General features: G+C 32.6%; 3 protein-coding genes across 3 annotated transcripts; 1 reads left to right on the top strand and 2 right to left on the bottom strand.

Moving 5' to 3' along the window:
• The first annotated feature begins 21232 nt into the window (after nucleotides 1–21232).
• On the top strand, nucleotides 21233–24766 carry LOC107900956 (probable serine/threonine-protein kinase WNK10). The gene is made up of 7 exons (XM_016826758.2): nucleotides 21233–21983; nucleotides 22148–22185; nucleotides 22290–22517; nucleotides 22612–22832; nucleotides 22916–23073; nucleotides 23197–23599; nucleotides 23682–24766. Exons 1-7 carry the CDS (start codon nucleotides 21876–21878, stop codon nucleotides 24530–24532), a joined length of 2007 nt encoding a protein of 668 aa, XP_016682247.2. The 5' UTR covers nucleotides 21233–21875; the 3' UTR covers nucleotides 24533–24766.
• Nucleotides 24767–25039: 273 nt separating this feature from the next.
• LOC107900957 (DNA-directed RNA polymerase III subunit RPC10) lies at nucleotides 25040–26847 on the bottom strand. Its single transcript, XM_016826760.2, has 3 exons — nucleotides 26610–26847; nucleotides 26407–26500; nucleotides 25040–25329 (listed from the first exon to the last, which is right to left on the bottom strand). Exons 1-3 carry the CDS (start codon nucleotides 26721–26723, stop codon nucleotides 25205–25207), a joined length of 333 nt encoding a protein of 110 aa, XP_016682249.1. The 5' UTR covers nucleotides 26724–26847; the 3' UTR covers nucleotides 25040–25204.
• Nucleotides 26848–43637: 16790 nt separating this feature from the next.
• On the bottom strand, nucleotides 43638–45389 carry LOC107900958 (AAA-ATPase At2g46620). The gene has a single exon (XM_016826761.2). The coding sequence runs from the start codon at nucleotides 45165–45167 to the stop codon at nucleotides 43764–43766; it is 1404 nt and encodes a 467-aa protein (XP_016682250.1). The 5' UTR covers nucleotides 45168–45389; the 3' UTR covers nucleotides 43638–43763.
• Nucleotides 45390–72089: the final 26700 nt, after the last annotated feature.

Genomic DNA, 72089 nt, shown 5'->3' with positions numbered 1-72089 from the left:
AAAAACCAAAGTGGCTAACCCCAATAAGAATTTCCCTATAAATTTTTTTACAAGACAAGCAAGAGGTTCTGGCACCGACAATCAACCTAGTGAGATGGACCTATTTTTTGGTTGGTTTGCTGATCAGCCAAAAAATTTGTGTAACTTGGCTCATGTAGAGGCCTCCAATTCTTTCGATCTAAACATTCCTTCTAGTCAAGGATTGTCATTTCCCTTTGATCAAGAGGCATCACTACAATAGTTATTCACTCTTCAGGAGGAGCTGAGGTTGATGGAGGAGCAGATGGATTTCAAAGTACTAGGTTCGAGCAGTAACAAACATTTTAGTAATAATTGTTAAGACATAATGAAAAGTTGAAGAGGAAGATGCAGTTTGACAATTCTGATCTTCAAGATAACGCTATGTTCGCCTAGGAGGAGGATGTAGAGGCACATGCAAAATCGTGGCAGAATGAAATGGATGCTCTACGTAGAGATGTGCGGGTTTTGCATCTTGCTGGCCGAGATATGGATTGGTTGTTTTGTTCTGATAATCAACTGGCTCCCGAGGCAGCAACTATGGGCTTACTAGTCGAATTTAAAGTTCCAAAGGAAATTTTCAAAAGAAGAAAAGATCCTAGAGCACATCTCATATAGTAGAATGATTATATAAATGTGCTAGGGGACTTTTGACATTGCAAAGTGCAAGGCCTTCTCAACAACCCTTAAGGGAACTGCAAAATATTGATATCTGTCTCTCCCACAGGGTTCCAGCCAGAGTTTTTCACAATTGGGTCAAATGTTCTTGAGAAGGTTTCAGGCTCATAGGACAATAATGAGCACTTTTATGGGTTTGATGTTTTTAAAGCAAAAGGATGGAGAATCCCTATAGGATTATGTTAAGCGTTTTCATGGAGCGACGTTAAATACAAAGAACCTAGAGGATCAGTGGACCATTGATACTTTTATCATGAGTGTTCAGAATGAGCATGTGCAATATTCGTTTACTAATAATAGGCCACAAAGTTTGGAGGATTTGTATAAGAGGGCCCATAAGTTCACTAAAGCAAAAGAAATTAAGAGAAAAACTCGTAATATGTTCCAGAGAGATTCGAAACCGAGAGGGAGGCTGCGGTTGTTAAGGTTTGTCTTTTCAAGCTTTATATGTACAAGATGGGGGACAATAGAAGGGTCATTAATAAAATGAATCATCAAGAGCATTTCAAAGATCTCAACCTGAGCACACAATAAGGTTTTCCCTATTGGTAGATTTAAAACTTATACTCTTTTAAATGCTACACGTTCCTATATCCTTAGCCAAGTTAAAAGTTTAGGCATTTGCCAAGTCCTCCACCCATGTGACGTAATGTATCGATATCTAACTCGAGGGATAGGTGTGCTTTTCACTATGACGGGGGACATAAGACTGAGGATTGCTCTTCTCTGAAGGATGCTATTGAAGAAAAGGTTAGGAATGGCGAGCTAAAAGGTTTTATGGCTCAGAATACTATTCAGCTGGGTTAGGTTAGCAATGCGAAGCCAAGGGTAAGCAAAAGTTTAGAGGAACAATACATGTGGTAATTGGTACAGATGAAGACTAAACGACCTCTAATATAAAGAAAAAGGCTCGATTTAGAAGTGTAATGTTTGTCAGCTCATCGAAAAGGCTGCGTCAGTAATAAAAATGGAAGGTGCAATTTAATGATGAAGATGAGGACTTGGTATGTGATGAAGAAGGAAATGACCTAATGGTTATGTCAGCAACTATTGCAGGGTTTAAGGAGAAGAGAATATTAGTTGCTAGTGGTAGTGCCGTAGAGGTGTTAACTTGGGATGCTTACCAGAAAATGGGATTGAATGAGCAAACTTTGAAGAGGGTGAGCCTATTGTATGGTTTTGCGAACCATCCTATGGAGGTAAAGGGATACATTACTTTACTTGTGACCTTGGGGGATGGCAAGCACACCACGACGAAATATGTTCAGTTCTTTGTGGTAGACCATCCAATGGCCTATAATGTCATTTTTCGGCGTCCCATCATGAGAATGGCTAAGATGATGATTATAACTTTCTGTATGAAGATTAACTTTCCCAAAAAGACAGGGATAAGCTTTATGAAGTTTGATTAGTGAACAACCAAACAATGTAACATGTTGTCAGTCAAGAAAACGCGCGAACAGATTTCGAGTTAAAATGTTTTAACCTTATTCTTAATGCATTTTTGGGTGATTATTCGATGTTAATTGTAACTTTTATGCTCTCAATTTGGGGTGAGTATTTGATTGAGTCGAGTCGAATTGAGTCAAAAAATTTTGAGTTAGTCGAGTTAATGAATCTTATTTTATCAACCGAACTCAATTTGAAATTTTTTCAAATCGAATCGAATCGAGTCAAAAAATTTCGAGTCAAGCCGAGTTGAGTTGATGAATCCTATTATTTACACTTAATGTTGCGTTCACATGGACTGATTATTTAAGTAGTAGACGAAGTACAAGATTATTTAACTACATAAACAATATAATGGTTTTGCCTTTTAACTTAATGGGAAAATATTTATCAAAATGACATTGTTTTGCCTTTTACCTTAATGTCTTTGACTTTTAACTTTAGAAAAGATAAACATTTATCAAAACGACATAGTTTTGCCTTTTCTTATTTGGATTTCCGGATAACTCAAATTGTGTGATTCATATTCAAGTTAAACAAAAAATTTTGATCTTTTATTCGAGTTGATTCAAATAACTCAATTAACTCAAATAACTCGAACTATTTAATTTAAAATTTGAATTTTTATCGAGTTTTTTAAATCGAATCAGATTTTGCTCACCCCTACTCCTAATCCTTTAAATTTTTACTTTTATGCTTAATAGAGCATTTGAGAGCAAAATGAACAAATAAGCAAAACTCGAAAAATCAAAGCAAGCTATATAAGCCATACGAGATGACCCATTCCACATGGTCGTGTGACCCACACAGGCTACCACACGACCATGTGATAGGTCGTGTCGATTGCATGGATTTGCATCCTAAACTAGGGGAAATTGTGTTTTTTTAGGTTTTTCGGGCATTCTAAGACGTATATATGACAAAAATAAGAAGATAGGAGAGAGTCGTCATAGAATATTCATGAAAACAACTCAAAAAACACCATTAAAGCTGACTCTGAAGCAGATTTCTGTCAAGATTGAAGATTCCCAGTTGATTTCTTAGAAGATTATCATGAGTTTCTTTGTTTCCTTCAGTTATATTGTATCTTGGATGTTTTTATTTTTAAGCATAAACTAATTTTCTAAATACCTACGAAGATGAACCATATGATGAATTTTGTCTTTTGATTTTTATTTTACGCAATAAATACTTAGTTTCTTGTTCTCAATTATGTGTGCTTAATTCTTGGTTTGATATTTCTAGATTATTGATCCATATTTGATGTGCTTAAATCAGAGGAGTTTAAGAGTAGATCTTGTGTAATTGAATGGAGTTGCATGCAATCCTAGAAATAGGATGACATAAATCTATCGAATTAAAGTCAAATCTAATAGGGGAATCTATAAATCGAGTTAATGCAATAATAAAGATTTTTAATTAGAAAAAAATTTTAATTAATCAACCTAGAGTCAGTTGCTCTTACTCTCGAAAGAGATATTAGCATAATTTAGGGATTTCTACGGATCAAGATACTAAGTAAAGGATTTGCGTAATTTAGATTGATAGTAACAGATGAAATATAGGTGAATTCTTTCCTGGGTATTGTTTCGCTTCTTGGTTATTATTCAATTATTTTCCTGATTTATTTTTTGTCATGTTCGCTAGCAATTAATTTAGTTAATTTTATTTTTCAATCAATCACTCGAATTTATCGGTTAAATAATAAATAAACGACAATTACTAATATTTTTAGTCTTCGTGGGAACAATATCTTTCCTCACCGTAGCTATACTATTAATTGATAGGTGCACTCAAATTTTTAGTTAATTTCATGGACATCTTGAGGAAAGAATTAGGAAGCCAAAAGTGGCTGAGGTCACGAAAACTTTACAACTATTCTATGATAATATAGAATTTATATTAATACATGTTCATATACAAAACCTCAATTCTAAACTCGACCTTCCTATCCGGTGGTAACCCCGACAATTCCTCAGGAAAAGCATCTGAAAAATCCTTAACGGTTCGAATCCCTTCCATAGTTGAACCCACAGCACTCGTGTCATGCACATAAGCCAAATACGCATCACACCCTTTTCGGACCAACTTCTCGGCTACAATAGTAGAGATCACATAGAGAGGTAACCTCGATGCTAGTCGATCGTCACAACCTCCTCACCATCCCCAACCTTTAGAGTCACCCTCTTAGAAACACAATCCAAGCCAACCTGATGCTCCACCAACCAATCCATACCCAATATCAAATTGAACTATCTGTACAACAACTCCATCAAATTAGCCGGAAACACAAAACCCTAAATCTTAAGTGAACACATCTTAAATACCTTACTAACTCAAATTGACTGCCTCAATGGGCTAATCATAGAAATCTCACTACTAGTATACTCAGCCAAAATCCCTAAATTGTAAAACACACTACTAGAAATAAATGAATGCGTAGAACCACTATCAATTAAAGTAAAATAAGAATGTGAGTGTATAGTAAACGTACCAGCTATCACATCGGCCGCATCTTTATCATTGTGGCACCTCATCGCATATACCAAAGTTGGTTGTCTCGCCTTAGTCTGTATCGCACCTATGCCCAGTGCCCTCTGTCCATGACCACCTCCATTACCACCCCTAAACTGACCACGGCCCCTAGCAGGCTGCTAAATTGCCCTCTGAGGCTGAATCTGATCCTAAACTAGAGCTCGCACCAACTTAACCAAATGAGGGCACTCACTGATTTGATGCTGAGTAGACACACATTTGAAGCAAACTCTAATCTTCCTCCAACACTCGTCCAAAAGGTGTTTATCACAATACCTACAAATTGGAAGTCATTCAACCCTGGTAGTCATCTCAACCTGCTAAGGTCTATCAACCCTGTCTCATTTCATAAGTAGTTAAACAGAACTAGAAGGACCTGAGTCCCTCTTATTCTTATTTTGACCCCTCTCATTGTCCCTCTTCTCGCGCTCCACGTGCTTAATTTTCTCAGTGATTTTCGCCTTCTCCACCAAAGTTTCAAAGACTCACTCCCGTTGCAGAGCTATTAATACCTTAATGTCATACCTCAGTCCGTCCTCAAATCGAACACTTTTATCATAATCTATATCAGCCAAATTTCGAGCATAGCTCAGTCTAAAAAATTTGGCCTCATACCTAGCCACAGATCTCTCACCCTGAGTCAGCCTAATAAAATTATGTCTACGGGCTTCAATATACCTCACCTCGACATACTTATTCTGGAAGGCGCTTTGAAAGAAATCCCAAGTCACACGCTCAGGCTGGATGCCATGCTCAACGGTTTGCCACCACTGATATGCTTCACCGTGAAGCAAAGATACTGCACCCTTCAGTTTTTGCTGGGGGGTGCAGTCCAAATCATTCATTATTCTTTCTGTGGCCTCCAACTAGTAATCAACCACAGTTGGGGCGATTCCAACGAAAACTCTAAATAACCTTGCCCTATTAGACCAGACTCATTCAATTATCGACCTTCGGCTCCCAGATCCAGTGTGGGTCTCAGCGACCCTCTCTAACACCCTCAACATAGCTTGGGACAGTTAGTCATCCCCAACAGTTTGAACCCAAGACACAGTCTTAACAATAGGTGTCCCAACAGTCTCACTTGTGTCCAAATTGAGTATACTGCCCATAGAAGATGGCTCAGCTCAAGCCCCCCGACAACAACCACCACACCCGCGGGTACCACGTCCTCGAGTTCTTCGTGCATTCATTATCTTATCTTCAATTTCAGAGTTTTATGAATTAGCTTAGGTTTTAAAAATCCTAAATCTAAAGTTTTATCAGAGTTAGTTATCAAAGTTGAGAGAATGTTTAATTTGTTACAATCTCTAAAGGCAAACAGTTTTTCTAAAGTAACTAATTGTAAAAGAATTTAAAGCTTATCTAAAGTTTGAAGTTTTTTACTTGAATCGGTGACGGAGTCTCGGTTTAACTTTAAAAATATCAAAATATTAAATTCAATCAAAATTCTGAATAATTCAGAGTAATTTATTTTTTCAAAAAAATATTTTGAACCTAAAATTCACAATCAAGTTTTGAATTTGACTCTGATACTATGTAACACCCCAAACTCGGCCTAGGCGTTACGGTCAGATTATGAAGGTTACATCGATATTTAAAATCTTGATAGTTTATTTTCATACAAAACTTACGTTTTGAATCGAAAAACATGTTAAATAGGAATTATATCCGTCTCTCCCTAGTAGTATTGTTGTTACCAAAAATTCATATGAGTGCATCTTGAAATATATTGTTTTATTAATTATTTTGAAACAAACCCATACCGCTTTAACTACTCGATTCATAAAACACCATATTCAGATTCAAACCTTTGCAGTAGAAAAACCCTAGAGTTATTATGTTATTATTTTTTTAAAAACATTAAGTTTCATAGATTATGCGACTTGTCAAAAATACCAATTAGAAATATATATATGCAAAAAAACAAAAAACCAAAGAAAATGTCCCAAAAATAAAACAATTAATTTAAAAGTCTGTAAAGCCCGTAATAAAGTTAAAACATACTTAAAGTTCAAATAATTGAACCATGCTCCAGAATCGCCGCCAAATCCTAAGTTTAAGGATTACCTAAAAAGCAGTAAAACAAAGTGAGCTACAAGCCCAGTGTGTGCCTTGACGCACATACATAATTTATATCAAAACATGCTTAAATGCATTTATCAGAATAAACAAAACAAAATTTCACATGTACAGAAGCATATATCAGAAAAAAATAATTCCTACCTTCATCCGCTACACACTAACTCCGTCCTACCAATCACACCAAATAGGACTAAAGAGTCCATCTATCCAATCACACCAATATGTGGTAGCATGCCATTCAAAAATTTTGTAGCTGAGCTACCAGATAAATATCACGGATATATCGTAAAAAATGCAGCAGTATTGCCTGAACACACTTCCTCCAACACATATCAAATCCCAACCCCGATGCATATACATAATCGTACTAACATATATTCATAACAAATATAAATATGACATGCATATGTAAATGTCATTATCACAAATCATACCATATAGCCTACATAGAGTTTATTAAGCTAGGTTATGCTTTCTAACATACTAATACTTAACCTTACAGATTTTATAGTTTTACATGCTCACAAAACAATTACAAATCCGATTTCAAAGTCTTATATCCAGCCTGAATTGGGCCCAACAAATTGACCTAAATGGGCTCACACGTTCGTATGGTCTACATGGTCCAACAGGCCTGGCCATGTGGCCCACATACTATACTTATTCTGCATGTGTAATCGCACACACCCATGTGCTCCACACGGCCTGGCACACGACCAACCACATGCCCATGTGGTGCATACGGCCAGCCACACAGTCGTGTGATGTAAATTGCAGTTTTAAGACAACTTATTTTTTTAGAATTTCTAAGTTTCAATTCGATGTTTTGGGGTTAGAAACACACACTTGATGTTTTCTTGATTAACCACACAATAAAGTACTCCTAAATCCTACATAAAATCAATCCTTGGGTAATTTCTCTTACTAAAATAATCCTAAAAATTGATATTCGAGCACTTACCCCATAAAAATAGTGGCCAAACGTCAACTAATTTGCCGGAGGATCACGAATCTCACAACTTTCACCTAATCAAAGATCACAAAAAATGATCAAAATGACAAAGAGCAAGAATTAAACACCATTTAAAACTCCTACCTTGCTCAAGGAACAAATTAAAACTTAATATTAGAAATTGATACAGCGATACTTACGCTATACTTGGATTGCGATCAAACAAACGAACACCACACAACGATTATAAAAGAAAAACAAGATGGAACGAAACAAGATATAAAATGATAAGAAAAGAAGAAGAAAGAACGCAAAAAGAAATAAAGAAAAAGAAAAGAAAAGAACGTGTGTCAAAAGAGGGAAAATTGGACGATAAGTGGGGGAGGAAAATTAGGGAGGTTTTGATAATTTTTGGAAAAAAAAACTAGAATAAAATCAAGATAATCTGATAATATATTAACCCACCAGATTATTTCGAGTTCAAATTTAACTCAACTACCACCAAATGGGCAGAGAAACAAAAAGAATTTCACCTTTGCGCACAACAAGACTCAAACTCAAGACCCCCGGAAAGGCTGAAACCTTACCACCGAACTAGGAGACTCATTCTTGTCAGCAAACTCACAAAAACGAAAGATAAGCCCTATGACTCAAGTCTAACCTAATTCAAAATTAATGGGAAATTTCCAAAAAACAAGGGAATCAAACTCAGAACTTAAAGCAAACATTCAAAGCACTTAACCACCAACCCAAATCAAATTATTTAATGTAATTTTAGCAATTCAAGCTTGAGAAAGTTGGGGCATTACAGATGAACTAGCTGAATATAAAACAAAATAGATAAAAACAAGTTCACACAAATATTCAAAGTAAACAATAAATTCAAAATAGTGGTTAATCTCATATCAAGATACCAAACACAACATTAATATCAAGTCTTTGGACAGTAATATTAACAGTAAGTGATACTTTTATTATAACAATAAAACATTGACAATAATTATGTCAAACAATGAATCAATCTTTGGACTAACTCATTACTCACATAAAGTACCTTATAATTGTCAAATTCTGCCAAATATTAACTTACCTTTGGGTCAATTAATAAACACATGAATCACAAAAATATATAATTATCTTGATATTTTCAATAAAATAATCTACACAAAACATGTCACTTTGGTGTCATTTTGTTTCAACTAATCTATTTAAAATATTAGATATCCTTAATTAAATCCCAAAACCAAAGCCAAAATCTGAATTTATTTATTTCAAAATATTTCAAATTTAAACAAAAATAATTTGTATAAAGGTAAATCTCATCTCAAGATATCATACACTCCATTAATATTTCATCTTTGGACAAAAATATTAACTTGTAAGTGATATCTTATTTTAGTAATCAAAGATTGACAATAAAAACATGTCGAACAATAAATGTTCATTTGGACCGGTTTATTGTTCATATGTAAAATCGAATAATCGTCACAAGTTTATTACCATAGTTGCACATGTACTTTTGTTAAATATTAACCTTCCTTTGGGCCGATCAATACTAATGTAACTTAAGTTACATGCACCCAAACTTTTATATTTTAAAACAAAATAATTTCAATAACAGAGGTCACTTTGGAAACTTATTATTTCAATTAAGTTGCCTTAAAAAATATATAAATATACCAATATTCAAATTTAAAATTTCCATAAAAGTAAAGGTCAAAACTAAAATTTTTTTATTTCTTTATAGATTCTGAAATAACTCAAAATAAGGTTGTCTTAACGCCACCATCAGAACATAAAACCTTGATTTTGATTGATTTAATTAAAAAAATGATAATGAATTAGTCATTGAATGAAAACAATTCTTTTTACCAACTAAACAATTTCATCATTATGATACCATGACTGATGCTTAAAAAACATAATTCGTTTAGATTTACACTAAAACATCCAACATCAAAATTCCCAAAAAAGAAAAAGATGAATATGGAAATAAACAAACAACAATAGAACATGTTTTGAGGGAAAAACAAATCCAAAACTGGTAATCAAACGTCAACGGAACAAAGAAACCAAAGAAAAAATTCAGCAAAAACTCAAATTCCAAAAGTATGAACTACATGTTTGTTATGAATTTTTCACTTACCATATGCAAATGATAAAGAAAAGTAAAAAAGGGTATGAAAATAAGTGACCAAATAAGGTAGACCACCCAAAATCCCAACAATAGTATATTTATCAAATAAACTATAATAACCTAGAAAAGTTTAGTAGGCCATACATACATATGTCACGGACTTAGATTTTTTCCACACAATTCGTGCAGCCTTAGGTAGTTTATTCGCTCCATACATACATATGTCACGGACTTAGATTTTTTTCCACACGATCCGTGCAGCCTTAGGCAGTTTATTTGCTCCAAAAATGCCTAAGTCAGCCTAACTCGCAACAATTGAGGATTCAACAAAATTCCTCTAAGACATACACGAAGAACAGCGGAAGAACAAAATAAGAATGAACTCGAAAGATGAACAAAAGCCACAGAAAAGAAAGAATACTAGAGAGAAAAGTTTGAGTGAATGCTCTCAAAATTCTATTAATAACTGAATAAATTACAATAAGAGGGAGAGGCCTCTATTTATAGTTGAACCTCCCAAAAATCAACAATACAGATCAAAGTACGTCAATGGCTAAGATTAAAAGCTATCTAGAAATCAAATCTCTAAGATTACAGAATCGTATATTCTAAAGATTACATTTAATGTATAGGATTACATATATTTAAAGATCACATTCCATATTTGCCAAGCTTCGTAGATGGGCTTTCAATCTCTCCAAGCAATGGGCCAGTCCGATTGGGACAAATGACTTCTTTTGAACACGATGGATCGCACAAGTGGTTATGGTTGTAGGCTCCCATGTGCAACCCATGACATTCTTCCTCACTTGTTTTAGCAACGCCCTCGTCATGTCTTCCTTATGGAACTGGTCTATCTTTCCTTGGAACTGCCACAATTCCTCGACAGGTTCTCAACTTGCTTCACTGTTGGGAAGTCCCTTCCATCAAACTAAGTATTCATGCCGTGGTTGATGGTACTTTTGTCTGATCTCATGATTTGCCTGGATGCTTTCAACTTCATGATCGTAGGAGACCTTTACCCCTATTGGTGCTCATTCGGACTTGCCTCGATTTGGATCCTCTTGATCCCCATGGAATGACTTAAGCATAATCACGTGAAACACTGGGCGGACTTTGAGCTTTGCTGGCAACTCAAGCTTGTAGGCCACATTGCTTACTCTCTTCACAACTCGAAACGGCCCCTCATACCTTCGTACAAGCCCCTTGTGCAAATAGTATGTCGTAAAATCAAGTGTAGTTTAGCAAGGACTGAATCACCCACTTGAAATTGCACATCTCTTCGATTTTGATCAACCCACTTCTTATTACGCTTACTTGCCTTGTGTAAACAAGCTCTAGCCAAGTCATTATTCTCTTGCCAATTCTTCGCAAATCGATAAGTTGTTGGATTCAGTTTTGTGTAATGAGTCACAATAGTGTTGTGTGTAAGTGGTTGTTGGCCTGTCACTATCTCGAACGGACTTTGATTCATTGCCCCACTTCACTACAAGTTGCATGAAAATTGGGTCACATCCAATAACTTTGGCTAACCCTTTGTGTGGCACTCACATAGTGCCGAAGATATGTCTCCAACAACACATTCACTCGTTCAATTTGCCCATCGGTTTGTAGATGCGTGCTAGTGGAAAAGTTTAAGTCCGAGCCCATCTACTTGAACAACTCTGTCCAGAATCAGCTTATGAATTGCCCGTCTCGGTCACTGATGATAGACAATGGTACTCCCCAATATTTCACCACATGTCTAAGGAACAAGCGGGCTGCCTTCTCAGTAGGGCACTCCTTGGTAGCTAGAATAAAAATCGCATACTTCGAAAACCTGTCCACCACAACAAGAATACTTGCAAACCCCTCAAAATTAGGCAAACCAACAATAAAATCCATGGATACACTTTCCTATGGTTTTTCCAGAATGAGCAAGGGTTGTAGCAAACTGGCCGGAGTCCTTAACTCAACCTTGTCTTATTGGCATACTAGACAAGTTTTCACATAAGTCTCCACATCATCACTCATGTGAGGCTAATAGTAATGATCCTCTAAAAGGGCCAAGTTGCGGTGCATTCTTGGATGGCCCACCCATCTCGAGTCATGGCCCTCCTTCATAACTTCCAACTCCTTATCAAGCCAAAATCTCATTGTTTTTCCCTTATTGGCAAGCTCAATCAAGTTTTTGGCTGTAGGATCATGGGACAATCCCTCTCGAATACGCTCTAATAAGGAACCATCGAGTTGGCTGACGGCCACAAATTTCATCTTTCGGTTAAGTGCATCAGCCATAGTGTTGGCACTCCCCGGCTTATACTCCATCATAAAATCAAACTCAGCTACGAAAACTTGCCAACGAGCCTATTTGAGAGACAAATTTTTTTTGGTTAGAAAATAACTGTTGGCAATATTATCGGTAAAGACCACGAGCCTGGAACCCAGTAAGTAATGCCTCCATGTGCGCAAGCAATGCACCATAGTGGTCATCTCATTTTCTTGGACCGCATACCTCCGCTCCATCTTATTAAGCTTTCGACATTTGAAAGAAATTGGATGCCCATCTTGCATCAGTACTCCCCCAATGGCATAACCCGATACATCTGTGCGTATTTCATAAGGATTTGAATAATTTGGCAAAGTAAGTATGGGTTACCTTATCATCACTTGCTTCAATTGATTAAAGGCCCTCTCACATTGTGGATCCCAATCCTATAGTTTACCCTTTTTCCACATGTCCATCAAGGGTGCAGTAATTTTGGAGTAGTCTTTGATGAAGCGTCAATAATAATTCGCCAACCCAAGAAAAAATCTCAACTCCGTCACCTTGGTTGGAGGCTTCCACTTAACAATGTCTTAAATCTTGCTCTCATCCATCCAGATCTTGCCACCTCCCACAATGTGGCCTAGAAATGGTACCTCTCATTGGGCAAACGAGCACTTCTCCTTTTTGACAAACAGCTCATTTTCTCTTAAAGTTTGGAACACTTTCTTCAAATGTTCCACATGTTCCTTGAGTGACTTACTATACACCACAATATCATTAAGGTAAACAACCACGAAACAATTAAGGAAAGGTTGAAATACCTTATTTATTAGGGTGTAAAATATAGCTGAGGCATTTGTGAGTCCGAAGGGCATCACAAGAAACTCATACGAACCATACCGCGTCACACAAGTAGTCATTGGCTCGTCCCCCTTAGCTATCTGAACTTGATAGTACATCGATCTCAAATCCAAGCTGATCAAACAAACCTTCAATAAAGGGAATAGGGTACATGTTCTTCACAGTGATCTTATTTAGAGCTCGATAATCGATGCACATCCTCAACGACCCATCATGTTTCTCTTGAAACAACACTAGCGCACCATACGGAGATTGAGATGGCCTAATGAATCCCGCATCTAAAAGTTCCTTTAATCGTTTCCGCAGCTCTTCTAATTTCGGTGGAGACATACGATATAGGGCCGTTGCTGGCGGCATCATGTTGGACGCTAACTCGATCTTGTGGTCCACCTCCCTCTTGGGTGGCAAACTCTTGGGCAACTAGGCGAGCATCACATCCTGAAAAGATTGCAATACTTGGCTCACTTCCTTCGGGATCTCACCAACGAACTTAACGATTTTCTCGATTTTCAAGGTGACTAAATAGGAGACTTCATCTCTATATACTCCTTTAGCAAATTGGATTGCCGATAATATTTTTCTCTCCATGTTTCCCTTCATTATCATTCTCACCATACATTGATGGTTCGAATCCAAAATCACCATGTAATTACCAGAAGGAACAATAGATGCATTAACCCAGTTGTAATAGGCCCAATTTGCCTGGCCCACACATTTCAGAAAAACAAATAATAAACAAAAAATAAAAACCAAATAAAAAACACAATTTAGAAGTCCAATAAGTAGTCCAATTACAATGGGCTAAATTCGGGTTGATGTCCGGTCACTAAACCCAGTTACAGACCTTAACCTGGTCCTACCCACCAAACCAAATTAACCCATTACCCAACATCAGGCCCAATACCCCCAACCCAATCATAACGCAGCCCAAAAAAAAATAGAAACAAGAAACCCTAGAAAATTCATGCGCCGCAGCCAAACCCTCTACGCATGACGAGCCTCCTCACGGGCACCATTATCAACGCCTCCAGTTGGCCTCCGTACACGCCACGTCCCCTCTTCATACGGCCTTACCTGCACACAAGAAGACAAGCAAAAAACACACGGAAACAACAGTAAATAGAAAAATAACAGCATAGTGGTATTTTTTATTTTTTCATTTTCTATTTTTTGTAAATCGGGCGATAAAGAAAAGCCATTCGAACGCTGTAGAGGATTTTTTTTACGCATACAGAATACAGAAATTGAAATACCAAAAGGTGATTTTCTGGTTTTTTCGTTGTTCATTTTTACTGATTATTCGTGTTCTTTCTTTTCTTTCGATTATTTGTTTTTGTTCATAAATCGGCAAGAAAGAGAGGTGATTAAAGAGGAAAATGTACCTGGTGATGAGATCTCAGCCCTCTTCGTTGTCATCGGAGATCGGGCTAGGTTCGAAAGCCACTTGATTATCCCCTATACCCAGAACGGCGCAGAACCTTTCTTTAGTTTAGGTTTTGTTTATTTTAAATGATAGGTTTTAGGGCTTCTTTTAGTTTTAAGTGCTGATTTTAAAACGTTTCCGTTCAGAGCCAATACAATGGCACTGAAACGGTACCGTTTCGTAGACCCGATCTGAATGGTGACCCGACCTGGGAAGGATCCGCGCATATGGATCGATTGGTCTATTTATTCGATAGGTCCTTCCATGTTTGCTGGAATTGCGATTTAATTTCTTTAATCGTTTGTAATTTATATCGCGTATTTGATATTGTATTCATTTAGATCCATTTTAAACGGCGTCGTTTCTCTGATGGCTTGGATTGTTATGATGTTTGTGTTTAATTGCTAGTTCAGTCCCTCAATGTTGAAACAGATTTCGATTTAGTACAAATTCAGTTTTCTTTTTTAAAATTCCACAATATTTTAAATTAATTAAATCCTACTTTCGTATATCATAATATTTAACATTACTTGTAACATTTACTTTATATAGTGTTTAAATTTATTATAGTTCAAAATATAATAAATCGTTATTTTTTGTTTATTTTTAATTCATTATATACCAATATTTGGAGTCAACTGTATTTTAATTTTGTCTTAATTTATTATTATTCTAATTTTATTTAAGTCTCGATTTAAAATTTGTTGATTATTGTTCTAAACTTCAAAAAATGTTTTGCATATTTAATCTTGATCTCAAAAAGCTTTTAATAAATCAAATTTTACAATAATTCGTATTTTTAATATCATTTTAATATTGGCTAATATGATCATAATTGTTGTTATTAATTTTTAAATTTTTTCTCATATCTAATGTTGTCTTCGAAAGTTTTCTTTAGATAAATTAATTCATATTTTATTTCATCATTTTTAACATTATTTTAATATTCAACTTATTATTGTATTTTAAATTTGTTTTTAAATCTTCATATTAATTATTTTTTATTGTTTTAATTAACGTATCCTTAGGAATTCGATTATTGATTTATTGGATGTTTAGTTATCAATATGGATGAATTATATGTTTGGTTGCTCTTTGATATAAATTTAGATTACTATTTATCTTTTGCATTATATATTGCTATTCAATTACATTGTTTGTAAGAATTGCATTTCATTAAAACATTATAATCGCTTCATTTCAAAATTCCTAAAAAGGCTTGGTGTTTAATAATTCTCGAGAGAATTGTGCCCTAACTTACTGGGCTTCAATTCTTCTCAATGAATTTATACCATCAAGTATCCATTTTATTTAAGACGTACAATTTTAAAATAAAATTCTTTAGATTTCAAAATGTTGGATCCTAACTTACTAGATACGACCTTTTGTTATCTCGATTTTAAAATAAAGGTAATATTTGATGTTCAAGAATTTCGAGAAATTGAACCCTAACTTACTGGATTCTGATTTCTCGATTGACTCAAACAATCAAATATCCTTCTTAAAACATGTTAAAAAAAATCTTTTAAAACAGGGACGAACCTAACGTCAAAGATTGAACTGTTGCACTCTAACTTACTGAGTGTGACGATTTATTTCTTTGAAATAAGTGAATCCCATCGTCCAATTCATTTTATTCAAAATAAAAGGATCGTATTTTAAAATCTTTTCAAAATTTCGACATTAAGACATTAAACAATCGATTCGGTACCAATTTTGGGTGTTACGAGGGTGCTAACCCTTCCTCGTGCATAACCGACTCCCGAACCTATTTTCTCAAAATTCGCAGACCAAAAAAAATCATTTTTAATGGTGAACCGGTCACACCTTAACAAAAGATCGGTGGCGACTCCCCATTTTCATTTTTAATAAGTCGATAACAAAAATTTTGATTTTTCAAATGAGTGGTTTCGACACCAGTCAAGGAAACTTAATCCAACCACAAAATCATAGTAATCAAGTGGTACTACCTTAATGAATGCCTTACCGGTCCAATCACCAAGTTTGAGATCCACTCCCTTTGCCACCCCCTTGATTGGAACACTTTCTAAGTTCACCGTTTTGATCTGACCCGACTCGTTTTCGATCTTGAGGCCAAGTTTACAAGCAGCCTCTTCAACATGAACAAATCAGACGCACCTGTGTCAACAAGAGCATTCAATTTTCTATCGGCCACTATGATGTCTATAAATATCACCCCATGACCCGTCTTATTTTCAACACCCTCTAGTATCGAATCAAGATTGTTATCTTCCTCATCTGACTCACTCTCTTGCTTCCATAGCAGATAGTGCGGCCTTCTTCCGATAGTCGTTAATCATATGTGGACCATTACAATGAAACCAACATATAGGTCCATTCTTCTTTTTGTCCCAAGGCTTCTTGCCGTTGCCATTCTTTAGCAGGGTTTTTCTTTGTCTCCCACACCATTGCCCTTTGGTTTGAATTTGGGCTTGGAAGACTTAGGCTTGCCTTTCTTCCCACCAAATTTGATAAACGATTCTGCTACAGACATAGCCTTGGTAAGCTCTTAGACTCCTCGGTGTTACAACTCTTGCTTCACCCATGATTTCAACCTATCCATGAAGGAAACAAACACCTCTTTCTCACCCATATTTGAGATTTGAAGTATGAGTTTGCTAAACTCTTGCACATACTCCCTCACGTCAATGGCTAAGATTAAAAGCTATCTAGAAATCAAATATCTAATATTACAGAATTGTATCTTTTAAAGATTACATTTAATGTCTAGGATTACATATCTTTAAAAATCACATTCCATATTTGCCAAGCTTCGTAGATGGGCTTTCAATCTCTCCAAGCAACAGGCCAGTCTGATTGGGCTAAATGACCTCCTTTGAACACGATAGATTGCATAAGTGTGTCATGGTTACTGGCTCCCATACACAACCCATGACACATACACATGACATCACAATCATAAAAAATTAATAATCCAACAGTATAAACTATATGGTTGTTTGAAGTTAAAAAAAAAGAGAGATGGAAACAGAAATTGAAGGCACGACAACGGCTTTCAAGGAGCATGGTAGCGACTTTATGAACGGTAAGAAGTTGATATTTAGATGGATTGGTAAAACAAATATGGATGAAATTGTAGCAAAAATGAGCAAATTCGAGGGATGATCGCACTTAGCAGCAGTAAATTGGAATAGAATTAATGGCAATTGGTAGAGCAATTGGACGACAGATTAAAAAGTTAATCAAGAGCTGCATAAATTATAAACTTTTATCCTTTGAATAGCATATGCAAATATTAAACCAAGTTATATTTATAAAACCCTAAAACTTTAATTTAAAGAATCAAAACCCGAAATTTTATCAAGAATCTTAAAGATTCAACATAGTACATAATCGAAATATCAAATCTATAAGTTTGAAAAACGAATCAATCCAAAAATAATAAAGAATCAATTCATTCTCAATTATTCAACATGACGAGACTCTGACACCACTTGTTAGAACTGTAGAAACAAGATCTGATATAAACTTAAAACTCTAAACCAAGATCTATCATTTCAAATCATCAAGAACAAAACTAGATGTGGAAGAGTACCTGACTCATGAATTTCTTGAAACAAGTTATTTGAGAAGGTGACTTTCTCTTTTCTAAAAATGGATATTAGAAAAGTTATATATGTGTAATTTGGGGACCATAACCCTAATATATAACTTTTGCACATTAGCCTAATTTCTAATCAACACATCATTAATTAGAAATTAGTTACTGGAGTATTTATACATATTTGACTCATACTTTATTTAATAATTAAAACTCAATAAATCTTAATAAAATTAAATCACTTTTAACTTGAGCTAACTTTTTATGATAATAAATAATAACATGTAATTACTTTTATTATATGTGATACTCATATTTTCCAACACACAATAGTTTTTACCTACAGCTAGAAGACTATTTACCAAGGTTGGGGGTTGATATAAAAAAGCTTTGATGGTTTTTAAGATTTAATTTTAAATATTTGGGGTTTTTAATATTTAGTTTTTATTTGTTTAATCTTAAACAGAAATTCATGGTTTTTTTTTTGGTAAAATAGAACAATGAATTACATAGAGTAAGTCATAGACAAGTTATCAAAAGTGCAATCTTCCTTCAAGATCTCTTTAATCTCTAAGGAAGGTTCCTCAAACATGTGCAAAACTTCATTACTAATCAAAGCCATTTTTGCCAAAGCATCTACTACCCGATTAGTCTCTCTTGGAACATAATTCAAGGACCACTTCTCTTCAAAGGCTAGAATTTGTTGAATCCTCCTTATTAGAGTGCTTTTTGGACCATTAAGCTTGCTATCGCGGATAAAGATAACATTTTCAAGGTTATTTGACTGAATAATGACCTCAGCATAACCTTGTTTCTGAAGGTCTTTCTTTTCTAATTCCACGCCATTCCTTCATCAATTTTTAGCAGCAGTTAAAAGAAAAATATTAAAAAATATATCATGTATCTTTTTTAATAATTGGATGATAAAAAAAACTTCATTTGAATAACTTATAGGATAGTGTAATCTTAATTTAATAAGTATTTTTAATGGTTAATATTTGGTATATTGATAATAGGGGTGAGTAAAACTCTATTCGACTCGAAAAAATTAAAAAAATTTTGAATTTCGAATTAAACGAATCGAGTTATTCAAGTCAACTCGAATTTTTTTTCAAATTTCGAGTCCGAAGAATTTGGTTTCCGAATTTGAATAACTCAAATAATTCGAATAAACCGAATATTAAACTATAATATTTTACATTTTTACCCCAAACTCTCAAACCTTTTCACTTTCCTCTCAAAATTTTTACTTCCTCCCACTTCCCCCTATAACTTTTACTCCCCTCCCATCCCACTCCCTTTACCTTAAACCCATCCCCCCCTAAAAAAATTTTACTCTCTCAACCCCAAAATTTTATTTTCCTTTAAACTTTTACTTCTCACCCTTTACCCCAAATAAAAAATTAAAATCATCCAAACAAATTTCCTAAACCTAAATAATAATTTTATTTATATCTACTATTTATATTATTAAATTAAATTTCACATTTTGTACTATTTATTTGTTGAATTGTTTAATCATATTAAATCTTTATAAATTTTTGTTAAAATTGAATTATTGATGATGCCATAAAATATTCGTGTTAAAATTTTATAATTGTATCAAATTCACATTTTATCTTTAAGATAATTTTTATTAAAAAATCACATTTTTTATATTTAATATATTTTTTCATTTCAAAATACATAGTGATAAGAATCAAAAGATAATTGAAGCAACTAAGCAAGCAACGAAGTTAACCCGTATATAAAATATTAATAAATAAATTATTAGGGGATTAAAGTTAATAACAAATTTGATTACGGTGGGTGACCATGATTACAAGGACCTAAAATATTTTTTTAATTTAACCCGAACAAATATATTCAATTCGAATTTCATCTCACTCGACTCGATTCGAAAAAATTTCAAATGGAGTTAGGATGATAAAATAGGATTCGTCAACTCGATTAACTCAAAAAAATTTTCATTCGATTCGATTCGATTTGATTGAACGCTCACCCCTCATTGATAGTATATTTTTTTTCATAAATAATCTTAAAAAATATCATGTATCTTTTTCTCATATATTTATTTTTTTCAAATATTTTACTATACCTTACAAGACATTTGTCATCACATTAGTCTTGCTTTTAGAGTCTAAAAAATCCATTGGCAATATAATAAATACTTTCTTTTTCTTAATGTTTTATACTCTAATGGCATAATGACTTATTTGGCCTTCCAATTTTACAAAAAAAAAATCATTTTAGCCATTAATTTAATTGTTCGCCTCTTTTAGTTTTTTAGTTTTTGAACATGTGTTATTTGTCAAATCACTCCAAAATTGATGGAAAATTTAACGTTTCTTAATCTTATTTAGGGGTGTTCAATCGGTTAACCGATCCGAACTACCATTAACCAAATTAACTAACCTTCTTAAACCCATAACTGTTAACTGAACCGAAATTTTTCAAAAAAAATTAACCGAACTGAACTTTTTTGGTTAATTCGATCGGTTAACCAAACCGAAATTTATATTTTTTTATTTTTTGGTTAAAACAAGTATAAAATATATATATATAATTAACCGAATTAACCAAATTTAATAGATGTAAAATGTATATAAAAATATAAATTTTCGATTAATTAATCGATTTCGAATTGAATTAACCGTTAACCGAAGTTCTAAAAAATTATTAACTGAACCCGATCGAATTAATTTGGTTTTACGCGAAATTTGCACACTCTTAATTTTGTTGATATGGCATTCACATGTATGTCACTTCAACAATTAATTAATCATAAAAATATTAAAAATAAAAATTATTTTTTAAATTTTTATAAAAATAATTAATTATTGATGTGATATTCACATGGATTGTTATGTAGATACAATATTAACAAAGTAAGCAAATATTAATTTTTCATTCATTTGGACAAATCATATAAATTCAAATGCTAAAAAAATTAAATGAAGACTAAATTGATTTTTTTAAAGTTGGTCAAATAATTTATTAAGCACAGTATAATCTAAAATTCTCAATCTTATAGAGACCACCATTCATACCCACGGGCCACAGTCAACGGCCCACGAACGTTTAAAATAGATCGCTTTTAGAACGGTGCGGTGCTATCACAAGTCAAACTCGAAGCCGTTGCAGTTACCCATTAAAGAGAAAAACCAAACAAAAAAAAAAATAGAATAAGCGGCGCGGCGAAACGTCAACTTTGGTCACTTTTGATAATAAAAATTGAAGTAATAACGGCGTTAGACCAGACAAAGAAAAAAGATATCTTGAAGCTTTCCGTAGAAATTTAAACCCCTACAAGTGTTTGGTCAAAGCTTCATTTTCGGATATTTTCAGAATCTCATAATTCATAACAAGTCTTTAATGTCTCAACGGCTTTTCTTTTTCCCCTTTTAGCAACAATCAATCCCCATTTCTTTACTTTTTCTTTTCTTTTCCTTCCACATCTGTCTGGAAAAAAAAAGGAACAAATTGCTTTGGTTTCGGCTTCTTTATTTTTATTGTTGGAAGAGAATTTGTCTTGACATTTGAAAAAAAAGGAAATGGAATTGGAGAAGATGGGTTTGGTGTAAAGAAATGAGGGGATTGCTGCACAAGGTACTTGGGGTTATGAATTGTAAACGCGGTTCATTGCCTCGAAACGACGTCGTTGTTGCCCTAATCGAATGCCGGTTCCGCCCTCGGTCGGCATTCGATTCTTTCTGCATTGCCTCTGAAACCTTCTCTGACCATCATCACCGCCACCACTACCACCACCATCAACAACAACAACGTTGTCGTTACCTTCCTTCTTACACTTTTTTAAGGGGAAAAAAGTGAATCCTTTTGAAAATTTTGGAAAACATAAATTGTCTTTATTTTTTTTTTCTGGTAGCTATTTGGTTCTTAGCAGTAATGGATTCTGGGTTAGGTTTGGAAATGCCAGCCAATAATGGAATGCATTATACTTCTGAAGTAGAACCAGGTTTCGTAGAAAGAGACCCAACGGGTCGTTACATTCGGGTATGGGTCTATTTTTTTACCATTTTCTATTGTATTCACAAATGTAGTACTTTCTCTCTCTCTCTCTGTCTCTCTCTCTTTCTCTCTCTTTTAATATAAAATGTTTCATATTTGAGACAAGCTAGCAGGATATCTAATGTTTCATTTTTATTTTTGTATTACAGTTTGATGAAGTGTTGGGCAAGGGTGCATTTAAGACAGTGTATGGTTCTTTAATCTCCTCCGGTCTTGCCAACAATATGGATGGTGTTTGAATGATTGTTTAGTGTTTAACCTCAGGCTTTTTTGTTTACAATGCTGCTGCAGTTATAGGGCCTTCGATGAAGTTGAAGGAATAGAAGTCGCTTGGAACCAAGTAAGGATCGACGATGTATTGCGGACACCGGAAGATTTGGAAAAACTGTACTCCGAAGTTCATCTCTTGAGATCGTTGAAGAATGAAAACATCATCAAGTTGCACAATTCATGGGTGGATGACAAGAAGAAAACTGTTAACATGATTACTGAACTATTCACATCCGGGAGTCTCAGGATGTATGCATCCTTTTAGCTGCATCCTTTTAGCTCCAATTCTTTCTGGTTAATTCCTGTTATGTATGAAGTAAATTTATGTCTTTTTTGCTGTCAGATATCGGAAGAAGCATAAACACGTTGATACAAAGGCGATAAAGAATTGGGCGAGGCAGATTCTTCGGGGCCTAGTGTATCTTCACAGTCATGTCCCCCCTATTATTCATCGGGATTTAAAGTGTGACAACATTTTTATTAATGGGAACAATGGAGAAATCAAAATTGGCGACCTCGGGTTGGCGATCGTCATGCAGCAGCCAACTGCTCGGAGTGTTATCGGTAAAGGAATGGTTTTTTGTCAAAATGTTGCATTAGATTTAACTAGGTTAATGATATCTTGTTTTCCCTTCTTTGTTCACCAGGTACCCCTGAATTTATGGCTCCAGAGCTCTATGAAGAGGAATATAATGAACTGATAGATGTATACTCTTTTGGAATGTGTATGTTAGAGATGGTTACTTTCGAGTATCCATATAATGAATGCAAAAATCCAGCACAGATCTATAAGAAAGTTATCTCTGTAAGTACCACACGCAACTGCTTATTTTATCAAAATTTATAAACAGGGAATTTATGTTTTTATTTTCATTTTGGTCTTGGTTTTAGTGAACTTCTATTATATATTTTGGTGAATTTCATTCAGGGTGTTAAACCAGCTTCCTTGAGTAAGGTGGCCGATCCACAAATAAAGGAATTCATTGAGAAATGTCTGGTTCGAGCATCTGAGAGATTGTCTGCTAAGGAGCTTTTGGAGGATCCGTTTCTTAAAGTAGAGAATCCAAAAGAACCAAACCGACTTCCCCTGCTACGACCGAACCCAATTTCTAAAGCAGTAAGCCTACCTCTGTCAGGGCCTTCGTCCATGGACATAGATACCGACTATAAGCAGCTTTCCATAAGTACATGTACTGGAAGCAATAGTGAGAGTCCTCATTATCCGGTTTTGGAGTTGCAGAGGATGCACAATAACAGCATATTCAGGTTGAAAGGGAAAAAGGATGATGATAACTCGGTTTCATTGACCTTCCGCATTGCTGATACTTGTGGTAAGTGCTTGTAGTACATTTAAACATTGAGTTTATTTCTGATTTATGTATAATAAAACAGAAGTTACCTGCTATTTTGCAGGTCGAGTCAGGAACATAGATTTTAACTTTTACCTTGATAGTGATACTGCACACTCGGTTGCAGCTGAGATGATTGAACAACTAGAGTTAACAGACCATGATGTTGACTTCATAGCTGAGTTTATTGATTGCTTGATAACGAAGCTTCTACCTGGTTGGAAGCCCTCGTTTTATCTCTCGAGTGGAACTGCAAGTCCATGTGCTGAGTTTTCAGCTTCTGCAAACTGCAAAACCTTAACGCCCTGCCCATGGGATTCGTTTCTAACTAGTGATTCAGCTCTGGGAGTAGCCACAGAAAGTGTATCTGCTCTAAGTACAAGCCTCAGAGAATGTGTCATACAAGCCCCAGATTCCTCTGATAACGAGTATCTCTCATTTTTGGAAGATCAAGAGTCACAAGCATCTGTTGTTTCAGAGATACTGGTTGAGGAGACTTCCACTAAGAATGCTAAACCATCTGAGGATGCCGACTTGAATATAAATAGAACCTGTAAAGATTTAGGTGGATATATATCTGAAGACTTTCAGTTTCAGGATACTTATGATGATGAGTTCAACTCAAGTAGAAACGAAAGAAGTACTGAAGAGTACATACCCATTAATGAATTCATGAAGGCTTCAGGACTCTCTTTCTCCAATTTAAGCAGAGAATCAACTTTTATGGGCTTGCCAAGTAGTTGCTCATCGCTGTCTATAGCGAACAAGGATCTAGATGTTGAACTAAAGCTGGAGCTTGATGCAGTCGAGGCACAATACCGACATTGGTTTCAAGAGCTTTCCAGGATGAGAGATGAAGAATTGGAGGCTACCAAAAAGAGATGGATGGCAAAGAAAAAGTTGGTTGTACAGTGATAAAGAATGTACAATTTTCTTCCTACTGTTCTGTAATTCATTGTGGTTTGACTTTGTCACTTCTTTCCCCTTTTTTAAGACTTATGATATTATCAATTTAGACATCTTGCATTGAGTGCGGCTCTTTTTTTTGGCAGTCGTTATCCTGCTTGATGTATTTATTTCTTCTCAGAACTCAGAAGCTGTTTTTCTCTAACCTTTCTTTGGAACCGGAATGTATATGTAGTTTTTGCAGACCTGCAGTCAGTACAGCCTAACATACTATCAGCAAAAGACTGTAATTCATCGGAATTAGCATTTCATGCAAAGTGCCCAAGCCAGAAAAGTCGGTAAGCGACCGATCAATGGCATGCACTTGCAACATTTCAGGCTTTTTGATGCTGTGATTATTGATTACTTGCATTGAACTTTTACAGATACACATTTTTTTTTTTTAGCAAATTCCTTTTACAGAATGCCAACTAACAAAGATTCAAGCGTAACATGAACAAAATTGGATCCGAAAGCAGTGTTAATCTATTGTTTATGGTATTCCCTTCTGTCTCGGAAGAACAAGAGTTTGTGTTTTCTTTTCCAAAAAGGATTACAACTTCGGAAACTGGAAATTTGAAACTCAAAAAGAGAGTTTTAAAGATGACAGGGCCTAATAAGAAAGAGGGAAAAAACATGTACTCAATCCTCACGCCACATCTTTTCGCATTTCAAGCACTGATAGAATGTCGTAGCCGGCTCATCAGCTGACCGGATCTGCACCTGTGAGAAAAGAGCCTTGCCATGGCTACAAGAAGGGCATGTTGCTGCAAGAAAATAGAGAGAAGGTTTAAAACGAGAATGACAAGAAAATAAGGCAACAATAACAAGAGAGATCGGTATGCTAAGTGTCAGATCTATACACTAAAAAATGACTTTCTCAAACAGTAAGAACGCATAAAGATGATTGTGGCTCAGCCTTTAAAATCTCAGCCCAACTCTCAACTGGCAATTTTTCCATAGATTTCTATCCCAACAAGAGTGGATAATTATATGACAGTAGAAAAAAAAGTTCGAAAACCACACGAGATCAATCCTGGACTGCAAGAATACACTTTCTATTAGAACTTTGGCCTGCAATCTAATTTATAATGATGCACTATCCTCATGAACTTTCACTCAGTGGTCTTCCTCTTGAAACAGAACTTTTTCATCTTCTCTTGCCAAGCAACTACATATTTCAGTGGATTTTGACTCTTTTTTTCCACTCATCGTGCAGCATCTAACTACATTTAATTCTTGCTTACCAAGAAAAAAAAGGGAAAAACTAACATTAAATTCTCTCTTTAGCATTTTAAAGCATAAATTTGAAAAACAAACCACAGTTAATTGAGCACCACCGGCTACCTCCATTAAACTATGTTGCTCAGACTCTTCAGTTTTTTACTCAAGTACCCGTGTCGCACACAAGGATATGGGGATATCCTCCAAACACATAGAAAACATAGAAAATTCTAACTATCTCGAGTCCCAGCAACATGGCCATCAACTACTGGAGAATCCCCCATGAGAAAGTGTAAGGACATATCATTGTAAGAATCATAACTACCACCAAGTGTTCAGTAGATACTTATAATACATCAAGAACAGGCTTTTAACTTAAATTGAGATACTCACCCTTAGAATGAAACAAACACCAAAAATTACATAATTTATAACCACAAAAGACTCAAACGACAATGCGCAAAGGCAATAAGCACAAACAATACCAGGAAAACAAAAGGCTAAAATAATGTAATAATAGTATGGTTTTTGACTAACATCGAGAACCAAATGACAATTATCTTCATTAAAATTCAATGAAGAATAAGAACCCACTTTCAGGAATAAAAATATTAACTTACCATCAGTCTCAGACCCGCCCATTTTCATATCTTCTTTGTTGAAAACGGGTTCTATTTCTTTTTTAACAAGATGCTGCCTTCTCTTTATTTTAACCTATTAGAACAAAAAAACACGAGAAAACAAAATCAATCGACAATATAAAATTGACAACATTCGGGAAAAAACTCACATTAAGTCAAAATTAAAAAAAGAAAAAGAAAACCTTGTTTTCAAGGTGACAAACGTAAGGACAAGTCGGGCAAAAGAACCTCGAAGGCCGACCCATATGCGGCAACTCATACTGCAACATGTTCCCACAAGTTGGGCAAAACTCCATTATTTTTTACGACGGCCTTTCGTCAAAAAACCCGAAAGCTCTTGAGTTTTAAGAGTAGGTGAGATAAAGATTATATTATTAAATCAACCTTAAAATAATAATTTATGTGATATCTAGTATATATTCCCTGTTACAATTAAGTAAGTTTTTTAAGAAAATAGAGTTGAGATACTTTAAAATTTAAATGGTTCGGTAATAAAATAAAGATAATATATTATTTTCCAACTTGAAAAAACAAAATTCACATTCATTAAAATACCCCTGAAAGCAAAATCTTGTAATTTTGGATGGTAGAAAATATCAAAAGTAGAACAAAATGCAACCCATTCAAGTAAACATCTTTCGAAACTAAAATAAGAATAAAGTATAGAGATCTATGTTATGAAATTTACCTTCCTCACTAATTTCACAATATTTAATCCACTATATAATTACTAAACTTATTTGCTTATTAAGTTACACTTTGTGTTATATAAGTATATATCTTTTAATTTTTTTCCATTTGTTGAGAAACATTTATTTGATGTATTATATTTTCTAAATTTATTTTTATATAAAAAATTTTAGGGTAAACTATTAAAATAGTCACTTTTGTTTACCTCAGGTTACATTTTAGTCACTTATGTTTGAAATGTTACATTTTAGTCACTTACGTTATCGTATTGTAATATTTTAGTCACTAAGCCGTTAATTGCCATTAACAGTATAATGGTAAGCTGAAGTGGCATATTAAACCATCATTTTAAATGAAAATTTTAGGTTTAATTATACAATTGATTCCTATATTTTTTTTCGTTTTAAGCAATTTAATTTTTTCTTTTATGTTTTTTAACTTTTTTTTCCTTATTTTCCATTCTCTTTTGTTTCTCCTTAAATTTTCCTCCCTTTTCTATTTTTTTAACATCGTTTTTTTATGTTTTCCATTTATTAAATTTAGTCTCTATACTTTTATTTTTTTGAACAATTTATTTTTTTCCTTTTTATTTTTATTCACAATTGTCTATAATCAGCAAAAAAAAAAAAGATTAAAAAATCTTTATTCTGGGTTTTCGTTGAAGATCAATACAAAATTTTTTAACTTTTCTTGTTTTTTTCTTTTTTTTTTCATTCTCTTCTGTTTTGTTAGAGTATGCCCAAAGATCAATCATGAGATGGTTATAATAACATACTTGATTTATCATGTTTATTAATATAAGGCGTTACCATTATTATTTCAGTTTCTTTTCTGTGTGTATAAATAAACTGTTTTATCATAATGTCCTGAGAATAATATGATTATTCTTAAAAGGTCCTTAGTCAAGTATTATTGTTGGATAGGACAACAATAATGCATTAAGACTAACATATAGTTGATTGATGATAAAGAGTTGTCATTGATATGGAATGTCAAAATCGATGCATGAATGTGTGTGTTAGAGAACAACATATTGGACTGACCCGTTATGAGTATGTTTCTTGGATTATTATGTAATTGTCACAACATTACTCATAGTGATTAATATGTATATGATCCTCAGACTTGAGATCATCATAATCCCAACATCGTGAGTTGTATATTTTGATACAGTCAAACGTACACCGTAACTGGTTGTTCTATAAAGGCTGATGTTGGATATACCACGATCTATGTAGAGGGATATGGTTGATCGATATAGGATAAGTCCCTCCTACATAATGGGAGTAATATCTTAGGCCACTTGATTGAGTGAGACTAGAAGTGCGTGGCCATGCTCAAATAAGCCGATATGAGATGTCTTACTTATTTGTATATCATAGTCTACTTAAGATATCAAGGAACATGGGATGGACTATGCAAGTGTGACTATTCCATGACTTGTGTCCAATCCAGAGATAAATGACTTAAGGATTATTGCATGAAAGGTTAATCATAAAAATGTTATGTCGAATCATGATTTCTTGTGACTTAAGTAGCAATGATGCATTGCTAGATGCCACTCATTGTTTGTAACATTGGAATCGTTCTAGTATTACTGCTAACATTACAAGAACCTACAGGGTCACACCCTATAGTTGAAATGAATGGAATAAAACATAGTTGGTATTGTGTTTGGTTGTCGCTTGAATTAAATTAATTATAGAATTAATTTAATTGGGTAATCAAATATCGAACACATTATGTACAAGGTTGTTGTACGCATAATGAGAACATGAATTTGGTTAGTATATAAATTCAAATAAATATATAGTTTACCGAAATCATTATTATAATTAATGTAATTATAATTTTCGGTTTAAAATATTGTTATATTTATCAAAGTCTTTTCCAAAACAGTTTTGGGGATTCCTTCCGTTCATTGTCAACTGGGTGGATTATTTAGAGGTCAGAGTCACAATAGATTGCAGCTTGGTTCGATAGTAGATCATATTACTCGTTGCTGAGGCGTTGCTGTCTACTCAGAATAAAGATTCAGTAATTTTGAAACCTTTATTTCACCCCGATTCGTTTCTCACACATGGATCCATGGTTAGGATCGCCAAATGTTTTATTTTTCCGCTGCGCCGTAGGGGTGCCGGCGTTCCAACATGTTTCTCCCTCTGTTTTCCTCCCTTCTCTATTTCTTTTAACATAGTTTTTTTATATTTTTCATTTGTTAAAACTAGTCTCTATACTTTTATTTTGGTATTGGGTATTTCTTGTACGTTCCGTTTAATCTTCCTTTTGATTAGTTTTTAATATATTTTTAACTTAGGTTAACAATTTTGTACTGCTCTTCAATGAAAACCCAGAATAAAGATTTTTTTAATCTTTTTTTGCTTATTGTAAACAATTGTGAATTGGGGTTTTTGATATTTTACACTTATTGTTGAAGCTATACAAAGGATCCAAAAATAGATTATTATGGTGATTTTATAGAATTGCTTGGACCTGATATTTCGATCAAGATTCTCATAATACTGGTTAACCCTTCTGATCCCATTAGAGTTAACTTGATTTCTAGTTTTTGGCACCAATTTGGTAAACAAATTAATGTCTTTGGTAGAATTTAGCTTGGTGTTCTATTATATATTGAAGAAGAATTGGTATTGATTAATGCAATAAGATCGATTTTATTCATCTTGCAATGATCAAAAACGATCTTTGGGTTTACACACAGAGTTTGTAATCAAAGATAATTTGCTTTAACAAATAAAGAAATAAAAATTAAAAATTAAATTGTTCAAGAAAAAAATAAAAGTATAGGGACTAGTTTTAACAAATGGAAAATATTAAAAAAAACTACATTAAAAGAAATGGTGAAGGGAGGAAAACAGAGGGAGAAGTAGAAAAGAATGGAAAATAAAAGAAAATTAAAAGAAAATTAAAAGAACATAAAAGAAAAGAATTAAATTTCTCAAAATAAAAAAAATATAGGGACCAATTTTATAATTTAACCTAAAATTTTCGTTTAAAGTGATGATTTAATGTGCCACATCAGCTTATTGTTACACTGTTAACAGAAATTAATGGCTTGGTGATAAAAATGTTACAACATGATAACGTAAGTGACTAAAACGTAACATTTCAAACATAAGGTGACTAAAATGTAACCTGAAGCAAAACAAAAGTGACTATTTTGATAGTTTACCCAAAATTTTAATACGGGTGGACCAGGCTCGCATTTTAGCATTTTTATTTTGGACTGGGTTTGGACAAAATTTTAAACTCATTTTTTGGATCAAGCCGGAACTATAAAACGAGCCTACATTTTTTACTAGAAAATAGGCCTATATTTATGTAAAAAAACACCATATTTGAAAAAACAATTAAATAAACAAGGTCTTGAAAAACCAAAAATCGAATAAGGGAATCGAGTTTTACTAGATGTTGAGGCATGTTTTCATAGTTTCCTTAAGAGAAATTCGGCTGCTCTTATGGTATTTGGAGAAACGTTAGTCGTCTGTCTTCCAGGATACAACAAAAAAAATTGCGACTGTAGTACCTCTACAGTGATCAACGAACAAACCTAGCTTTCTTCTATCATCGAAACATTTAAAAATTTGGAGAGGAAAATAAAATAATTTTTGAGAGTGAAATAAATTCGTTGTTTGTCTCTAAAGAATTCTGTAGTATTCTTATATTTCTTACGGATTTCCTTATTTTAGAATGTAGAGTGAAATAAATTCTTATCTTTGAGAGTGAAATAAATTCGTTGAGAGTGAAATAGGTATTCAAAATGGAGGAATTTTGAAAATTTCCATGAATAAAGATACAAATATGTATTAAGGGAACCTTTAAATAAATTTAAATAAAATTTTTTAATTTAATTGGAATAAAATCAAATCGAGATATTTGTCATTTTAAAACAGATTCTGTATAATATCTACTGAAAATTAAAATAAAATACGTGTCTGTAGGACTAAAAGGGCCTACTAGTTTGGACATATCGTGTCGCCCATGTCATGCACCCCCCATCCCCAATAGATTTGGATTCACACCCTCCATACGCACAAAGGAGAAGATTAATTTAGTCATTCAATAATTACCAAGTTGGTTTACATATATATACAAGTTCCACACTTGATTCCCAATCAATGTGGAACTAATACTTTTCATTTTTCTCAACATAATTTACAATAGTTTACTTTTAGCATCAATTTCTCATTCATCACTCAACCATTTTAAGCACATGATATCCCGTTGTAAAGGCCTTATAGAGTAAAACATAAAATCATAATTTTATGATTCAAAACTCCTCATTTACCAATCGAAAACATGCCTTAAAGATTCTAAAAATCATATTTTTTCAACATTTTTTACTTGGCCGGATCCGACCCATGAAAAACTCTACTCAAAACATATCAATCATATTCTTCTCTGCCTCAGTTTTTATTATTTTTCCTATTTCTATTTTATTTTTATAGTTGAGTAATTTAATTTTTAATCAATACGGAAATTTATCAGACATATATTGCTAAAAGTTGAGAGAATCTTCCCTAAAAGTAATTATCAAAAAATATTATTTATGAAATGTGTGTCGTCATTGTAAAGTACAAAATAAAAAAAAATCAAAATGAATAATCAAATTTCAAATAAAAGGAAGAATGAAACTTAAGACTAACCCTAAATTTGGTAGTAATTAAGGTAGCTTAGTGCCTCCAGCAAACATCTAACAAAATTAATATCAATCTTAAAAATCATAACACTACAAAATTGGGTGCGTGTGTTAAGAAATATGAATACTTAGAAAGCAATAGCACTAGAAAAGATTGTCTACCATTGTCTTTTATTTTGCTTATTACATTATGCACTTTAAGCAGTAAATTTCCATGCAATTCTTCTTCACCTTGTGTTAGACAAAATACATTAACGAATAAAATAAATTAAATATAAATAAATGTATATAAAGTAAAGAAAAAATAATTTATATTTAATTTATCAAATATGAAAACAATCAAAATTAAGTTCAAAAAAGAGTTTAAATCAGAAGGAATAATAGGGATTTTATGAAACATTGAGGCCTGTAAAACACAGTTTTCTTAATACAAATTCGACCGCTCCTACGATACTTAGAGAAACGTTAGTCAAATGTCTCTCATGATACAACAACAATAGTTATCAAAATAGTACCATTTCAAAAACCCCTATTATTCACAGTTATCAAGTGTGAGATCTAAGTTTTTACTTTTTCTTAACAATATTTTCAAGTAACTTACTCTGAGCATCAATTTCTCATTCACCACTCAACCATTTTGAGCATATGATATACCGTTGTAAAGGTCTCATGGAGTAAAAAATGAAACCATAATTTTATGATTCAACTTTCCACCTTTACCTATCGAGAATATACCTCAAAGTTACCATAAAAACAATTTTTCCATCACCTTGCATTTTAAATCCTTCTATGTTATCGTTTTAAGTAGCATACAAAACAAAATGCACAGGGTGAAGAATTTGGGCTTCAACAATTATAGATATGATAAACTCAACAACCAACCCACCCAACAATGACATTTGTTAGAGTATAGGTATTTTTGTAAATAATGGATATTTATTGTTTTAAGTAGGCTTAATTAAATTAACAACCTTTAAACTATACCTTTTTTGAGTTAGGTATTTATTTATTTTTGTCAAACTATCTACCTAAACTATAATTTCGTAATCAATGTCCTTACATTTAGGGTTCAAGTTTTGTAATGTTTGGTTCAGCTTTGAGTTGATGTTATCACCTAAATCGCATAATTTAGGTTTGGGTTTGGTTTTTCCACATGGAACCCATTTTTTCCAAATCAACCCGAATGAAAGAAAATCCATATTTAAAGGAATAATTCTAATAGAATAATAAACTGATCATTTCAATGTTTACATGGACTAATTGATTTAATTGTATTATTATTGTAATGACACGATTTCTACTAGTGTCGAAAAATACGGTTTCGAGACTTTGTTTCTGTAAATATTAAATAGAGATATTTATGGAGTTAATATATTGATGATTTGTAATTTCGTTAAATAATTTAGACAAAATTGTAGTTAATTAAGTCCAAGGGACTAAATTATAAAATTCAATCGCTATAGATTTTTAATTTGGAAATGAATTGGGGACTTAAATTAAAATTAACCAAAGATCCAAAATAACAATTAGACCATGCAACAATAAGAGATAGTGGACGGTAATGGATCATGTTGATTAATTAAGTTAAATAAGATTAATTAAGATAAAACATTATTAATTAATTTTAATTAAGCTTTAATCTAAGTATATATAGGTAAAATAAGTGGAAGGAGAGATGAAATATCATCTTCTCCAACCTTCCAAGCAAAGAATAAAAGAAAGGAGGATGCCATTTTTAAGGGCTTCAACTTTTGGCCTTTAATTCAGGTAAGTCCCTAGTCATTTTTCTTTGATTTTCATGGAAATTGAATCATGAGAGCTTGATTTAGCTAGTCCATGTACTAATTTCGAAAATTGTTAAAGTTTTATAAAGTTACCATTGTTGAGAATTAGATGAAATTGGTGTGAATTTGTTAGAAATTAAGCTTAGCTTAAAAAAATGACTAAATTATAAAGCTTAACTATTGATTTCGTACATTAGGGGCCGAATTGATTTTTTTAATTAAATGGCATGTACCTAGAGGAGTCCAAATTGAATTGATTTCGAGCTTTGGTCGCCGCGACGAGATCACGTCATAATGCCATGATGCGATGTCGAGAATAGATTGTTGTAATGAAGAGCCAGGTCAGTATGTTGCATCGCGACAAGGAATCCTCAACGTTGCGACGTCAACTTGGAATTTTGCAAACATTACAATTTAGTTCTAATATGCCTTCAGTTAGATCTTTTGTAAGCTCGTATAAGACCCAAAAATAATTATGTATTGTTTTATGTACTTTTTTTTACTTATAATTAAATGTTTAATATTGTGAATCAGATTGTGATTTGATCGTAGTTGCTCCGACAATAAATGTAACACTTGATAGCTCGAACCCGACGATTGAGTTGGGTATGAGATGTTACAATTATTACTATTATTATTAAAAACTAGATATGGTTATGCAAAAATTTAAATTATAAAATATTTCGTAAAAAAGTTATGAAAGTGTAGTTTTGTATTAGAATAAGTGATCATTTCTTAAATATAATAATTATAAGTATAAGTATAAATCTAATTTTAAGAAAATAATTTATTAAACTTTATAATATTTTATTTATATAAGAAACAATTATATACTGACATATTGTAATGACTCAGTATTTTTAGGTATGTAATGACTCAATTATAACTTATTAAAGTTAGCAACTAATTAAAAGAAATGGCACAACAAAATATTAGGTATGTTAGTGATTTATGTATAAGCTTTCCTTTTAAAACTTTAAATGATTTATAAACTTAATAACTTAATTTAAAATAATTTTTAAATAATATTATGGATGATTATGATATTAATTTAATATTTAATATTCACTTTATAAATGTATAGATGAATCTAGAGCATATATGACATTATTATGAAAAGAAAAATCAAGAATTGCGATATTAGATTTTTTGGGATCAAAACAAGGTGAAATTTTGTTTTGGCGAAACTCAAATTTTTTTAAAACCTTTAAACCAAACCTCAATTTTCAATTTTGAATATTTTAATTTTTATTCCATATAATTCCGATTTAATTCAATTTTTGTTTAAAAATTGAATCGAACGGAATACACCCCAACTTTGTTAAAAAAAAAGCAATAAAAATATCACATCATTAATATTTAATTAAATAAAATTTATTATATCAATATTAAATAAAATAAAAATCTCTACCCCGTCCCTGTCCTTGTCCCTCCCCCATTGTCTTTCACCCTCCCACAGTCCCACCCTCCTGCTTCTTTTCCGCTAAAAATTAAAATAAATAAATATGTAAAAAATATTAAAAAATATTAAAAATTTATAAAAGTTATAAAAAAATAATTTAATAAAAATATAAATTTAGAATTAACATGAACAAATGGTTGTTTAGATTTTAATGAATTAAAACAAACAAAAATGAATATAAATAAACTATCCTTTTTACTAACATATTTTTCTAGGTAAATTAACCTTCTTAAATTTTGGATGAACTTTTAAATTTGAAATGTAATAGTAAAGTAAACCCCAAGTCTTTTACCAAAATATTAAAAATATATATATATCAAAATAATATTATTTTTTTATTTACCAAAATAATACAAAAAACAAAAAAAATTTAAAAAAAGTTGCTGGAGGATGTGACAGCACCTTGGTGGAGGGGCTGCCACAGGTGGCACCAGTGGTGCCAGTGGCAGAGGCGGCACCGATGGTGCCACTGCCATTCATTTTCGTTTGGGAAAATCCAATACATGAATGAAAGAAGCAATGTTTTACTAAACACTTATTTTCTTTCTTCTAAAAATTATTACAGATATCAATTGACTCAACAATTGGATCGTTGGAGTTATCGTATTATTAGTCTCGGGTTTATCTTTTTAACCATAGGAATTCTTTCGGGAGCCGTATGGGCTAATGAGGCGTGGGGATCATATTGGAATTGGGACCCCAAGGAAACTTGGGCGTTTATTACTTGGACCGTATTCGCGATTTATTTCCATACCCGAACAAATACAAATTTGGAAGGTGTAAATTCCGCACTTGTGGCTTCTATGGGATTTCTTATAATTTGGATATGCTATTTTGGGGTCAATCTATTAGGAATAGGTTTACATAGTTATGGTTCATTTACATTAAATTAACATCTAATTGAATTGAATAAAGAGGCTAGGCCTAACAAATACTAACACAGGACGGCGTATATATTATATATAAGTATAAGAAAACTTATTGTAAGCTGTCAAGAACCTTTTGAATCAAGTAGTGGAGCGATTCAAAAGGTTCTAACAAAAGCCAAAGATGTCTGATTAAAATTCAATTTAATGCTTTTACCACCACTCCCCTTATAATGGGGGGACCATCCGACTGGTGGGTGGAGAAGAAAAGGAGAGGGAAAAGAGAAGAAAGAAAGAACGAAAAAGAAAGAAAAGGAAAGGAGAAGAAAGAAAAAGAAAAGAGAAGAAGAAGAGGGAAGGAGGGAAAAAGAAAGAAAGAAAAAGGTAATTTTTTTTGTATTAATTTAATTTTTTTGTAATATTTGTATAAAAAATTATGTTATGTAAATTGTATGTGTTTTATTATTTTATTTAGCATATATATTTTATGAAATTTATTTAGCATGAAAAAATTAATGTTATGTACATTCTATGTTGATTAGAATTTTTTTTATGAAATTTATTTAGCATGTTGTAATTAGTTTTTTTAGAAAAATAGCATTAAAAATAAAATGATAAAAAATATGTTTAAGAAAACATAAAATACGAAAAGAAAAAAAACGGAAATTGTATATTTACCGAAAGTAATAAAATCTAAAAAAAATTATATATTTAAAAAACATACTAAATTAATAAATTTCAAACATAATGTACTAAAATAATGTAAAATAATAAAATTAGAAAATATGATATTTTTTAAAGTAATAAAATGCGGAGAAAACAATACGAACAAAGGACCGAAGTAAGGGTTTTTTACTAAATTAAAAAAACAGAAATAATTAAAACATTTCAAACATAATATACTAAAATAATGTAAAAAATAAAATACGAAAATAATATATTTTTATTGAAAGTAATAAAATTCGGGAAAAAATACGAGCAAATGGCCGAAATAAGGGTTTTTTTAAAAAATTTATTTAAAAAACACACTAAACTTATTTAAATTTCAAACATAATGTACTAAAATAATGTAAAATAATAAAATTAGAAAATAGTATTTTTTTTAAAAGTAATAAAATTCTAGAAAAAAATATGAACAAAGGGCCGAAATAAGAGTTTTTTTACTAAATTTTTTTAAAAAAATACTTAATTAATACATTTCAAACATAATGTACTAAAATAAAGTAAACTAATAAAACAAAAAAAATAATATATTTTTATTGAAAGTAATAAAATTCGGGAAAAAAATACGAGCAAAGGGCCGAAATAAGGGTTTTTTTAAATTTATTTAAAAAACACACTAAATTTATTTAAATTTCAAACATAATGTACTAAAATAATGTAAAATAATAAAATTATAAAATATTATATTTTTTAAAAGTAATAAAATTCAGGAAAAAAATACGAACAAATGGCCAAAATAAGGTTTTTTACTAGATTTTTTTTGAAGTTGCAGGAATAGCAATGGCTTCATTGATTAGCAACGATACACACATATCTGATGCGGCTAATAACATGGTAATATATTATTATTTGTTAATCACGGGTTCTATTAAAAAAGGATATACGTAATATATAGAAATAAATCATGTTATCTTAATATTTTTTTTCTGTAATTAACACTATCAGGACTCGTACCGAGTAATAAGGGGCTGACTGAATGTTTTAAAGGATCCCCCGAATTCACGATTGATGCCGTACTTGGAGCAAGCCGAATTTGGGTCAGCAGCATTGATCCGGACGTTCGACTTGCGGTATGATTTATTATCTGCGCTAGTGGAGCGGTGGCACCCGGAGACCCACACTTTTCATTTTCCGTGTGAGGAGTGCACGGTGACCTTAGAGGATGTTGCGCTGCAGCTTGGGCTCCCAATCGACGGGAGTCTCGTAACGGGAGTAACTTCATTTACTGATCCAGCTGCACTGTGTTATCAGCTACTAGGCGACTCGCTAAACAATGATGAGTCAAATTTTACGAGCTTGAAATTTAAATGGCTGAAAGCCAAATTTGGATAGTTATCAGCAAATGCCACTGAAGCTGAGTTGATGGCGCTACTCGAGCGTACATCATGCATATCCTAGGGGGAATACTGATGCCTGATGCAAACAATAACAAGGTGCATATGATGTACTTGCCCCTATTAGCTGATTTGTCCAATGTTCGCTCGTATAGCTGGGGCTCCGCCATTCTAGCAGTGTTATATCGGGAGCTTTTTCAGACGACAAACCCTTTTGTTGTAGACATGGGCGGATGCCTTACATTGCTGCAGTCCTGGGCGCTCTATCGGATGCCATTTTTGGCATCGATTAATCACTAACCGTATGTTTATCCACTAGTGAACATGTGATAAAATATAACTTGTCATTATTTGTAGTCATAGTATATTGACTGATGTTACCAACCCTAAACCCTATATTTGTTTTTTGTAGGTGGAGTATTTATCCGGATATCGGGAGGTCGCACACTGTCCCGATATAACGACTCATGATCGAACAGCATGTCGGGAAAGGGGTAAGGTATTATAATATTCGTGACATCTTACTTTCTATATCTTACTCATACGTTATGGCTAATTATAACCATGTTATTAATCATGCAGTTTATATGTATGCCATATCGTAGCCTGGTAATTCCAGCTGTGATACCCTCGTCTGCATACGTTCATTCTGAAATGTGGTGCACTAACGCACAAATTATAAATTTCAATGTAGTCGAGTGATACTATGGGGATCGGGTGCTACGACAGTTTGGTTGCATCCAATATATCCCGGATCTGCCATGCGAGGTAGGGGCGGTTCACGGCATCAACAAAAGAGGAAAATCGCAGTTGGATTGAGGGATTAAGCACCGAAAATTTGTTACGCAGTGGAACGATCGAATGGGTCGAAGACCTCAAATGGTTATGGCTTCCGATTTGCAACCATCATTAGAGTACATACAATGGTACTATAGTTGCGGAAAGCCATATATACTTGGAGGGCAGTCGACTGTAGTCCCCCCGCACATGCAGCGACCTGGGGGATCATACCCAACGACATCGATGGAGGCAGAGCCTGTGGCAGATCATGATCCCGAACCAGAGCCCGAGCCAGATCCCAAGCAGTCACATTCACATGGGGATTCACATTGCTACCATCCAGATTTGGCGGGTAATGACTATATTTCGAGCTTCTCAAGGGGCGAATACACATACGAGTTTGATCTCTTTGGATCCTACCCGCCGCAGTACGGCACTCCCAGCCCGTATCCACAGCATCATGGGACTCCTTCCGGTTCAAGTTCGTTGATGCCGATCGAGCCACATGATTTTTCCTCTATGTTTACCACACCCCCATCTGCGCCAAATGAGGATGTTGGTCGTCACGAACACCCAGAACGTGACCGTCGACCTCCGCATAGGTATACCCCTAGGACCACACCATCGAACCATCAATTTTAGGGGTTTATTGTACTTTTTTGTACATTACAAAGTTTGTACTTTTTGTATAAATTTAATTGTACTTTTTGTATATCCATTTTCGATATAATTTTAATTATTCCAAATGAATTATACTCGTTATAACTTAATTTGGATACAATTTAAGCATAAGCAAAAGCTGAATTTAAGTTAATGGGTCTTAAAACAACATTGCAACATCCTAACATTACACATAACAATTTGACAGCATTAGGTCAATTCCGACCCGATCCTGACGACTGTCCAATATGATAGTTTCGTTGAGGGCATTTATTCCGACTATGACCACTTAACCTGCATAATCCACAACGCTTACCGTCAGATTTCTCCCTAATGCCCATTTCATTACAGATTCTGGTTGATTGCGGACGACCTCTTGGATTCTTGCGTAGCCTTCTGTTTGGGAGAAGTTCGAAAGTCGTCGGAGGCACCTCCCACGTAGGCAGGTCAATTAGGACGGGGAGCTCATTTTCCCAACACGCAATGTGCGTTCGAGCGTGTACACATCATCGATATATTGTTCAACATTAAGGTTCACTTTAGCACACGCTGCCACGACATGCGCACATAGATAATGAAATGTTTCGAACCTCCTGCACTCGCACCATCTGTTCTAGAGATCAACTCCATAGGACTTAAGTGGTATACCGGGTCGACGACCGATGGTCTCAGTAACTCGAAACGTTTCCAGACGTCGTGAATATATTTCTACATTTATCAACCTCGCCATCCGACAGTTTGCAACCATTGCATCCCTAACATCTTCGACAAACACGTGTCCCACCTCCATCTGGTCAACTTCTTGCTGACCAATTCTTGGCATCAAGGTAGCCAACCTGTAGAATGTAGCAGAGAAAACAGATGCAATCGAAAGATGACATGTTTTCAACAACACAGCGTTGACCCCCTCTACTAAGTTTGTGGTCATTTGACCATAACGAAAGCCCTTGTCAAAACTTTGAGCCCATTGCCACAGCTCCATTGTACCCAACCATTGTCGAAAATATGTGTTTGTTTACCCCTCCATGTCACTCTCAAGTTGAATCATTCTTTGGCGGAAAATATGTGGCTCTAACTCGTACGCTGTATACGTATTAAGAAAAGATAAGTTCCAGTAACTCGATAACATAAAACATTACAACTTATATTAAAAAGATAAGGTTATCATTTACCCATTGCCACGACTTGTCTCTTCCAGTCTGCATTCTTATAATATTTATGGAAGTTAGACGTAATGTGACGGATGCAGTAAACGAATCTCCATGGCACACTGGAACGCCTAATTGCTGCAATTAAACCTTTCCCTCTATCAGAGATGATGAAAATATTATCGTTGCTAATAACATACCTTCGCAGGTTAGTGAGGAAGAATACCCAAGATTCCAAGTTCTCCTTATCTACGATGGCAAATGTTATCGAGAGCACGTTTTTATTGCCGTCTTGAGTAACCGCAAGAAGTAGGATCTGTGTATATTTTCCATATAGCCAGGTCTCATCCACCTACACAAATGGCTTGCAGTAGGGAAATGCCCGCACACATGGATCAAACGTCCAAAACATCCGATGGAAAATCTTTTTTCTCAGCTATAACTGGTCATCCGGGCTGTAATAAGGTTTTATCTACAACTCAATCATAGTCTCCGGTACGTATTCCCACATAACAACTATCCATCTTTGTATCTCGTTATACGATGAATCATAATCCCCAAACAATTGCTCTATTGCCATCTGTTTAGCTATCCACACCTTTCGATATGATACTCGATACTGGAATCGTGTTTGCATTTCGGCAATCAGTATCGAAACTTTAATGGTCGGCATGTCCTTCACCATTGGCATGATACACGTACAGATAGTTTTCGAATCAAGTTTTCCACGATATTCTATCATACGTGTTGATGTGCATGTATGATGACCAACAAATTTTTGTATCTCCCACATTTGCGAACTTTTAATGAATGCAGCTCGTACCCGCCAATTACAGCCTTCCGCCCTTCCAACACTCCCCAATATATATTTTCGGAGTAGACACTGCGACTTTATAATCCACTGATATGTTCATGCTATACCGTTTAATAGCAAGTACGCACTCATCTTTACTTTCGAATCTCTGGCCTATGAATAACTCCTCATGATCAGAATTTACGGCCAGCCGGTGAGGATGAACTATTTCAGGGTACTCCGGGAACTCAGTTACATACGCTGCATCCGGGTCTATGAGCGACATGTGTGGCCCAGGATTATTGTGTATCAAAATACGTCGCATTTGATTCCCGACCAAAGAAGCGTTAATGTTTCCATCGTTATTCACATCTTCATCGTTAATATCATCAGGTACATCATCCACATCGGGATCACCGTCACTATCGACCTCTTCATCACAATGATCGCTACCACCTTCTTCTTCACCACCAACTACATCAATATCGGGTGTAATATTCAGATCAAAACTGATCCCACCAATAGTCGATTCATTATCAACGTACGATATTGGAGCCACCATCCACGGTTCTTGAGCTCCGTGTTCTTCACCATATGCATTGACATCTTTATTTTGCTCAATACTGGCTAACTTAGCAAATAAGTGAATCGGTGCATTCTTGTCACTCCCATTCCCACAGTAAAGAGCGACTATTGTCTCCACGTCTTCGTCGTCTACAAGTTCCATTTCGGTGAATTTGATCGGATTTGTCGAAACTGGAAACTTGTAGAAAATTTTTGATATCCTTCTCCCGCAACGTCTAACAATTTTTGCATTAATCCTTCCCTTCATATCATCCATCGAGACATTTCTATTAAATCTCATTGCTATTTGTTGCCGACATTCAAATATACATCCAACACTTGTTGTCAAGATGACTCCATCGAAATAAACGCATACAAAAAACTTATCATCCATCTTCAATATTCAATCTGTCAAAAAATAAACAAAATCTCAAAAAACAATCTCGAACGGTAAATAAATTACTTAAATAAAAAAATTAATGTTTCAATATGCAAATTTTTCATCCTTAAGCTTATACTTTTTCAGTTATCATTTTGTACATGAACAACGTTTAACCACTAATCATAATAACTAACACAATAACAATAATAATAGTTTTATACTCAAAATAATACTAACTAACAAGAATAATTAGGGTTTTACTAAAAATAATAACTAACAATAATATAATGTAAAAACTAACAATCATACTAACTAAAATAATAATTAGGGTTTTTACTTATCCTAATAACTAACAATAATATTAATATTAGTTTTTTACTAACAATAATACTAAGTAACAATAATTATTAATAACTAAACCCTAAACCCTAAACCCTAAACCCTAAAAACTAACAATAATAATACTAACTAAAATCATCAATATGAGTTTTTATTAATCTTAATAACTAACAATAATAACTAAACTAACAACAAAAAATAATAAAAATTATACAAAAAACATAATAACAAGATAATCCATTATTTTTTAAAAAAATACCTTTTTTTTCTTCTCTTTCTCTCTTTTTTCGGCACCACCTCCTCCTCCCTCTTCTTCTCCTTTAGCTGGACAGATGCTGGATTTATAATACAAGTGGTGCCGCCTCTAGCACAGGCACCTTTGGTGTTGCCTGTGACATTCGGGTTTCTATTATTTTTTTTGTATTATTTTGATAAAAAAATAATATTATTTTAGTATTTTTTTATTTTTTTATAATATTTTGGTAAAAGATCCCCTAAGTAGAGGAGACAAAATAGATTAAGATTAGAGGGTGAGTGATAAGCTTGCAAACGATATTGCTTGGTGTTCCTCGAGTGTAGAGCAGCAACGCAAACTAAAACAAAGGATGATGATGATGTCGAGGCGAAAAACAGGGAAAAATCAAAATTGAGGTGAGAAAAATACAAAGTTTGTTTTTAAGGAGTCAACTTGGAAAAAAGCACTGTCCCCTGTGTCCTTGGGTCAGAGTAATTGAGATCCTGGATGCTTCATTCTCACACCAAAATCTTTTGCACCAATTTCCACGTATGTTCTCCCCCTCTCATTGTAGCTCACCAAATGGTTGAACAAGCAATGCATCTGTCCCCCTAATGATTGGAGACAGATACCCTCTCGCCTTTCCCATTTCCTCAATTTTGGCTTTTCTTTAGCAACCATAATGCAACTCAACCAATTGTTTCCTATCGAATTATTATCTACTAACTAATACAAAATAATGTTTTCAAATGCAAACTGTAAATTTGACGAAATGTGCTAAGAAAAAAAATAAAGACAAGATGCCGTTACTGTTTAACATCATCAAAAGTGTTGGTACATTAAGAGCCAATGTGATTACAAAGCCCCTTCGCGACGGGGGTCCAAATGAAAGATTAAAACTACAACCTAAGCTTTCCTATAAACCAGACTTAAGGTCATTGTCAAGATTAAACGACGGAGATTTTCTGTTGCTTTTAACCCTAAACAAACCGTACAATTTCTTGAATTCCTTCACTGCATTTGCACCTTCCGTACAGAAAACCCCACTCGGTTCGCCACTTTCCTCGACCGCTTTCCTCCCACACCGTCCGCCTTTCCCATCGCCCTCCGTTTGCAGAGCATTTATAACCGATTTCAAAGCCCGGCTGGGCGAACCCCGGTTGGCATTCATTAGCTCCCCGATCTCAGCCGGGCTCAAACTCGACCCGTTTTGGAAAATCTCTTCTACTTGCGGGAACAGCTTATGGTCCTTGAGCCCTAGGTAACTATTGGCTAGTGTTTTAAAAGCTGTGAAATCGCATAAAGGAAAATGTATATGAACATCGATCCTTCCGGGTCTAAGAATCGCAGGATCAACGTGATCTTTGCCGTTCATTGTGTAGACCATGACCCTTTCTTCGCCGCAGCTGGAGCTTAATATCCCATCCATAAAATTTAAAATCCCCGACGAACTCACCGCCGTTGATTTCTCCGACAAGTACCGGTCGAGATCCTCGATGACTACCACCGACTTGGCCGTGGTTTGTAACAAGAGAAATTTAAGGTCGGAGTCATCGGAAACTTTGGTCAAATCAATGTCGTAAACATCGTAACTTAAGAAATTAGCCACCGCTGCGACGAAGCTTGATTTTCCGGTACCGGAAGGGCCGTAAAGGAGATAGCTTCGTTTCCAAACACGACCCAGCTTATGATAATACTGTTTGGCTCTGAGAAAAGATTCTAGATCGGATTTGACTTTGATCTTAAGGTCGGATTCCATGGCAGTCGTTTCGAACGTCGAAGGGTGCGTGAACGGGACGGATCTCCACCGTCCCTTTTGATCATCAACGACGTTCATGTAAAGCTTCAACTCTCGTTTCCTCCCGTCGAATTCATCGAACACTGTGTGAATATGCTGGAGATACGGCTGGAGAACTCTTCGTTTATCGGATTTTCGAATCTTTAACACCAAATTTTTGTCTTGGTTTATCCAATACATCTTGGCACCCAAAAAATCGTCTTCGATAATTTGGTTAGTGTCGAGACGGAGGAGGATTTCGTTTGGTTTTCTGCCGGCGAAGAGGTTGGTGAAATCGGAATCTTCAAGGGAAGCGAGAGAATGCAGATAAAGCAGAACTTTGTAATACAGTTGGTTTCTTTGCATGCTTTCGCTGAATTCTGGAACTTTGAAGAACTGGTAGACATGGAAGCAATCTTTGATACAATGCCATTTCCTCTTGAAAGTAAAAATGAAACCAGTCTTGATCAAAATAACTCTGAAAAGGAACAGAGATATGGAAGTTATGAACAAGAGGGAGAATGGGTTATTAAGAATCGTCATGATTTTTCAGAACCCATGGGAATCCACCTAGAGGAGGTGAATTTTAAAGGGAAAATATCTTCTTCCAAGAAATAAAAGCATGTTCTCTGGGAAAAGAGATGATGGGAAAACACACATTTAAGAAGATCGACATATGAAGGGGGGGGGGTGCTTTTAAAGAACGGTGAGGGAAAAGATAAAAAAGAACAGAGTGTTGGGGCTTGAAGGTGACCGGTGAGTAGTGAGTTAAAACCAAAAATATGGAGATAGCTGGCAAGTTTGGTGGGTCAAAACTTGAAAGCGATAGCTATTGAGAAATTTTGGTTTTTCAACAATACGTTGGTTTAAAGAAAATATTGTTATAAATATTTTATTATTGAATAGATTACTTTTTATATATAAATATAAGCTTTTTAGAAGCATTGTAAACATATAAAATATCAAGTAATCTCGATATATATTTAACCTCATTCAGATATGTTTATAAGTGAAATAATTGTCTCTTCAACGTAGGTCATTTTTTTTGGAAGATGATTGAGTTCCCTCATCTTTTGTTTTTCAAGTCTTTGAACTTATGAAGTCTCCTTTCTGTAGTGGGCTATTTTTTTATCATACCACCAAGCCATTTTTTATTAACATAATGCCATCGAGCCTTTATTATACAACCCGCGCCACCAAATTAACGACTTTATTTTTGGTACCAACATTTAAGAATTGTTTTCCCTTACTTGCTGTATCAAAAACTAAATCACAAGCTTTTGGTAAAAAATGAGCGGTTCTAGTCAGATTTGTAATATAAATACCCTTACATTTTGCAGAGATATATGACACTAAAACAATGAGAGTTCTTAAGATAACCCTTCAAATGGTAGATATAACTTATCTTATCAATGTGATATGAAATATCATTAGCCACGTACCTATCGTACGTCCAAATATTTTGTCTAACAATATTAATATTCTTTAAAATATATGTCTCCCTGACAATGTAACAATGGATAGCATCTTTAATATATAAAGTATTTATTTTATTGGGTACCGAAACAAATCAATATTATTGCAATATTTGGTATTACAAAATATGGTAGTACAAAATTGGTACTTAAGCAAACCAATATTGTAACACCCCAAACTCAACCTAAACGTTATGGCCAAATCTGAAGGAATTACATTAGTTTGTTTAAAAACTTTTATTTTTAATCAAACTTGGTTGTGTGTTTCAAAAGCATAAAACTTAACAGAACTCTCACAAACGTTTAGAAAAGCTTAAGCCTGAAAACACTTATTTCAAATCCCGAAATTTAATTCAAATTCACTTGCTACGAAAATACGAATTCTGAGCAAACATTTTTCGATTAATGCTAACATTTGTTAAAAACTATTTATTTATAGAAAAACACTTAAGGATTTACTTAAATTGTAGCATAAAATTTTTCAGAATTTTAATTTTGTAAACTAAAATTCATTTTGTTAACTCGTGTGATTTTGCAGTTTCACGTTTGAGAATATCAATTACCGATGATTTAAACAAAAACCAAAACAAGCCCCAAAGAAAAACATATTATAATCTCAAAAGTCCAAAATAGAAAATTACAAAAATCAACATATTTTAATTAACTAAGAAAACAATTTGAGCTCCCACACGCCATCCGATCCTAAGTCAGAAGACCACCTGAAACGTATTAAACAAATGGGTGAGCTAGGAGCCTAGTGTGTACCTCGACCCACAAGCAAAATTTTTATTTAACAAGCACATATGTAAATGTCATCACAAAATTTTACATATAATGTGCAAATATCATATCTGAATGCTATATTACCAGAAACATATATCAGATCATAAGGTCATATTTTCGGGCATATTTCGGATCAAAGTATCATATTTTCATAAACATATATCAGATCAGAATGTCATATTTTCAAAAGCACATACATCATATCAGAATGTCATATCAGACTAGAACAAATGCAAACACAGATTCTACCCCCATCCGCTACACACCAACTCCGTCCAATCAATCACACCAATTAGGACTACAAAAGTCCATCCATCCAATCACATCAGGTCATGGTAGTATGCCACTCATATAAGTGCAGCTGAGCTACCAAACAAAAATATTGCGGTAATTTGCCAGAATCAAATATATGTGGTCAAGCCACTACAATTGCAGTCAAGTTGCCATAACTAATATTGTGGATACACCGCCAGAAAAAAAAAGTATTAAAAAAGTAATACTGCCAGAATCACACTTCTTTTAGAAAATATGAGCATCACATATATAATAAGGGTAATTACATATTATTTACTATCATAATAGGTTAGCCCAAATTAAAAGTGATCTAATTTGGTTAAAGTTTATTGGGTTTTAATTATTAAATAAAATATGAGTCAAATATGTGTAGATACTCTAGTAACTAATTTATAATTGATGATGAGCTAATTACAAATTAGGGCTAATGTGCCAAAGTTATATATTAGGGTTATGATCCCCAAATTACACAATAAGATAATTTTTCTAATCCCATCTTTAAAAAAGAGAGAATCACCTTCTCTAAATTTCTTATGTGCTAATTTGGAAGATCAAAACCTTAAGATTAGTAGATTTCAAGAAATCAATGAATTCATGTACGCTTCTGCATCTAGTTTTGTTCTTGATTTATTCTTTATGATTTGACATGATAGATCATGGTTTATGGTTTGTTAAGTTTCATATCATATATTATTTTACGGTTCTAACAAGTGGGATTTGAACTTCGACATGTTGAATCATTGAGAACAAACTGATTCTTTATTATTTTTTGGATTGATATGTTTTTCAAATTTTTTGGATTTGATATTTCGATTATATACTATGTTAAATGTTTGAGATTCTTGATAAATTTTTTGGGTTTTGACTCTTTAAATTTAAATTTTAGGGTTTTATAAATATAAATTGATTTAATATTTGCATATGAAAGTTTATAATTTATGCTGTTTTTTATTTAGCTATGGAGGGTTATTATTATTTTTTGCATAAACCCATCGTAGGGGCTGCATTTAGAAAATAAAGCAATTCAATTTGAAAGGTTATATATATTGTTTTGGAACACATTCAGTTAATGGGTTTTGTAATTGTATTGTTTCGAAAGTGAATCCAATTGGTGAATAGATAAACGCATGCTGTCAAGATATATGCATCTATAATATCAATCTACTATTCTTTTAAAGATATCGCAGATATATACTTCTGATTAATATCATAAGTGTATATTTTGGGGTTTACTGATGTTTCAATTTCTATTTGATTATCTAGTAATTTAGAGGTATTGGTTTGAGAAAGTTTTTTAGCAATTAATGTGATTACTCACATTATTTTCGTTCTGACTATATGCATAAAAAGAATGTTCAAAAGCTACATTTGCAAGTCTTTGTGGAATTGGTTTTACGGATTAGTTGTCGGAGTTATTAGTTTTTCTTGATTTTACATATTATGGTTCCAAATATTTGGTTGGATTATGACGTGGGATATGCCAACTATTATGATTTTGTTTTTAAGATTATTGGTTTGAAAATATTTTTCAAGTATTCATGCAAATATCTGTTTAATCGTAAGTATAATTTTAGATTTACATGGTATATGCAAGGTAAATTTTTCTATTTGATTTTGAATACACGATATGCGTGAATTACTTTGGTGTTTTGTCTATGCCAAAATTATGAATACAAATGCTTATTAATTATTTGGCCTTGAATCACTTCATTATTTCTGTTTGGCTTTGACATATAAGATTTTGGACAAAAGAAAAAAAAACAGTCAAATATTAAGATTTCCGGTTTTTTATTGCATTATTAAGACAATCTTATTTTGGGTTACTTCGGAATCTATAAAGCAATAAAAAAATTAGTTTTGATCTTTGACTGTTATGGAAATTTTAAATATGAATATTGGTATATTTATATATTTTTAAAATAACTTAACTGAAGCAATAAGTCGCCAAAGTGATCTTTTTGTATAAATTATTTTGTTTTAAAATATAAAAGGTTGTGCGCATGTAACTTAAGTTATATTAACATTGATCTGCCCAAATGAATGTTAATAATATTACATGTGCAACTATGGTAATAAACATGTGACAATTATTCGGTTTTACATGTGAGCAATAAATTGGCCCAAAGGAAAATTTATGATTCAGCATGTTCTTATTGTCAATGTTTGATTAATACATGAAGATATCACTTACAAGTTAATATTTTTGTCCAAAGATGAAATATTAATAGAGTGCCCGATATCTTGAGATGAGATTTACCTTTATTCAAATTGTTTTAGTTTAAATTCGAAATATTTTGAAACAAATAAATTCAAATTTTGGCTTTGGGATTTAATTAAGGATGTCTAATATTTTTAATAGATTAGTTGAAACAAAATGCTACCAAAGTGACCTCTTTTGTGTATATTAGTTTATTTAAAATATCGAGATGATTATATGTTTTGTGATTCACTCGTTTATTAATTGACCCAAAGGTAAGTTAATATCTGGCAGAATTTCAATGACATATGTGGTGATAAATGTGTGACAATTATAAGGTACTTTATGTGAGCAATAAGTTAGTCCAAAGATTGATTCATTGTATGACATAATTTATTGTCAATGTTTTATTGCTACAACAAGAGTACTGCTTACTGTTAATATTACTGTCCAAGACTTAATATTAATGTTGTGTTTGGTATCTTGAGATGGGATTAGCCACTATTTTAAATTTATTGTTTACTTATGAATATTCATGTGAGCTTGTTTTTATATATTTTGTTCTATATTTAGCTAGTTCATATTCTGCTGCCATAATATCTGCTAATATAAATTCCATACCCATGCTTAATGGGACTAATTTCAAGGATTGAAAAAAAAACACTTATAGGGCTTGGCTGTATTGGACATAGACTTGAACTAAGGGAAGAACAACTCACACCTCTCATTGCAAAATGCACCATTGGTGTTAAAAGGGATTATGAGAGGTAGGATCATTCAAATCACATGAGTCTAACGATTATTAAGCATAACATTTCAGAAGACTTTAGGGGCACAAAACCTGAAGAGATTACTCAGGCTAAGTGTTTCCTTGACGAAATTGAAAAATGTTTTGCCAAAAACGATAAGGTTGAAATGACATCCCTTTTGACTTCTTTGATGTCTATGAAGTGTAAGGGTTAAGAAAACGTGAAGGAGTACATTATGGAGATATTTCATGTTGCTTTAAGACTTAAGGCACTTAAGATCGACCTTTTTGAGGAATTGCTTGGTCTTATGGTTTTGGTATCGCTATCTACACAGTTTAACCAATTTAATATTAGTTACAACTATAAAAAATGAGAAATGGACTCTGAATGAGCTCATTTATCATTGTGTGCAAAAGGAAGAAAGGTTGAAACATGATAAGTCTGAAAGTGCTCATTTGGTCAGTGCCTCTAAATACAACAACTTACATTCTAAATAGAATACTCATTAAAGCAGTTGCGAAAAACACCTTATGAGTTTTGGACAGGTCGAAAGCCTAGTTTAAAGCACTTTTACATTTGGGGATGTCCAACTAAAGCAAGGCCCTATAGGCCGCATGAAAATAAATTTGACTCTAAAATAATAAGAAACTATTTTATTGGTTATTTTGAGCGATTTAGGAGCTATAAATTTTATGATCCCGCAATTAGGAATATTTTTAAGATGAGAACTGTAACATTTTTGAGGATGTTGAGTTTAGAGGGGGAAATAAGGTTAGAAACATTATTTTTGAGGAGGAATTGGATTTTAACTCAATTTTTGCTATCACTTTTGACGATGTTCAAGTTCTCATACCTATCATTGATCAAGAAGTGAATTCAGAAACTTAATAAGACAATATTGAACAACTCCTTATTTAAGATGAGGTAATTGTTCCAGGATAACAAACTCAACAACCTCATGAACGAATGTCATTAAAAAGGTCCGCTAGAGAAAGGGTTATAATGACTTTAGTGGAATATTTTAACCTTAAATTGCATTAGATGAATGTTAAGTTAATAGCTTCTTAATGGTAACATTGATCATATATTTATATGGTGCAACTAGAAAACTTTGTGTCTGATGATGCAAAATTAACGATTTGTAAATTAAAGAGCTCCATCTATGAGTTTAAGCAGACTTCTCGTCAATAGTATTGCAAATTTTACCAAATGATTATCTCATTCGGTTTAGAGATGAATTTGGTCGATAATTGTATATACCACTAGTTCAGTGGGAGTAAGGTTTTATATTTGGTTTTATATACTAATGACATACTATTTGTCAATAATAAGTATAGTCTTAATCAATGCCCCAAGAGTGATTATGAGATTAAGGAAATGCATAAGATTCCCTACGTCTTAAGAGTGGGGAGTTTAATGTATGCTCAAGTATGTACGCATCCGGACATTGTGTACATTGTTGAGATGTTAGGTAGATATTTAAACAACCCTAGTTTGGACCATTGGATAATAAACAAGAGGGTTATAAGGTATTTTCAAAGAACAAAAGATTACATGCTTACATATCGGAGGTCTGATAAGTTAGAGATCATCATGTCTACAAACTTTGATTTTGATGGAATATTGATGCAAAATTTTGTCACTAGGGTGCAAATTGTGACAATAATTAGTAGTCATTTATTTCAATAACAACAAGAGCACGTCAAAGTCAAAGCACATAGACTTTAAGTTCTTGGTTGTTAAAGTAAAAGTTCAGAGTTGTTAGGTGCCTATAAAGCATATTGAGACAAACTTCATTATTGCGGATTTGCTTACTAAGGGACTAACACCCAAGGTTTTTCATGAGTACACTGCTCATATAGGTGTAATTTTATTTTAGGATATTTGGTTTTAGTGGGAATTTGTACTTTTAAATGATTTTATGTTATAGACACATTTTCAGTTATTTTAGTTTACGGATATTAAGTTTATTTTCTACAGAAATAAAGTTTATTTGGTTTATTCACACTCTAATTTTGGTAAAGTTTGATCTCAATAAGGTTAAGGAGGACTAGTTGGAAACAAACATGTTTAGATCATATTGCATGTAATTTCCATGCTACATATCCATACTTGATCTATGTCATTTGGTTGTGTTAATATACGTGATCAAGGATGGATTTAGTTATGATATATGTAACGAAAGTCGCCTTGGTTCTATGTTCACATAATTAATGGATGAGATTGTTCAGGATACCTTTTGGATATGATAGTAAAGTTTTGAGCTTATAAGGTTATATAATGGCATGTAATTATAAAGTATATGTGGTCCAAGTGAGAGATTGTTGGAAAATATGGACATCAAATATATAATAAGGGTAATTACATGTTATTATTTACTATCATAATAGGTTAGCCCAAATTAAAAGCAATCTAATTTGGTCAAAGTTTATTGGGCTTTAATTATTAAATAAAGTATGAGTCAAATATGTGTAGATACTCTAGTAACTAATTTATAATTGATGATGGGTTGATTAGAAATTAGGGCTAATGTGCCAAAGTTATATATATTAGGGTTATGGTCATCAAATTAAACAATAAGATAACTTTTCTAATATCCCATCTTTAGAAAAGAGAGTCACCTTCTCTAAATTTCTTGTGTGCTAATTTGGAATATCAAAACCCCAATATCCATAGATTTCAAGAAATCGATGAATGTAGGTATGCTTCGGTTTCTAGTTTTGTTCTTGATTTATTTTTGATGATTTGACATGATAGATCCTGGTTTATGGTTTGTTAAGTTTTATATCATATATTATTTTATGGTTCTAACAACTTCCTCCATCACATATCATATCCCACCCCAATGTTCATGCAAATACTAACAGACATCATATGTACATATGCCATACATGCTTTTCACATAAAAACATACTAACAAAATTATTAGATTACAAATCATATACAAATTTCTCATTTTAAACACACTTGCAATTGTAACACATACCTTATCCCTATCATGTACATTTGCAAAATATCAGATTTCATATTTTAGAATCATATTTAAGCCAAACAGAACCCACGGAAGGTCTAATTACGAATTTCAGAGTCTAACTGGCCTAAGTTGAATTTTTTAAAAAATGGGCCCGCACACCCATGTGACCTACACGACTTAGATGACCCAGTCCGTGTGGTCCACATGACCTGAGACATGGTCTAACACACGCAAATTATATTAAAAATACATAGGTACTAAATTTAAAAAAAAACTATTAAACTTAGATACTAAATAATATATTAAACCTATATTTATTTACGTGAATTTAGCATCCTCCGCAAGTAAAGCCCAAAACCTTTTGATATTTGAACACATTAAATTTAAACCTTTAGGAGTGATAATTAACTTTTCCAGAAGTCATCAAATAGGAATCTATTTTCTTGGACTTAAGCAAATTAATACTAATGTTTAAAATGCCATGGAAATAAATCATTTATGCTTTATTTTAATTTCATGGTTATTCAACACTAATTTTTAGCATTTTGCCTTTCGCTATTTTTTGAGTTTTTTGTTACACACTTGATCCGATTTTGATGTGAATGCAACCACGAGACTTCTAGTACCTAAGAACTTCATTCAAACGACCAATTACAATTATGATTCGCGCAACTTAATCAGAGATTGATCACAAACGAACTAATTAAACCCTCCAAAAACACATTCGAACCCTTACTATAAATGAACAACTACGCGAAGCTTACGTCGCTGGAGGAACACCAATCACCTCTCGATCTTCCCCTAAAACATATCGAATTAATTAGTTAACATAACACGAATTTTCGTGCTACAACCTCGAAATCCCAACATCGCAAACGCCCAATGAACACTTTCAACTAAAGAACTGAATAAAATCAATAAGACCATACCTCTACGGATTGAAACCGACCAAATGGAACCAATAGAGTCAAAACCGATTGAAAACGATGGCAAAAGGAGAAAAGAACGCAAAAAACAAAAAGAACAAAAAAAAAGAAGAAAATGGAGAGAAGAACGTGAAAAGAAAGAAAAGAAATAATAATAAAACAAAACAAAACAAAACAAAACAAATGGGATTGTGGGAATAGAGAAACTTTGGAAAAATTAAATTAAATTAAATTAAAAGAATAAAATAATATATATTTTAAATAAAATAAAATAAAATAATTAAAACAAGTTCAAACTACCCACAACTCCATTATCTGATCCTAATAGATTTTTCTTCCGAATTTAAAATAAAAACATAGTTTCCACTTTGCAGACACGGGAAATCAAACATAGAACCAAATGGTAAGTTGAAGCCTTACCACTAGACTCATCATTGTCATTAGTTGAACGAAAATAAAATATAAACTAGATGTTCAAGGATAGGGGTTTAGGGGAAAAATAGCAAAAATACAAGGAAAAATATTTAAACCCCGAGCCTCACACACACAAACACAACACTTAATCACTGAACCAAATTAATTCACTTAACAAAAATTTCACAATCTTAACTAAAAATCAGGACGTGACCACTCTTTGTTTCACTAATCCAATTTCTTCTAATCTGGTTTTTGGGATGTGACAAATATTATTGCAATATTTGGTACTACAAAATAGATCTGTCTAGGGGCCAAGTTGGGCTTGCTTGAAAAGTGGGAGGGTTTAGGCAAAAATATATGCCCGAAAAATGGGCTTGGGCAAAAAAAAAAAAGGGGTGTGTTTACAGGCCTTGCCTCGGGTAAGGTTTTTTTGGCTCATGCTTAACCTGAATTTGCAAAAAAAAAAAACTATTGTTTTCCTACTGTTTTGCTACCATTTCACTATTTTGTTGTTATTGTTTGAATATTGTATAACTATTATTTTATTATTAAAATTTGTTATTAAATTTGTTACTATTTTAGAGACATTTTTTGTTAAGTTGCACATATCTTAGTGTTATTTAACTCTTTTTTTAAAAAAAATTTATTTTTAATTTGTTGAGAAACATTAATTTTAATGTTTTTAGTGTTTTTGATGTATTATGTTTTTAAAATTTTTTATATAAAAAATATAATAAGGGCGGGCTAATCCTGAGTTTTAGCATTTTTATCCATTTTGGGCCCAACTTGACCCTATCAAATGGGCCTAAAATTTTTTTAAGACACAGGTCGAGCCTGACCCAGCCCATGAACACCTCTACTACAAAATATGGTAGTACAAAATTGGTACTAAAATAAACCAATATTATTGCAATATTTGGTAATACAAAATTAGTTGAAAGCTTAAGAGCTAATATATCAATGCTGAGATTTTATCGATCAAACTTCACCATTTGGTCATTTATTTATCTAATTAGTTACATATGATCCCTAAAGTTTCTAATTATTCTATACTATTCAAATATTGTTTTATTTAATATCCTTCAAAGTTAAGACTATTAATGACATTAATATTATGTTAATATTTATTATTTTTAATTCAAACACAAGTATTCGTGGTATAAAATTTCTTTAAATAAAAAGAATTTATTTACATGTATAGAAGCTCATCAAATTGAATCTCGTTCTCTGAAGTGAATGTAAGCATAATAAATTTAAAGACCATAATTGTGAATTTGATAAGTGGTTAACAACTAGAAATAAGGTTGAAGCAACTTATATTCTTTAACGTAGACGTAATAAGTGGCTTTATAATAATTTTAAAATGGATGATCATAATAATTCTTCTCACCATCAAAAGTGGAAAAATGAAGATAATGTAAAGACTAGAGATAAAATCGATGTTGAGTGCATTTATGGTATGATTATGCACTTTGTTGAATTTGGCACATATATCTGTGAAAAGGAATTGTTCGTTTGTGTACATTTTGAAAATTGATAAATTGTATTTGCAACAAATGTATGTGGCTTGAGCTTTTATTTTATTGCATTGAGTTTGAATGCCTCAAAGATGACATCAATAACTACCTCTAGACTTATTAATTTGGTGTTTCTTTAATACAATGCTAGTATATCTGTTTATTTGATCACATGCGATGGTAAACCAGAAGTTTACATTAGTATTGTTGAATCACACGCATGGTAAACCTGAAGTTTACTAGTCCAGATGTATTAATTAAGTTGGCATGGTCGATTAGACCATCCTAATCAATAATGATGCAACAAGATGAAAATTTACATCGATATTTATTAAAGAACCTGAACATTCTTTATTTTTAAATATTTCTCAAGTGCTCTTTGTTCTTAAAGAAGATGATTTATTAAAACCCCACTAACAAAAGTTGAGATTGAATCTCTGGCATTTCTAAAAGAAATATAGGCTCATTTATCCAACAAATGGATGTTTTTATATTATTGTGGTAGATGCATCTACAAGATAATCACATGTGAGTTAGCAAATCACAACCTATCATTTGTGTGTTAGCAAATCGCAACCTATCGTTTGTGAGATTACTTGTTTAATGATTTGCTTTAAGAATAAAAATTTCAGATTATGCAATTGAGACAACTCTTACTAATGTTGGTGAGTTTATTTCTAAATCTTTAACATATTGTTGTATGCTAGATGTTAGTGACAATAATTACCGCAGAGCTTGTTGCTTATATGTATAAAATGGTTTAGCAGAATTATTGATTAAATGCCTCCAGTTAGTAGCTAAATCATTATTTTTTAGAACAAAAATATATATATGTATAAGGATATGATATTTTATATGAATAGACGCATACACATTATGCCAATAAGTTTTGATAAATACTATTGATTATAGTTGACTTTTGATCAGGAGTCAAACACAACCTATTTTAGAATTTTTTTTAAAATGCGCAATATATGTTTAAGTTACTCCACCATAATGCACAAAATGAGTATTCAAAGAAAGTTGGGAATATATATTAATTATGAGTCTCCTTGTATTATTAGATGTTTTGATCAAATTGGAGATTAAATTATGATATATGAGATTATTTTGATTTGATAGTTTTCCTAACATCAAACGGAGAGAAACAATAGCTGGATTAAATAAATTACTTGGATTGAAGTATCATTATCTAGATCCTCAAAGAAAGTAATTTGAACTAGAAGTTCAAAAAGATAATTCACTTTATTACAAGTTAACTGCCAAATGCATTTACTAACTTAATAAGAATAATCAATTGGTAAGAGTAAAATTCTCATAAAAGAAAATAATAAATCAAGATAGTCATATAGTGGAGGCAGGTGCTCCAAAGGAGACCCAAGACATAGCTAATTATTAAAACTACAAAAGAAATTTAGGTACTTAAAATTGAAGATGAAAATAATGAAAATAAAAAGATCTCGATAAGTTATATCAATTCAAGAAAATATGGAACCGCAAGAATGAAAAGTTGTCGTTAATGATTTTGCATAAATGAGGATCCTGAAGAAATTTGTTGAGAATTATAGACATGGAATAGATTGCTAAAATAGAAAGATGCAATTTAAGTAGAATTAAATTCGTAAATTTCCTAGACCAGTAATCCAAACGTCTAAAGATATAAAGCTAGTGGGTTTACAAATAAGTAATTTTCAAAAACAAAATAAGAATATGAAATTTTTTGCTAAGACTTGACAGTGATTCTGAAAAGATATTCTTGTGATGAATGTAATAACCTTTAGATATCTTATTAGTTTGGTAGTTCATGAAAATTTGATATGCGTCTAGTGGTTTGTTGTTACAATTTTTATATGAATAACTATAAGTGAAGTTTATATTAAAATTTTTGAAGGATTTATAATGCTGGAAGCATACAAAAATTTTTGAGAAATTGTTCAACATGGTTACGTAAATATTTATATGAATTGAAATGATTTGAACATATGTGGTAAATTCGACATAGTGAATAATAGTTGAAGGGAGATTATTAACTGATCCAAAATACCTATATGTATTATTATGGAAGGATCATAATCAAAGTTTGTTATAATTATTGTTGAAACTCCTAAAGAGATCAAATATATTTCCTCAAAATTATGTCTCACTCATAACTTTAAGGATAATGATAATATGAATATTTATCAAATCCATTCAAGTGATAATTTGAAAAGCTAGTATTCAAGATTGAAATACATAGAATTTGAGATATCATGTGATGTTGTCATGAGTGGAAGTGAATACGCGTTGTATTCTTTTTCCCTTAACCAAAGTTTTGTCTCATTGGACTTTCCTAGTAAAGTTATTAATGAGACAACATGTTATGCATATGATAAATAAGTGTACTCTTTTTCCTTCACTAAAATATTTTTTCCACAGGGTTTTTATTTTAGTAAAGTTTTAATGATGCATATTATCTATCAACGGACATCCAAAGGGGAGTGTTATGACTATTGTATTATTAGGTGGATGTCTATCAATATCAAGATAAGTTTGATATACTTTAAAACTCTAATAGTCATTAGAAGTAGAAATTTTTTTCATTTAGACTTCATAAGTCTATAAATATAAATTTTGGAGAAATATTGTAAACATTCAATTGATGAATAAAATATCATAGTTTTTTTGTTCTCTTGATTTCTTTATTGCTTACTCTCTTTTATCTTTATTTTTTAACCAACCTATATTGTAGGAATTTTAAGATTGAGTTAAGTTTTGCTTTGATATTTCTCAAGTTGTATAACCAAAAACTCATCCACTTGGACTATTACGTATAATAATTTTAATTAAATTTGTCTCAACTAGTAAAATAATATGGTAAAAAGAAACCCAATAATTAAATGTGGGTTTAATTGTTTGTAATTATACATTTATGATATGTTCAATAACAATTGTAATTAATGGATCTCAATAAACTAAGTAGAATTGGTATACTTCAATTATTAGGGGAAGAGTCATATCAATTTTTATTTTTTATTTTTTAAGACATAATTACAACAAGTCAATAAAATATGTCTAAAGCATTATAATTCCTTACAATTACAAAAGGATGTAATTATTATCTAGATTATATTTTCTTACAATTATTCTATGGTATCTCAACACAAATTTTTTATTTTTCACAAATAAAATTAAAAGACTGACATATATCCAAAGTGCAGTAAAAAAGATTAAATATATAAAAAAATTGCAACTTGCGAAGTTGAAGTACTTCATCTCCAAGGAAATTGTAATCTTAAATTTTAAGGGTTATCTTACATATTGAATGAATTTCATATTTTATTTTATTTTTTAAATAAAAATAACATATATTATTATCTATTCTTATTATTTAAACATTTCATTAACTTGATGTTACCCATTAATCAGGTTCCAACTTGATGTTATTGTAAGGTTGTCAGTTCGTCCATACATAAGCATGTAAGCTTTGGTTCCTTAAAGGTACCTGTTAAACTAAGCTTTTTTTGATAAATATTTTGATATAACAAAGATAATGTTTTTGAATAAAACTTGATGAATACCAAGTACCAATTTATTTTGAAATATTTCTAAGAGATAAAATTTTAAATATACTCTTTAAACACTTAGAAAATATTTTCAACAAGTTCAAATTGAGGAAAAAAAATTTCAAACATTTTTTTAACAAGAGGAAACTACTCCTTGATCCAAAGTATCGATACTTATACCAAGTATCGATACCATTTTGAGCTTCGAAGTTAAAAAAAATCGAGCAAAAATCAGAAGTATCGATACCCTTAACAAAGTATTGATACTTTGCAAAAATTATTGATACCCTTACCTGGTATCGATACCAATTTGAGCTTCAATGTTTTGGAAAATTGAATAAAAATCAAAAGTATCGATACCTTTCAAAATTTATCAATACCCTGTCTGGTATCGATACCGATTTAAGGTTCAATGCTTTGGAAAATCAAAAAAAAATTGCCTAAGTATCGATACCCTTCCCAATGTATTGATACCTCATAACAAATATTGATACATCCTCTATTGTACCAATACTATAGGCTTTAACAGTCACTAAATTTAGGCATTAAATGCCCAAAGCATCGATACCCTTCAAATTTATCGATACCTTTTGTTGCAAGAGTCATTAATGCTCTGGTTTTTAGACCTCCAACGTCTCTATTCAATTTCCAACCAACCCAAACGGTTGGAAATCAATTAGGAGCTATAAATATCAGTTTCAAAAGCTTCTACAACAAGAAGAGAGATTACAAAATATCAAGAGTTATCAATCAAGATAAAAACTCTTATACCAACCTTTGTGCTTAAATTATTCATCTTTTTCTTGTAAAAACTTGTGAGTATTCTTTGTATTTTATCAGCTCAAATGTTGTTATTGTAAGGATTGTTTCTTTGTTTACTCTTTTGAGAGGGTTTATATCTGAAGATTTGGGTAGAAATCTTAAGGGAATTTTAAGGTTAAACCTTGTCCTTAAAGGTTGATCAAATTAATGAATTTGGGGAAATACTTAGTGGTGGAAAGCTAAGGTAGTGGAGTAGGTAATTAGGCTAAACCACTCTAAATTCTTGTTTTCATTGTCTCATATATTTATTTTTGCTTCCACAATTTTTTGAAAGGCCAATTCAGTCCCTTTTGGCTATTTTGGTTGATTGATCAAGCTAATAGTACCTTATCACTTTCTTTGTAGCTCTCTAGTGGTTTAAACATGGATTACTCTCATACCTTCCTAACATTGCGATAGTAAATGTAATGTCAGGTCTAGGACAAAATTGAGCATACATTACTCATCCAACAACAAAAGCATATAGAATGTTTTGCATTTGTTCCCTTTTAAGCTCATTTTTTGGGCATTGGTTCAAGTTGAACCTGTTATCATTTACAATGGCTGCTACACTAGGTGAATAATCCTTCATTTGAAATCTCTTTAAAACCATATCAATATAGGTTTCTTGAGATAAACCTAAAATTTTTTTAGATTTGTCTTTATAGATCTTAATGCCAGTGACATAAGATGCCTAACTTATATCCTTCATATCAAAATACTTAAAGAGAAATTGTTTCACTTCATATAACAAATCCTTATCATTGGTAGCAAGTAAAATTTCTTCCACATACAAAACAAGGAAACAAATTCTACTCCCGCTAATCTTCTAGTATATGCATTGATCAATGATGTTTTCCACAAAACCAAATGAAGAAATGTCATCATGAAATTTTAAATACAATTGGCGAGAGGATTATTTCAATCCTTATATAGATTTATTAAGCTTACTTACTCACTTGAGGAGAATCCTTTTGGTTGTTTCATATGAACCTCCTTCTCAAGATCTCTATCAAGAAATTTAGTTTTTATATCCATTTGATGTAGTTCCAAGTTAAAATGGGCAACTTGTTACACCTCTAACCCGTCTTCATCGCCGAGTTAGGATTACAGAGCATTACCATACAATCGGAAAACCTTTAACGTCATATCATGAAATAAATTGAACTCATAATAATTCAATAAATTATATGCATTTTTGTCCCTAAATCGAGCCTTCGAGGCCCTAAAAATATCTTAGAAGCGATTTGGGACTAAATTGAAACAAAATAGGAATTTTGAGAAAAAGTTACAAAAATTAGAAAACAAGGGTCACACGGCCGTGTGGCCAGGTTGTGTGACATAGCCCAGGCCGTGTAACATTCGAACAAGGGACACACAGCCATGTCCCAACCCGTGTCCTCACCCTTGTAACTCACTCAGTTGCCCCACATGCCCGTGTGCCAGGCCGTGTGTGTCACACGGCTATGTGACAGCCCCTATCCCAGACCGTGTGAACCCAAAACTTTTCCTAAAATCAAGCCATTTAAAGTACAATACATACCTAACCATCCATGCCTATTGGGCACACATTCAAGGGATTTAAACATCATACAAAGACACATAAACTTGCCATTTCAAACACCCTAATTCAACTAACCAATATGCCATTCAAAGACACCAGATTTGTATAAAACATTATGAATCAAAGCAAAGCAATTTGACCATTTCTCAAACACACAATGCAATTCACTTAACTACCATACATGACCATTTGCAACCCATCAAAACGTACCAAAAAAACCTTATTTACAAGAACTTAAAAGTTACCAAAATGACATAACTTGGTAAGGCATTAAAGTGCACCAAACCAACATAACCTCAAAAGCTTAAACATGCCAAAACATACATTACAAGATCATTTACATGCCATTATTAACCTTGGCCAAAATACACAAAATCTATCGAAATAGTTGTTGGATAGTGTGATACATCTCTGACAAGTTTCTAATCGATCGAGCTTCCGATAATCTATAAAAGAAAGGAAAGTAACTACGTAAGCAACGAGTGCTTAGTAAGCTCGTATAAATTTAAACATATCTTACCATGTCATTTATACAATTCATAGATTAAGCATAAATCACTACCAATGCCATAAGCTTAGTAAAATCTTATACAACATCATCAAACTCACAAGTTAGTATACTTGTCCATTATACAAATGAAATAAACCATAAGATATTTAGTTTACCACATATAAACACATAATTTAACTCATCAATGTTGTCATAAGATTCATGATTCATTCCATTTGCATGCTTACCATTTCATTTCCTTTTCTTACCTGTTAAACCATCTAGAATTACATTGGATACTCGGGAATACTCACACATAGTGTGCCTTTCATATACCGTAACATTTCCTTTACATCAATGCTCACATAAGCTGTGAAATGGGCCTACTCATATGAGCTGTGGGTCAGAATGTAAGCTACATGATGCTGCTTAGACGAGCTATGGAGAATCCGCAACAAAGGTAGGACCTCAACCATCGGTAGGACATTCAAGACCAATACCCGAAACATGAAATCCCTAAAGACATGTCATTTGTATCCTAAGAATTCTTAAGGTTCAACTGGGACTCGTTATCCGTCAATTCATCATAGCATGGATACATTTATATTACAACAACATAGCAAATATTCAATTTTTCTAACATTAAAGTGATCACAGTTCATATGAACTTACATCGATAACTAATGCGTAGTATTAGAGTCGAAAAAGCTTTAGCTTTTCTCGATTTAAGTCCGATTGTGGTTTATCTTGATCTAACTAGATAATTTCAATAAATTAAGTACCACTAAAATTAAATTTAATACATAATTCATGTTTATGCAAAATTAAAAAATTACCCTTAATATTTTTAACTTTTTACAATTTAGTCCTTAAGCTCATAACTTGAAATCTAACCATTTTAACCTACATCCATATTAACCAAAACTGCAAGGGACATTGGAACAACCCACTATTATAAAAAAATTCACATTAAAACCCATGAATTTCTACTTTTAACAATTTAAATCCCTATTTCCAAAATTCATCAAAAATGACTTAATAAAACATGTTTATTTTACAACAAAGATTAATAATCTATCAAATAACATCAAAACACACTAAAAAACATCCATGGAAAGTTCCTCAACCTTTAACATTTTTATAATTAAGCCCTGGGCTAGCTAGATTAAGCTAAAACGGACTCAAAAATATAAAAATCATTAAAAATGGGGCTTGAATTCACCTATGCAAGTTGAGAGCTTGGATGAATGCTCAAACCCTATTCCAATGGTGATTTTTGGTGGAAAACATGAAATGAGGAAGAATATGTTCATCCTTTCTTTGTTTATTTTCAATTTAATTACTAAATTACTACTTTACCCTTATTAATAATTAAGAATTTCAATAAAACCTATCCATATTTGTCCACTAACATTAATGATATAATCATTATCTTAGTCCATTAATTTAAAATTCCATAGCCATTTGACCCCTTTAACTAATAGAACTCAACTTTTACACATTTTACAATTTGGTCATTTTCACTTAATTAACCATTTAAACTTCAAAATTTTTTAACGAAATTTTAATAAGACCTTAATATAATCTTGTAGACATTAAAGAATCATTAAAATAATAATTTACTCATCAAAATTGTGGTCCCAAAACCACTGTTTCTGACACCATTGAAAATGAGCTATTACACAACTAATGTCATAGTGACACAGAGAATCTTTCTTAGATACATGAGAAAAGGTCTCTATGTAGTTTATTCCCTCATTTTGAGAGAATCCTTTAGCAACAAGTCTTGCTTTATATCTCTCAATATTGCCTAAAGAGTCTCTTTTAGTTTCCAAAGCCTAATTAAATCTAATGCCCTTTGCTCCTTTAGGTAATTCAATGAGATCTTGTACATTGTTAGAAGCCATAGAAGTCATTTATTCTTTCATGGAATTGTACTACAAATCAAATTGTCTACATGTAATACCCCTAAAAATTTTGGTTTGACATTTGGCACTATTAAAAGATTGGATACAGTGAAATTTTGAGAAATTTGGAAAATGAGTTAAATTGTAATGCCTCAAATTTTTAAAATTTTGATTTGTTAAATTCTACCATTAATGAGTATATGCTTTAGTGGTTAAGAGCCTAGGATGTGCATTTGAATTCATGGGTTCAAGTCTCGATTTGAGAAAATTTTACTATTTTTGTTCCTACCCCTATCTTGGTTCATCTGACTTAAATTCTATTTTCATTTAATTTGTGTTAGAATGAACCTACTGGTTCAGTGGTAAGGTGTTAGGTTACCCTTTGATCATGTGTTCGAATCCTCGTGCGAGCAAGTGGGTAAGTTTATTTTTATTTCCTGCATGTGTTGTCCACTTGGTAGAAGTGTGGTCAAATTGAAATTCTGAGTTGTGGGTGGTGGTTAGTAGTGGGATTGGTTTTAATTTTATCCCTTAGGGAATCCCTAGAATATCTCAATTCGATGTCACGTTCTCTTTATTTGCTTTTCACTTTTTGTTTTTCTCATTTTTTTCTTTTTGGTGCTTTGTTTCTTGCAACCCCTTTTTGCTAACAAAAATCAAGTTTGATCTTGGTTATTTTTTCATCTATTTGTCATTACTATCCTGCTTGTAACTCCTTTTTCTTCTAATTTCATTCTTGCTACTCCAATTTGGTAAGTACTCGAGGAGGTGACACTTTTATTTCTATTAGTTGAGGAATACGTTGGGGCTTTCTGTATTCATTGTATTGGAAGTTGTTGATTTTGTTTAATCATTTTGATGCTCGAGTAGGGGAGACTCATGAGACATTTTGCGTTCCTTCAGCGACTTAAGTATCGCGTAGTTGCTGTTCATTTATCGGTAAGTGCTTGAATATGCTTTTGGGGGTCAAATGAGGACGTTTGTAATCAATTATTGATTTAAGTTTTGCAATTTTTTGCTAAATTACTCGATTGAATCTTGTTTTAGGTTTTGGGAGTCTTGGGGTTACTTCTGTAACAAAATCAAATCAGGTGTGTAACAAAAACTCAAGAAAACAGTGATCAGTGCAAGTTGAAATCTGAAATCGTTGACGCCACACAACCGTGTGACTGGCTGTCTGAGAGATTGTTGAGACACACGGTCTGGACCAATTAGACTGTGTGGGCCCAAAAATATGAAATTTTCCCTAGGGTCGTAAAAGTTGTTCGGGTTGAACGTAAGCCTTTCATAGGGTCAGTATGTTGTAATTAAGCTATAAAACATGATTCTTGATGATCTGTTAGCATAATATTAGATATATGTACGCGTGTTTGATATGATATATGATAAGCATAATCTGTAATACGTTATGTATGATCTAAAATATGTTATGTATGATTTGCTATTTGTTAAGCATGACCTAAATATGATATTATGCATGTATGACATATACATTTCTGACATCTGATAATTTTGCATGTGCATTTGGGATAGGATTTTTGTTATGGAAGAAGTGTGGGCAGTTTAATGATCTGTCGTATTTGGTAGTAGAACCACGCATATATCCGTACTTGGCGTTGAACTACCTATTAATCTGACAGTTAGGCTGCAAATATTTTGAAAGGTGTCATACTGACGCTAAGAGGTGTGTAGGGTTAGATGAGTATTTAATACCCTAAATGGTGTGCAGGGTTGGATGTGTATTTAATACCCTATATGGTGTATAGGGATGGTCGGACATGGTGTGTAGTGGAGAGGGGTGGGATTATAATCTGCATCTGATATGTTCTGATTCTGTTTCTGTATATTATATATGTCTGATTGACTTCTGAAAGCATGTCTGAAATTTTTATTTGATATTTTTACTCTTATAAGTTACACATTGAGCTTGTAAGCTCACTTTCGATTTGTCTGATTTTCAGGTAAATCTCAAACTTAGGGTGGGTCAGTGCGACTAGAGCTTGGTTAAAGTTTTTAGTTAAATATGCTATTTTATTAATTTATAGTGTTTTGGTTTTGTTGGACTGTTTGGAATTTTTTTTGTGGGACTATTTTAGCTTTTGGATTTAGTTTTTTTATTTGGTTTAGTTGTTTAAACGTTATTGGTCGATTTAAATTTCATTTGCAAAATGATGGACTTTTCAAAATAAACTGCATTTTCCAAAACCGAACTTAAATAAGCAATCCTGCTACAACCTAAATGCTTTATAAGTAAATAATCAACAAGTTTTCCAAATTGGTTAAGAAAGGTATTTTTCGCAAATAAACTCGGATTTTATTTAATGAGAGCTAGAACTGTTTTATAAGTCGAACGGATTCTGGGTTTTCAAATAAAACGTAGTAACATCTCGAGATTTGGTCATAACGTCTAGGACAGGTTTGGGGTGTTACATAAATAGAGATTTCTTATTAAATTAAATTTGATATTGGAAATTAAAATCAACAAAAAGAAAAAGAACAATGGATACAAAAATGTGGCATAAAGGACTAAATTGTAAATTTTAAAAAGTTAGAGGACTAAAATGAAATTTTGATTAAATATAGAAAAAATGAGTTATTGTTAAGTATTTTTCATGGGAATGACTTGGAACGTGTATTCGTATGATAAAAATCAGTTTTAGACCAAATTGGAAAAGATATGGAAGTACAAAGATTAAATTGTAAATTTCTCATTTTTTATTGAGGAAAGGGTGCAGGTGTAATTTTTACCACCCAAGGACCATTATTAAGAATTGAATGTGAATTTTAAAATTTTAGTTTGATCAGTACATATTTCTAGTTAGACAGTTTTTGTAAGTATACAAGTCAGGTTGTAATATATATTTTACAACGAAGTATAGAAGTACTTTGAGGATCGTACCCAATGGAGGCGAATACTAAATTAATAATAACTCAGGCTTTAATAGATCTAATTAGTATTTTAATTAATTTATATTATGATAAAACATAGAGTGAAGAGAAATTATTCACTAAGAAAAATAAATAAATGACATAAAATAATAAAAACGGAAAACTAATTTGTTGAATTAATCAAATCTAAGTATGGAAGACTAACTTGCTTCAGTGGTCATAATTAATTCCTATGTCGGGTTTTACTCAATCAACTAGTTGCTAACCTAGCAGGATCTCTCGATCTTCCACTAAACTAACGAGTCGGCAAGAACTAGTTATCTCTCAACCTCACAGTCTAGACTGGACTAGGGTAAGGGGTTCACGGATAGGCAATCTCAATTTTGTGTTCATTCAGACCTAGATGACTTCCTAGGATTGCCAGGCCTAGGGTTTAAGTTCTTCTTATCCTAACCAACTGATCCTTTAAGAAATCTTACATAGAAATTAATTACTCCAATGTCTACTCACTAATCCCCCATAAGATGATTAGTTCCTCATGGATCTCATAAATAACATAAACTTGATAAAGAAAATAAAGATGATGAATAAATCAAGAGTAAAAGTTTAAGAATAATCTTAAATTGTATTGATTATTCGATAGTGTAAAAATCCACAAGATTTTTATGAATCAATAAATCAGATTCTCCATCGAACAAAAGTGAAACTAAAACTGAAAAGAAATCCTAATTACAAAAGAAACTAAAAACTCAATAAAAGTTGCAACCTAAAATAGAATCAAAGTTCAAAGATACAGAAAAGATGTCTAAGAAGTGTTCATTGAAGCCTATTTATAGATTTAGGGTTGGTCATCATCCACAACGCTAGTTTAGCTAACATTTTTATGTTAAAGTTCTTTGAGTGGACGAAAACGCTCTTAGCTCATTAATTCTTCACGTCAACGCGATGTCGCGACATCCTCTGCCCTATGTTGTAACACTGGTGGCAGTTTACTTGGCTTAGGTTAAGATTCAGGGTTGTGTCGCGACATTTTCTAGCTATGCCGCGACACTGAAGGTAGTCTTGCTATTTTTGGTATCCTGCTCACTATGTTGCGATGTTGAACCTCCGTCTTGCAACATGGCGACCAGTCTTGTGTTCTCATACCTCCGAATGATGTCTTGCACACTCACCGAATATGTTAGTCTTCCTTTAGGCCTAGTTTGGCCTAAAGTCATATAAACAACTCAAATTAAACTTTTTATTATTTGAGAACCAAAAGTAAAAAACTAAATAAAACATGATGAAATTGTTTTTATTCAAGCTCCTTAAGTATAAAAAATGGTTTAATCTGCTACAACGAATTGTGACAGATCAAAATCCTCCACATTTACGTCATAACTTGTACTCAAGCAAGAAAATAGAAAAAATAAAATAAAAGATGACTCTTGAGCAAATATGATACAAGGACTAGTTTTGAAACACATAAATAGGAATAGTCATACATACATGTAATTTTGGCATGATATATAAATGACTTACCATTCTCAACTTCAAACACCAAAGTTCAGTGCGTCACAAAGTATATAAACAAGGTCCTAAAATATATTAATACATCAAAAAATCATACAAGTAATTTGATTATCCTAGCAGAATACAAATAATCGTTATTGCAATTACTTAATACAATGTCCATTAATGAATAAATTTACCTAGGTCACATAAGGCTTTTTGGCTTGTAACGTTCTGAGGCTTAGAGTTGTGACACATATATAAGTGTCTTGTTGTGTATCTTAATGTATAAAAACCTTGATTAATTGAAGATTGGTGATGAATATGGCATTTGATGATGATTTTGAATGTTGGTCATAGCATGAAACTTACCTAATACATGATTTGGTAATGGTTGATTCATAGTTGGAAATGATATATTTGTTGTTATTCTTTGAATATAAGTTGGTATATGGATAATTTGATTCACTTATAAGGTCATGAAGGTTTTGATGGTTGAATTGTATATGTGTATGCAAATGTTGAGTTTGAGTAAGCATAGTTGACATAGTTGGATGGATATTTGAGATCAAATAAGCTTAATTGGTTAATGGTTGAGAAATGTGACACGTTCTTGATTATTGATGTTTATGTTCAAGTTTTATAGCCATTAAGGTTTGTAATGTACATATGTGCATGAAATTTAAGTGAAATGGCATGTTTCTTTGTGGTATGGAATAACTAAAGATTGGTATATGAATGGTTTGGATTTTAAGTTCTAATGACATTGAAAAGTTCAAGTTTAATTGATTTTTAAATAGTGAATGTCTTGATGAGAGGTTAAACACGAATGTTGAGCTTGTATGGTATGTTTTTGGCATGTGTTGAATCAAGTGAAGTTATTGCTCAATGCATATAATAAATGGTTGGTTAGAAACATTTGAAATAAGTACCAAAATGGTACATTTTTGCCAAAATTAGGGTCCATGTCTCGATGACCATCCTCCCTTGTCACAAAGTCAGCTGACAGTAAGTGACATCACGACGTTGAGTAGCCTGAGATCACGATGTGACATCATGACGTAAGATGACATCATGACGTCGGCCCTAAATTTAAAACATTACAATTTGGACCTGTTTCATGCTCGGCTTCACAAAAGAGCATTCATAAGCTCATATAAGACCCAAATATGATTGTTTAACATAATTTGATGTGATTAAACCTTGATTACATGTGTGAATGTTGTATACTACAAAATTGATTGTAGTTGCTTTGGCAACAAATTAGCATCATGTAGCTGGGACCCCATGATTAGGTTGGGTGAGGGGTGTTACACCCAGGGCTCATTTTCAACTAATCCACACACATATTTAAGCATAATTGATTCCATAGTAGTATACTATTGCATTTGATATCATATACTAAGTCACAATCTCATACCAATTCAAGATAACTCACCACATTCTATCATCAATCTGTAGATTACCCTAATGATACAGTATTCATTTCAAAGCATTTTCAAGTTTTTAAATTTCAATTAAAATATATATTTCTTGATGGAACTATAGTAAAATAGACTCAGATACACAAGTAAACTATGTTGCTCACACAAGATGAAATTACATCAGAGTTGCTCACACAAGCTAACTTATATTAGGTTACCTGTCCGAGCTAAACCTAAGTTACATATAACCTGAGAATCTGCAACAACTGCTAGACCTCGTTATAACATGAAAAATCTCTTATTAAATGCATGTATAACCCTATTGACATGTCAATCATATCCTAGTCTTTTACGAAGTTCACACAGGTAGCATTTAAACACATATATACATTATCATACATGTAGTCATTCTTATTCACTTGCCATACCCTGTATTCACGCACATTTGCACTTTCGTACCCTAAAACCTATTCTGTCGCATGACAAACATTTATCTCATTTCATTCAATTTAATCCAATTCTTATATATATATAATTTCATAATCAATCTCCTTTTTCAATATAGTACATATATCATTTCTCGAACATATTCACAACCATATTTTGGTTCATCATCAAATCACATGTATTACATGCTATACAACTTATATCTATCCATTTACCATATCAAATAACATGATTCAAGTAATTCATGCCATTTTTCATTTTATTCAGTTTAATCCTTTAATTCAATATCCCACATCAAACTCAATCAAAACAATTTATACTAACACCATATGCTCGCCTCAATGATCAATCAAATAATTAACATTTATATGCAAGTAAATAAATCTATCTCAAATCATAAATGTAACACCCCTTACCCGAGACCATCGCCAGAATCGAGTACGAGATGTCATCCAACTTAACTTACCAATTCGGAGCATAAAAATTTGCTTCTAAAATTAAATTCACTGTTTACAAAAAACTGTCCACCTACGCGACTGTCACTAATTTAATTATATCTCGAGTTACAAAACTCAAAATTTAAATCCGTAAATTTTCCCTGAAACTAAACTCATATACCTTCTTACCATAAAATTTTTAGAATTTTTGATTTAGCCAATTAGTACAGTTTATTCATTAAAATCTCCCCTGTTTCACTACTCAACAGTCCTCACCTCTTGGCACTAAAAATCAATTATATAATTTTACAGAATTCATATAATGTTATCATTTGTTTAGACATATAAATTATGACCCATAATTCTTTCTGTACAATTTATAATGATTTTCTAAAGTCAGAACAGGGGACTTCAAAAACCATTCTGACCCTGTCTCACTAAAATTCAAATACCTCAAAATATAAAATTTCTTAGCCACACCGTTTCTTTCATGTAAAAATAGACTTGATAAGCTTTAATTCTATATATCATTAACTCTCTAATTCCATTTATACTATTTATGGTGATTTTTCACATTCACGTCACTGCTGCTGTCAAAGAAACTGCTTCTTTGTATTAGCTACCATTTAAACATATATAACACCAAAACATAATCTTTACTAACCATTTCAATAGCTAATCTTAGCCATATCATATGAACATACTCAAAATTATTAAGACTCTATACATATCATAGTTTTAAACATTTTGAAAACACATAATACTGAGATGGTTATGATGGTGTGATACGAGCTCCAACGATCTCCAATTCGAACAAGCTCAAATCACTATAAAACAAAGGAAAGGAGAAAATGTGTAAGCTACAAATAGCTTAGTAAGTTACATGTAAATAATAAGTACTCATTTAATAATTGACATTTCTCTCATATAACTAATCAAACATTTCTTAGCAATTTCAATCACTTACACATGCATAATCTTACCCATTTCACTTGCACATGCACTTATACACTTAACATTTATCACATATGCTCATTCTTTTAAATGTACCTGCATACACACTTCATTTCATATTCACTTTAACTCATTATTAATCCCGTTGAACACTCGGAATATACACAGATACGTAGATATTTAGCAC

This window comes from Gossypium hirsutum, chromosome D08 (genome assembly GCF_007990345.1).
Source record: "Gossypium hirsutum isolate 1008001.06 chromosome D08, Gossypium_hirsutum_v2.1, whole genome shotgun sequence".
Lineage (NCBI taxonomy): Eukaryota > Viridiplantae > Streptophyta > Magnoliopsida > Malvales > Malvaceae > Gossypium > Gossypium hirsutum.
This window is presented reverse-complemented; position numbering and strand designations above follow the sequence as displayed.

Bases quoted from the DNA above. Each gene is read 5' to 3' on its own strand.
- LOC107900957 (XM_016826760.2), bottom strand. From the start codon at position 26,723: ATGGAGTTTTGCCCAACTTGTGGGAACATGTTGCAGTATGAGTTGCCG. The intron at 26,501-26,609 runs GTTTTCTTTTTC...TTGTTCTAATAG, and splicing joins TTTGTCACCTTGAAAACAAG to GTTAAAATAAAGAGAAGGCA. The intron at 25,330-26,406 runs GTAAGTTAATAT...ATTTTCTTGCAG, and splicing joins GGGCGGGTCTGAGACTGATG to CAACATGCCCTTCTTGTAGC.
- LOC107900958 (XM_016826761.2), bottom strand. From the start codon at position 45,167: ATGACGATTCTTAATAACCCATTCTCCCTCTTGTTCATAACTTCCATA.
- LOC107900956 (XM_016826758.2), top strand. From the start codon at position 21,876: ATGGATTCTGGGTTAGGTTTGGAAATGCCAGCCAATAATGGAATGCAT. The intron at 22,518-22,611 runs GTATGCATCCTT...TTTTGCTGTCAG, and splicing joins ACATCCGGGAGTCTCAGGAT to ATATCGGAAGAAGCATAAAC. The intron at 23,074-23,196 runs GTAAGTACCACA...AATTTCATTCAG, and splicing joins TCTATAAGAAAGTTATCTCT to GGTGTTAAACCAGCTTCCTT.